The sequence below is a fragment of the Oncorhynchus mykiss genome, chromosome 4, assembly GCF_057628025.1.
Source record: "Oncorhynchus mykiss isolate SJ-2025 chromosome 4, ASM5762802v1, whole genome shotgun sequence".
NCBI lineage: Eukaryota > Metazoa > Chordata > Actinopteri > Salmoniformes > Salmonidae > Oncorhynchus > Oncorhynchus mykiss.
This window is the reverse complement of record NC_143025.1, coordinates 57,608,709-57,680,797: the sequence shown is the minus strand read 5'-3', so window position 1 is coordinate 57,680,797 and position 72,089 is coordinate 57,608,709. Positions and strand designations below refer to the sequence as shown.

Sequence of the window (72,089 nt, the reverse complement as noted above, 5' to 3'; positions counted from 1 at the left end):
TCTATACATTCTACTATACTATTCAGCTATGCAGTACAGCTATACAGTACATCTATACAGTCTACTATACAGTACATACAGTATACTATACAGTCTGCTATACAGTACAGCTATACAATACTACTATACAGTACATATATACAGTCTACTATACAGTACAGCTTTACAGTATACTATACAGTACATCTATACAGTCTGCTATACAGTACATCTATACAGTGCAAGCTATACAGTACAGCTATACGGTATACTATACAGTACAGCTATACAGTCTGCTATACAGTACATCATACATTATACTGTACAGTACATCTATACATTCTACTATACTATTCAGCCAAGCAGTATTGCTATACAGTACATCTATACAGTCTGCTATACAGTACAGCTATACAGTACATACAGTATACTATACCGTCTACTATACAATACAGCTATACAGTCTACTATACAGTCTGCTGTACAGTACATCTATACAGTACAGATATACAGTCTACTATACGGTCTACTATACAGTACAGCTGTACAGTACAGCTATACTGTCTACTATACAGTACATCATACAGTACATTTATACAGTACATCTATACAGTACATCTATACAGTCTACTGTACAGTACAGCTGTACAGTCTACTATACAGTACAGCGATACAGTACATCTTTACAGTATACTTTACAGTACAGCTATACAGTGTACTATACAAATGTGCAATAAATGAATGCTACTACTGTCTACATAAATTACACATGCAGCGTAACATAAATGATTGGGCTGGCAGGTGGCCTAGTGGTTAGAGCGTTGGACTAGTAACCGAAAGGTTGCATGATCGAATCCCCGAGCCGACAAGGTAAAAATCCGTCCAAGGCACATAACCCACTAGGCCGTCATTTGAAAATAGAATTTGTTCTTAACTGACTTGCGTAGTTATATTAAGGTAAAATAATAATAATTGACACTTTACTCAGACCTCACGCAGGCTTTCTGACAAATATAACATAATGAAGACATTAACGTTATTTGAATATGCCTGTGTTGGTCGCTGGGTGAGTGTGTGGCTAATGAACTTTTCAGGTAACTTAGCTACCTACCTAACATTCATATTACATTCTAGTTTTCCACTTTTTAATACATTTGAAAGTAATGAAATAGAGAGACAGTACAGTGTTTGACATTGATTGTACCTAACCACAGCAGTCGAGCAACTGCTTCTGCTGGGGTACGGCAACACCACTTGGAACAAACCACACGCAGAACTGCAGTACAGCGTAATACTAGAACCGGTAGTAATAATAATGGCAATTTGTTAAGTTTAGCTATGATTACATTTGCTAATGATTATTTCGTACGGCGGTGCCTGTCGTAGCATAGCACATTTTTGTTTTATTTATTTTTTATATCAATATATTGGGGGGGACATTTTGAGCATATTTGAATATTGGGGTGGATGTGTCCCCCTGGTGTGTGGACTTTACTGTATTTGTACTTGGGAAATCGCTCTTCAACAGGAAAAAGAGAGCGCTGAATGGGAGACTGTTGAGGCCGTTTGGTCTTAAGAAAAGACGCTAGGGCTGAAGGAGGATTTATCACCCAGGTAGGCTGAGGCCGAGGCTGGCACCGGCTGCTAAAAAAGCATTTTCTATTTGTGTCTGTTGCCCCTCTATACATCTCTTTAAGGAGATCATGCGCACACACTCTTGCTCTCTTTCACACACACCAAGCCAAGTTCAGTCCATTGCTCTGGCAGCGTTGATCCCCTCAGGTTCCCTTAGCTGCCCCTCCTTTGAGTCCAGTCAAAGGTGTGAGCATGTATGTATGAGTAAATACACACACGCACATTAATAAGGCAGGAGTGCACAATTGACATGTACTTCTCCTCAACTCTCTCATATCTAGGCTCGTCAAACGGCCACTCGTAAGGTGGCTCATCGTACATTGTTCTTATGACTTCCGCTTTGATTCATGTGCTTTTCCAATGGCATCACAGTGGTCTCTGTGATTTATATCAAGGGATTACTATATTTTTATTTGCCATGTCGTCATTCTAAAGGCTAGAGTCAGGTCTCGGACCGGATGCCCTCTCGCACAAGCGTGTTCTAACTCTCTTTGCCCTCTACCGTTCCAATGCCCACTGCGTCCAAGATTGTGTTCGTTCAAGCACACTGTAGCAAAGTGTTTCAAACCCTTTTCCAACAGATGGCAAAAATGTGCATTTCTCATTGGATATGTATCAGTCGGCCCTCCCTGTTTCAATCCATTTGGTGCCAAATAAACGTGACCCAGGGCTCCAGCCAGTCCAGACCTCCCTGGCCCTGGATGACTCTGGCTCTGCTGAATGGCCCTTCTCTCCACCCTCTGGTCTCTGGGGGCCGTAAGGCTGACGTCAGGGGGTGATCTGTGTGAGCCCTGGCGCCTCCAGCCCTCCAACAGCCCCCACTCTGTCCCCCAGGCCCCTCGCTCTGCTGCTGCTGGGCCAGGCTCAGATTAAGGCTAAAGACTCATTAGGCCCAGTAATGAGACAGGCGCTGCTCCCGCCTACCCCAGCTAGGGGACTCTCCACTGGGCCGTGACCACAATCAACCTCCCCTGCAGGGTCAGCGGCCCCGGAGGTCCTCACCGGGGACCCAGGTTGTTGTGAGGCTGAAAGACGTGCACACACATTGTCAGACACACACAAACACTCTGGCTGGGGATGTGGCTGAGCTAAGCACAGGGAGGTCCTGTAGTGCACCGGTGCAGGTGCCTAGTCAACAAGAGGATTAACCTGCAGATTAGGAGACTGAGGCTGCAGACATATCCGTGTGTGTGTGTGTGTCAGTCATTACTTTCACACTGAGTAATCTAGGATGTTGGAGTATCTTTAAATGTTTGTCACTGACTATTCGAAAAATACTTGTGTATTTTCTGACTGGCTTTGTTTGCGCAATAGGGAAGTTCCTCTGTATTAGTTGGAATTGTTCACACCTGTAGGCTGGTGGATTTACTTACTTACACACCCGATCAGGATACCTGCTGTATGTACACTACCGTTCAAAGTTCGGATCACTTAGAAATGTCCTTGTTTTTGAAAGGAAAGCACATTTTTTTTGTCCATTTAAAATAACATCAAATTGATCAGAAATAGAGTGTAGACATTGTTAATGTTGTAAATGACTATTGTATCTGGAAAAAGCTGATTTTTGATGGAATATCTACATAGGCGTACAGAGGCCCATAATCAGCAACCATCACTCCTGTGTTCCAATGGCACGTTGTGTTAGCTAATCACAGTTTATCATTTTAAAAGGCTAATTGATCATTTAGAAAACCTTTTTGGAATTATGTTAGCACAACTGAAAACTGTTGTTCTAATTAAAGAACCAATAAAACTATCCTCCTTTAGACTAGTTGAGTATCTGGAGCATCAGCATTTGTGGTTTCGATTACAGGCTCAAAATGGCCAGAAACAAAGCATTTTCTTCTGAAACTCGTCAGTATATTCTTGTTCTGAGAAATGAAGGCTATTCCATGCGAGAAATTACCAAGAAACTGAAGATCTCGTACAACGCTGTTTTTTTTTTTTTAAACCTTTATTTAACTAGGCAAGTCAGTTAAGAACAAATTCTTATTTTCAATGACGGCCTAGGAACAGTGGGTTAACTGCCTGTTCAGGGGCAGAACGACAGATTTGTACCTTGTCAGCTCGGGGGTTTGAACTTGCAACCTTCCAACGCTCTAACCACTAGGCTATCCTGCCGCCCCATGTACTAGTCCCTTCACAGAACAGAGGAAACTAGCTCTAACCAGAATAGAAGGAGTGGGAGGCCCCGGTGCACAACTGAGCAAGAGGTACATTAGTGTCTAGTTTGTGAAACAGATGCCTCAAGTCCTCAACTGACAGCTTCATTAAATAGTACCCACTAAACACCAGTCTCAACGTAAAAAGTGAAGATGCGACTCCGCGATGCTGGCCTTATAGGCAGAGTTGCAAAGAAAAAGACATATCAGACTAGCCAATAAAAAGAGAAGATTAAGATGGGAAAAAGAACAGGCGCTGGACAGTGGAACTCTGCCTAGAAGGCCAGCATCCCATTGAGCTGTTTGGGATGCTCTGGTTCGACGTGTACGACAGCTTGTTTCAGTTCCCGCCAATATCCAGCAACTTCGCACAGCCATTGAGGAGGAGTGGGTCAACATTCCACAGGCCACAATCAACAGTCTGATCAACTCTGTGTGGAGATGTCTCTCGCTGCATGAGGCAAATGGTGGTCACACCAGATACTGACTAGTTTTCGGGTTCACGCCCCTACCTTCTATGACCAGTTATGTAATTCCCAGTCATGTGAAATCCATAGATTATGGCCTAATGCATTTATTTCAGTTGATTTCCTTATATGAACTGTAACTCAGTAAAATCTTTGAAATTGTTGCATGTATGTTGCGTTTAGATTTTTGTTCAGTGTGTGTGTATATATAGCCTAGATTTATATATGCCTCTCTGATTATCCTGTAACTTCAAGGTCCCACCAGGTCTCACAGTCGCCATTTTGGATCTTATAAAGTGGCCACTCTTGGTTAGAACAGTTTCCTCCTCACAGGACCTGTGGCAGTAGATAGTGGATACATTCTCAAAACATTGTGTCATTGTCAAAACATTTGGCCACGACTGTAGGGGACTTGGAGGTCTCATTGTGGCTGCGTACAAATTACAGCCTATGAGGAGGTACTCTCTGAACTTGTCCATTCAAGAAACGCTTGTAAGTTTTATGTTGCAAAATGTATGGGTTTTCTCTTCTTCTTTTTTCCGTTGTTGTCATTTTAGCTGCTGTTCTTATCCAGAGCGACTTACAGTAGTGAGTTCATACATTTTTATACTTTTTCTTACTGGTCCCCGGTGGGAATCGAACCCAGAACTCTGGCGTTGCAAGCACCATGCTCTACCAACTGAGCAACAAAGGTTAATCTCGGCTCTGTCGTCCGTGCGCTAGTCGCAGGATGATGAGAAAGGCTGTTAGAGGTAATCAACAGGAGGAATCTGAGCCCTTCCCAGCTCTGTCTGCACGCACACACACACCCGCACATACAGTGCATTCGGAAAGTATTCTAACCCCTTGACTTTTTCCACATTTTGTTACATTGCAGCCTTATTCTAAAATGGATTAAATAAATAAAAAATACTCAGCAACCTACACACAATACTCCATAATGACAAAGGTTTTTAGAAATTTGTGCAAATGTATTTAAAATAAAAAACAGATACCTTATTTACATAAGTATTTAGATCTTTTGCTTTGAGACTCATAATTGAGCTCTGCTGCATCCTGTTTCCATTGATCATTCTTGAGATGTTTCTACAACTTTGTTGGAGTCCACCTGTGGTAAATTCAATTGATTGGACATGATTTGGAAAGGCGCACACCTGTCCCACAGTTGCCAGTGCATGTCACAGCAAAAACAAAGCCATGAGGTCAAAGGAATTGTCCGTAGAGCTCCAAGACAGGATTGTGTCGATGCACAGATCTGGGGAAGGGTACCAAAAAATGTCTGCAACATTGAAGGTCTCCAAGAACACTGTGGCCTTCATCATTCTTAAATGGAAGCCATTTGGAACCACCAAGACTCTTCGTAGAGCTGACAACCATCTCTGCAGCACACCACCAATCAGGCCTTTATGGTAGAGTGGCCAGACGGAAGCCTCTCCTCAGTAAAAGGAACATGCCCGCTTGGAGTTTGCCAAAAGGCACCTAAAGACCATGATGAAACCAAGAAGGATCCTTGATGGTAAACCTGCGCCGGAGCACTCAGGACCTCAGACTAGAACGAAGGTTCACCTTCCAACAGGACAACGACTCTAAGCACACAGCCAAGACAACACAGTAGTGGCTTCAGGACAAGTTTATAATTGTCCTTGAGTGGACGAGCCAGAGCCCGGAACAAATTCTTATTCACAATGACGGCCTACCCCGGCCAAACCCTCCCCTAACCCGGACGATGCTGAGCCAATTGTGCGCCGCCTTATGGGTCCTTGAGTGGCCCAGCCGGACTTGAGCCCGATCGAACATCTCTGGGGAGACCTGAAAATAGCTGACAGAGCTTGAGAGGATCTGCAGAGAAGAATGGGAATACAGGTGTGCCAAGCTTGTAGTGTCATACCCAAGATAACTCTGCTGTAATCGCTGCCAAAGGTGCTTCAACAAAGTACTGAGTAAAGGGTCTGAATAATAATGTAAATGTGATATTTCAGTTTTTTTTTGCTTCGTCATTATGTGGTATTGTCTAGATTGATAAGGGGAAAACCGATTTAATCCATTTTGGAATAAGGCTGTAACGTACAAAATGTGGAAAAAGTCAAAGGGTCTGAGTACTTTCCGAATGCACTGTAATCAGACGCATACTCAGATGCACGCCTACGGATACAAATTCCTACACAAACCCTCACACGCAAACTCGAAGATACACACACTCGCGTGTGCTCACACACGCGCCATGGCAGGATGTTTCTTTAACTCGTGGGCTGCTGCCAAGTGGGTTAGGGTGGAGAGAGGAGGGGCGCGCCACTGCCACCATGGCCCTACTCCAACACACTGCCTGCCTGTCAGTGGAGCGCCAACACATCCCTTCAGCACTGGAGTACACGCTGCGTTACACCCCGCTGCACAACAAACAGTGTTCGAGCACAGGAGAGGAGTTACATTTTGGGATTTCTTTCACAGGAAAATCTGCCCCAGCTAGCCCCCCTCTAAACAGCAGATAATACTCCACCCAGAGGCTCCACTTACTGCAGTCAAGTAGGGATCCACCACACCGCCAGAGAAGGATCACCCTACATGGTTATCGTTGCCAGAGGAAAGGGCAGGTTTGTAGCTCCGTTTACCGAGGCCTAAACGCCCATTCAGTGGCCAGAGCCAGCTAGCTTCTCTTTCCCCTCTCTAGGCTCTATGATTACTGGGCTATCGTCATACACCGGGACCGGAGAGGGCCTCAGTAATAGGTTACTTAGGCATGCTACACTGAAACAGGCGTGTGTGCGACCATGGCTGGCTCTCACGTAGCCTATGGTTGCATCCCAATTGGCCACCCTGTTCCCTATATCACTATATTCCACCCAAGTGGGTGCTGCCAAATGGTAGTGCTGGAGGAATAGCATGTTATGTACACTCACTTTGTTTTCTTGATGTCTACGCAATTCAGTTTTTAGGTGCCATGTATACCGAAATAAAACAACTCCTATAGTGCACTAGTTTTGACCAGCTCTTGGTGCCGTTTGGTCCTCACACTATAGTTGGGATTAGACAGCTTCTGTTTCGTGATCCACTTTTGACTAGCTGTAGATCAATTCAAAAGCAGAGGAAGTATTTGGAGAACCCCAGTTTCATTTTCAGTGTATGTTTTCTCGTCCACCCTTTAGTGTTCTGGAGCCGGGTTGTGTTCTGTAGGGCACGCTGTCTCAAAACGGCGCAATTACATGCCATGTTTCTGTCAGTACAGTGTGTGTACACACACACACACACACACACACACAGTCAAACACAACACACTGCTCAGCTCTGACAGATAATGGTATTGGCCGGTGGTATACACACATACGTCTGCGACTACTCAGACCCTCGTACTGTGGGAAGATGCTCTTGGTCTTAGGGTAGTTGCAATGACAGAACTTTGGTCCAGAATCTCTGTTGTAAACTTGTGAAATGTAGTTTTGTATGAGTGAAGAGGGGAAAGTGTACGCTTTTGGTTCCAGCCCCTGTGACCTAAGCATGTACAGGCCAAGTTACCCTCTTCCTGATTTGTTTATCAAGCTGAAGCGGTAGTGGTGGGTTACACTAGATATATGTTGTGATGTGTTATTGGGCTTTTTCCTCAGTCTGTTCACCTCGATTGGACTGGGAAGATCAGCCATGCACATTCCACATCCCCAAGTCACCGCACATACTATTTGTGTCTGAGACATGGCCCGAAAAACATACACGCACACACACGAGAGATCCTGAAAGAGTTGACGCTGTGTTTGTGTCTAGAACAGGCCCGAAAAACATACACGCACACACACCGAGAGATCCTGAAAGAGTTGACGCTGTGTTTGTGCCTAGAACAGGCCCGAAAAACATACACGCACACACACCGAGAGATCCTGAAAGAGTTGACGCTGTGTTTGTGTCTAGAACAGGCCCTGAAAATCACACACACACACACCGAGAGATCCTGACAGAGTTGACGCTGTGTTTGTGTCTAGAATAGGCCCTGAAAATCACACACACACACCGAGAGATCCTGAAAGAGTTGACGCTGTGTTTGTGTCTAGAACAGGCCCTGAACATCCCAAACACACACACACCGAGAGATCCTGAAAGAGTTGACGCTGTGTTTGTGTCTAGAACAGGCCCTGAAAATCACACACACACACACACCGAGAGATCCTGAAAGAGTTGACGCTGTGTTTGTGTCTAGAACAGGCCCTGAAAATCACAAACACACACACCGAGAGATCCTGAAAGAGTTACGCTGTGTTTGTCTAGAACAGGCCCTGAAAATCACACAAACACACCGAGAGATCCTGAAAGAGTTGACGCTGTTGTGTGTAACAGGCCCTGAAACACAACTCTAACATCAGGATTTCTAACCTGTAGAAATATGTGCCTCACTGCCTACACAATGTAGCATTTCCATAACTGCATCTTAATCAATCACCTCTCAATGTACTACACTCCACCCCTCCCATTGCTTTTCTCCAACATCATTTTCAGTAGATCAGTGTAGAAAAAATACAATCTGTATGGTTGTTATTGGACGAGTTCAGGCAGCATCTCCAACATCTCAAACATTTTCTCCCTACTGAACAATGCTCTGGTGTCCCACTCTCTCTGGCAGGGGTAGTGAGTGAATGAATGAGATTGCGTGGGAAATGATGAATCTCCCCCAGAGGAAACAAGGGTAACCTCTTTTCTGTCTGAAGGTGATTCTCAGTTGGATCTTTGTGTGTGTGTGTGTGTGTGTAGGTGTGTGGACACAGAGCAGCCCACTAGGGACACCTGCTGGCCAAAACAGGAACAGCACATAGTATCATTGACCCTAGCTCTGGTCCAGCGTGTTCGTGTGTGTTCCTCCACTATTGGAATTGTGGTGGAACGTGCACTATATGATCTGGACCAGAGCTATATCCTTGCTGATTCATTGTCATCCTGTCCAGTACTGTAGATGTTAGCATTGTAGTCAATGAGTTGTGTAGCTTTTCTATTCAAGGATTTTGTCATGGGAGATGAGTTGGAGTTTCTGTATTTTTCACAAAATGTGATGTATTTGGTTATAGTCTGTATGCTTGTTTGTTGACTTTCTGCGTTAGCCTTCTCTTGTTCAGCAGGACTGTAGCCTTGGCTCTGACAGGATTGGATTTGGTATAAGCAATATGGCTGAACCACAGCCTATCCGAGAGCAGGGTCAAGCTACTACCATATTGCTTCTACCTATCCAGTCCTCTCATATACACACTCGTGCCTTGGTGGTACAGGCAGTTTTCACACAGGGCCTGCGAAATTGGAACTGACTAATGCAACAATGGAACAGCACTCCCACCAGCAGGCAGCTGTTTTGGGGTTACTTATTATTACCTGGTCGCTGATCTGTTTGTGCTATGTTGCCAAGTTGTCAAGACCTCACAAACAAGATCTGGGACCGACCAGGATAGCTGAGGTAGCCTTAGCCTATATAGACCTGTTTTCCATTGCAGCATTCAACTCTCTACCAAGTTGGTAATACTGCACAAACAAGATCTGGGACCAGGCTAGGTGAGGTAGCTTATGGGCCTTTTTTTTCTTTTCGTTGCTGCATTGCTGTTTGCTGAGCCTGCTGTTTTTGTAGTTGGCAAGACCACACAAATAGATCTGGGACCAGGCTAGGTAAGGTAGCCTATATACTGTAGTGTTTCTCTGTTTGCTGGGCCTGCTGTTTCTGTGTCTGTAGTCCTGTGGAGTCAGGAGCAGGGCAGGGATGGATCCCGTCAGGCTGGCTTCCCTATCAGCACAACTGTCTCCCCTGTCACCATGACTGTCCTGCCTGCTAATGAAGTCTCCTGAAAGAGCTGAGGCTCGTGCTGCTCACACACACACACACAGAGATGGACATGCGCGCGCACCCACACACACACACACACACTGGCACACATACACAATACATCTCAATTGTCTCAAGGCTTAAAAATCCATCCCTTCATCTATAATGATTGAAGTGGATTTAACAAGTGACATCAGTAAGGGATCATAGCGTTCACCTGGTTCTATGTCATGGACAGAGTAGGTGTTCATGTTTTTTTTACACTGTGTGCATACACACAAAGAGAGACAGACCCACACACACTCTAACGCACACATGAATCAACTTGGATTGCAGTTCACACCTCACCACACACACACACACACTACATTGTGATATACTGCTCAGGGAGTGAGGAGGAGACACCCTCATTGTGGACAACTGCTTCAGATACCGCTCAATCCAGCCAGCCTTCACTGAGAAGAACTTCAATAATACTGATATCTCTTTTCTCTTTCCCTCTCTCTTTTTTTCTCTCTCCCTCTCTCTTTTTTCTCTCTCGCTCCTTCTCACTCTCCATCTCTCAAGTACTTAATGGACATGGAAAGTGTAACGGCATACATACAGGAACATATTAAATAAAATAAAACTCTCCTCCTCTCTCTTAGAGTGTACCCCATAAAGGAGGTTCCGGTGGAGACCAAACCCCTGACAGACTGGCTGTATCAGAGGTTTGTGGAAAAGGAGGATCTACTGGCCCATTTCTACGAAACAGGTCTGTGTTCACTGCACTGCTTCTTTCACTCACTCTCTCTGGCCTCTATTCAATTCAATTCGCTTTATGGGCATGACGTAACAATGTACATATTGCCAATTCTTATTGTGGATATTTGCAATATAATCTATCCCTCTCTCTCTGGCCTCTATCTATCACTCTCTCTCAGCTCTGTTTCTCTCTGGCCTTTATCACTCTGTCTGAATTATCTCTCTCTCTCTCAGCTCTGTTTCTCTCTGGCCTTTATCACTCTGTCTGAATTCTCTCTCTCTGGCCTCTATCTATCACTCTCTCTCTCAGCTCTGTTTCTCTCTCTCTGGCCTTTATCACTCTGGCCAAATTCTCTCTCTCTCTCTGGCCTCTATCTATCACTCTCTCTCGCAGCTCTGTTTCTCTCTGGCCTTTATCACTCTGTCTGAATTCTCTCTCTCTCTCTCTCTCCGACCTCTATCTATCACTCTCTCTCTGGCCTCTATCTATCACTCTCTCTCTCAATCCTCTGTCTATCACTCTCTCTCTCAGCTCTGTTTCTCTCTGGCCTTTTTCACTCTGAATTATCTCTCTCTGGCCACTATCACTCTCTCTCTTGCTCTCTGGCCTCTCTTTTAATTCTCTCTTTCTTACCTACCTATTTCTCTCTCTTTCTGCCCTCTCATTCTGCCTATCACTATTGTCTCTTCATAAAATCGTGATTGTCCACATTGAGGTGTGATCACAGTGAAGCTGACCATAGTGTTTCCTGTGCCCCCCATAACAGGAGCCTTCCCTCCGCCGAAAGGCCAGAAGGAGGCTGTCTCCCGGGCGATGACCCTCGACCCTGTGCAGCTCTGCTTCATCCAATTCCTGGCCTTCGCCTCGGGCTACCTGTGGTACAGCGTCCTGCAGTACTTCTACTGCCGTTTGTTCTGAGTGCACTGAGGAGGATGGCGGTTTTAAGGAGGTTCTTTAAAGTGAACCGGATCCTGTTGGCACTGTTCCTGGATCAGCCGATAGCGCACCCTCCCCAGTACCATCCTTCCTCCCTACGATGGATTGAATGTACATTTTGCAAAAAGCAGGAGGGACTGGAAACAAAAAAAGATTATGTTGGAGTCTTTTTTCCCCTCCTGGATACATGAATACCTACACACACGGACGGACGGACGGATGGACAAACACACACATGATTGACTGAAGCCCCTAATTTTGAACATGAATCGTGTTTACGCACTAACTTATTGGATACACACCTGCGCCAATCTAGGTGATGGTCTCTCATTTCTCTCACACACTTTTTCTGTTTACACACGTCCTCGTACACTTCAACTGAACTCACCCACACGCCCAGACCCACACGCCCAGTTTTACTCTCAGATCAAGAATGAGGCTCAGGACTACAACTGAAATTGTTCTCAAGTGGACTCTCTCCCTGGTCTTTAGGTGTAGTTTTACAGTGTGTGTTTGTGCATTGTCTGCCCTCATACCCCCCCCCCTCTTTTTGGACTTCTCTCCAGGACTGTTGATTAGATGGTTGGGCCCACATTACAGAGAGAGGGGGCTGTTGTATGTACCCGATCAGAGACTACCACTTCTGACCCCTCTCTTATGGCCTTCATTGCACTAAAAGGATCCATACTGCCCCCTACCCCACCACCCACTCCAGGAAATATTCCTGAACGGTAGCTGTTTGTTTTTTATTTAGTTGATTTTCATTTGCCCCGCCCTCTAACCACCCCCTCTCCCCCTAACAACGACCATTGCATTTGTTATCGTCGTTGGTGTTGTCGTAGACCACCTACCTTGTCGTCTTCGAGACTTTACTTTACTATGTGTCTGTCCAAGACTGTATTCTGAGCTGACTGACTGAAGGGGAATCTTCTTGTTTACACTGGCGGCCCCCTGTCTGGGCCTAAAGGGAAGCTGGCAACGATGTCAGGCTCTTGTTAAGACTGTTTCCACAACGTGGGGTGGTTCCGGAACCCGGTGGGGGGGGGGGGCAGTGCCCAAATGCTGATGACGAAACACTGATGGCACATTGGGACAGCACTCTGATCCGACCCCCCTTCCCTGAAAAATAACTCCCTTAACACCCGTGATGATGCAGATTCTCAACATCCCCTGCCCTCACTAGTACACACACACACACACACACAGATATGGTGCAGCTACACAGAGCAGAGTGGATCTCTGCCCATATAGGACTGTCTCAGTGAGCCAAACTGAAAAAGGCGGACAAAGCTGAATTTCTCCCCATTGGACTCCATAGTTTTACAAATATTTAAGCCATATGCTTAGTGTCATGGGGTGGGGAATGACATAAGAAAAATATACTTTTTATAGGCGGAGCTACCCTAATGCTCGGCATTCTAAAATTTAAATTTTGGCTTACAAACTCGTAGGTGTCATTACTGTAAATTTACAGCGTAACCTGCCTAAGTGAGTGTGTGTGGTTGACTTTTTCCTCCCCTCTTTTTAATATATATATATAATTATAATGATGTCGCACTGATCTGCGATATCCGAGTTGTGGCGGCAAATCACTCTTAGTGGTCAGTTATTATTTCATTTTTAAATTACTTGAACTTTTGTCCTTATGCCATGAGTATATTTAATCTTGTAAATAACGAAGCTGAGGAAGAAATTCATTGTTGTGAGTGACTGCAACCGATGTTATCTCTCTCTCTTGGTCCGACTATTTCTTATTTGTTTTTAGTTTTGAAATATCATGAATGTTTAAAAAACAACAAAAAAATGATAAAAATAGTTTCGACCTGTCACTTCTGTGTTACTTCCCTGTTCCTTGACCTTTGGTTTGACCTCTGACATGGATGTTATTTTATGTGTGCTTCATGAACCCGGAGAGCTCGGCCAGGCTCTCAGCTCCTGCACTGTCACAATGCTCAGTGATACACATATGGCCCTGTTGGGATACGTTAGCAATGCATCCTTTCCTTCCTACCTTGAAGAAATCGCAGATCTGAACTGGTTGGATTAGTGTAAGAAACAGGGTGGTTACCTCGTCTACACCTATCCAATCTCTTATCGAAATGTGCTTACCTCAGCAAAACAAGGAAGGAAGGATGCCTTTCTGAAGTATTAGAACAGGGACAGAGGCCCAGGTTTGAACCAAATCATAGCCCCTCCACCTAAAGACACTGATGGATTCCTAGGTCCAAAAAATATAGGTTAAGACAACATAATAATTCTACGCAGTGTTTGAAAATAAACAAATGAATTGGACCAGCCCCATTGTTAACTACTAGCACCGTTGCTAACTAGCAACGCTGGTCCCATTTTTGCAAAGAGTTATGGGATATTAGAATCCCGTTGTCTTAATCTTTTGTCATCTTCAACCTAGGCTGATTCCAACGTGTAGATCTTAAAGGGACTTGATTGGTGTATGCAGTATTGCAAATCTCCTATCTAGACTATTATTGGGCTTGGTGGAGATATTGCCATCTTACTGATCTCCATCGAGCCTTTGTAAATCTTATGGTGGTACCAAGATAGTGTCTAGTGGTAGGGCATCAAATGTTTTATTTGAAACATAAAAATAAAGAATTCCAAATCACTCTTCACGTTGTAGGGGAATTCAGTCACGGCCCAGCAATGATGCAGCAGTTCTGTCCCATAATTGTTATTATTACCATGGTTTTTAATGGAGCAAAAGCCACACAGAAGAATTTACAAATTGGTTGGAACAGCCAAAATCATGATGTTTAAGTAATTCAAACGGAATGGACTGTAGTCGTCACCTCCGAAAGCGTGGAAATACTGTACAGTAACAGAGGCTGTGTATGAAATGCAGAGGGCTGGCTGGTTCGGGAGAGAGTCCATTTGGAGATGGGCCTTCAATTTGTAGGTGTCATCTTCATGCCGGTCCCGTGAGATTGCCCTTCAATGTGAGAGAGTGACAGAAAAATGTAGTGTATCTCCAAAGAAAGGCAGGGGGAAATAAGATTATTTTCCTAGATATGGTTTTAGGAAGAAGAAAAAAATACTATGTTAGGAATTTTAACAAACAATACTAGAAACTGTCATTTTCCATTTTGTACTCCTCCCTTTCTTCCTAGCTACACAGCCATTTTACCACACAAAGAACTTGTGCTGGAATAAACTGATGGTCATGAAGATCCTGAAAGCTTGTCTGGTTTTTCCTCTGCCTCGTGTACTTAGTGTTTGATGTGCTACACAACTGTTGGTTATTGATGTGTGTGACACGCTTCAAAAGGTGTCTGTGCACTTCCCTTCACTTTTAAGATGACACACTTAAACTCCTAATTTGAGTTTATGTTCAAACGTCCATACATTTTAATTGGAGACATTCTCTCTCTGATATATTGGAAATGTAGACGGTGAATTAAAGTATGTCACTGTCATAGAATGTGTGATCTGAACTCATAGTACAGTACATAATGAAACATGAGAAATGTTTTCATGAAGGCCCACCCCCTAATTTGAAAATAAGGGAAAAAATCCTATTAATAGCGCAGCATTACAACATTTGTCAATCAAACACCATTCAAATCTTGTATTTTAAATGCATGGGTAAGCAAGCCCCTGTTTTCCACACCTAAAAACAGCACAATAAATAAGTATTGAATTGTGATTGATGGTGATGTGATTGCTTCTGCCAGGTTTGTTGTCATGCTAACTTCCTCATTCTCTATTGACTCGGGCACTGAATGTGACACCGCTGCAGAGCGGTCTCCAGGTACAGTAACTAAAGCCTGTGTTTGCTTTGGCCTGTGGCTGTTGTTTAACAGTGGCTTCTTTCATTTGGCCACCGAGAGCCAATGGTTTACATTACAGATTCTCTTTCAGCTGTGAAACGGAGGTCGTGTTCAGCAGGAAGAAGACGCTTCGAAGCGAGGTGGGAGGTACTACTTAAACTCATCCAATAAGATCATAGATGTTCCTTTTCTGTTCCAAAAATATTTTGCTACAGTGTGCCAGACTGAACACAGCACATGTTTGAGGAAGTTAATCAATGTCATCATGTTTCCTCCTGGGGTGTAACCAGTGAGGTGAAACGTTACAGGACATTGCAGATAAAATGTCATGAATAGAGCTGACACAATCTCCAATTCTGCAAGGCAGAATATCATACCTGTTCTACAAAATACATTTCTATCTGAACATTTTGTAACATTATACCCTTCTGAACAGACCCCTGCTCTTCAGGATAATACAGATAAAACAGTAGGCCTATAGAGCCCCACAGTGGAGGTGTAATAATACAGATAAAGCAGTAGGCCTATAGAGCCCCGCAGTAGAGGTGTAATAATACAGATAAAACAGTAGGCCCATAGAGCCCCACAGTGGAGGTGTAATAATACAGATAAAACAGTAGGCCCATAGAGCCCCACAGTAGAGGTGTAATAATACAGATAAAACAGTAGGCCCATAGAGCCCCACAGTGGAGGTGTAATAATACAGATAAAACAGTAGGCCCATAGAGCCCCACAGTGGAGGTGTAATAATACAGATAAAACAGTAGGCCCATAGAGCCCCACAGTGGAGGTGTAATAATACAGATAAAACAGTAGGCCCATAGAGCCCCACAGTGGAGGTGTAATAATACAGATAAAAGAGTAGGCCCATAGAGCCCCACAGTGGAGGTGTAATAATACAGATAAAACAGTAGACCTATAGAGCCCCACAGTGGAGGTGTAATAATACAGATAAAACAGTAGGCCCATAGAGCCCCACAGTAGAGGTGTAATAATACAGATAAAACAGTAGGCCCATAGAGCCCCACAGTAGAGGTGTAATAATACAGATAAAACAGTAGGCCCATAGAGCCCCACAGTAGAGGTGTAATAATACAGATAAAACAGTAGGCCTATAGAGCCCCACAGTAGAGGTGTAATAATACAGATAAAACAGTAGGCCTATAGAGCCCCACAGTAGAGGTGTAATAATACAGATAAAACAGTAGGCCCATAGAGCCCCACAGTAGAGGTGTAATAATACAGATAAAACAGTAGGCCCGCCCCAGCTGTTAAGGGTAGGTAACAACACATCCGCCACGCTGATCCTCAACACGGGGGCCCCTCAGGGGTGCGTGCTCAGTCTTCTCCTGTACTCCTTGTTCACTCATGACTGCACGGCCAGGCACAACTCCAACACCATCATTAAGTTTGCTGATGACACAACAGTGATCACCGACAACGATGAGACAACCTATTGGGTCAGAGACCTGACCGTATGGTGCAAGGACAACAACCTCTCCCTCAACGTCATCAAGACAAAGGAGATGGTTGTGGACTACACGAAAAGGAGGACAGGGCACGTCCCAATTCTCGTCGACGGGGCTGTAGTGGTGCAGGCTGAGAGCGTCAAGTTCCTTGGTGTCCACATCACCAACAAACTAACATGGTCTAAGCACACAAAGACAGTTGTGAAGAGGGCACGACGAAACCTATTCCCCCTCAGGAGACTGAAAAGATTAGGCATGGGTCCTCAGCTCCTCAAAAGGTTTTACAGCTGCACTATTGAGAGCATCCTGACGGGTTGCATCACTGCCTGGTATGGCAACTGCTCTGCCTCCAACTGCAAGGCACTACAGAGGGTAGTGTGTACGTCCCAGTACATCACCGGGCCAAACTTCCTGCCATCCAGGACCTCTATACCAGGCAGTGTCAGAGGAAGGACCAAAAAATGGCTACCCAGACTATTTGCCCCCCCCCCCCCCCCCCCCACCCCACCCCCACGCTGCTGGTACTCTCTGTTATCATCTATGCATGGCCATTTTAATAACCCGACCTGCATGTACATAATTACCTCGACACCATTGACTCTGAACCGGTACCCCTGTATATAGCACCACTATTGTTATTTACTGCTGCTCTTTAATTATTTGTTTTCTTCTCTTACTTTTTTTAATTGTTTTTTTTTGTTGTATTTTCTTAAAACTGTATTTTTGGTTTAGGGCTTGTACGTAATCATTTCACTGTAAGGTCTACACCTGTATTCGGCGCATTGACAAATTTGATTTGATTTGAAGCGGGGAACGAGAGAGTGGGCAGCCTGGCATGTCATCCAATAGCAGCTGGAGTGATGGTGGAAGGGAGGCGAGGAGATGATCTTGGGTCAGTTTTGCATTCCCCCCCACTAATGGTGAAGGTTAGATTTAGGGTAAGGAAATCCTAGATCTGTACCTATAGGGGAAACTTTACCCCGTACCTGATGTGAATAACATCTTCATGCTTGTGTGACACTTTTGAATGTGGGTCAAAAGGTAAATAAAGGCCACTGTCTTCCAGTCGTCTCTGCCTCCCACTAGCACAGCAGACGGGAGGATAGGGCGACACCGTGTTCTAGCTAGCTTGATAGTTCGCGACAGCATCTGCTAACTAGCTTACTAGTTAGCTAGCACACGGTGTCACCCCCACCTGCTGTGTACCGGAGTCCTCCTTAGGACTAGCTGGCTAAGCTAGTAAACAGTGTCCTTCGTTCCTGCCTGCCAAACACCAATCCTCACCGTCGTTAACAGAACTACAGGAAAGCAGTGCCCAACAGGTGGGGGCGAAGGACACCGTGTACCGGTATACGTTTAGCTAACTACCATTGTCGCCCCCGCTCCTTCTGTGGGGGTTATTGGTTCCTACATATGCAGGAATGCCCACATTCAGAAACGCCTTGAATTGGGGGCTGCAATTGCACCCTTATAGCTCCTCGGGGTTCCATTTCTCAGCTGCTCTGGTCTGGTTGATGAATGTTGTGGTTCGTGGCATCTCCCCTTGAGTCCGCAAACACTAAAACTGCTTCTGTGGCGGGGGAAGGCCAGGGTGACCTGCGAGGGGGACAGAAATAACCATGAGGGGAAGCAGGCATATGAATACTGTAGTCACCGGCTCCCCCAACCGTCGCTAATCTGCCATCCTCACTTAAATTACTCCTGTGTGTGACGCCCGCTGACACCAGAGAACCACCAACTCTTCCATGAGGCACGTGTGCTGTACACACACATACACAAGCAGATACACATACACATTTACACACATACAGTCACACACACGTGCAGATACACATTCAGACAGGCAGATACACACAAATTTACCCACACACAAGATGAACAAAAAAAGACTATAAAATAAATAAATAATTTACTGAGCTATATTGTATGCTAAAAAAAAAAAGGGAAATTATTTTATACTATTACAATTGCTCAGAGAGAGATTTTGTTTAACAAGTAAGATATTTTTTCTAAGAAATGTAGGGGTCAAAATGATTGACACTCCTGTTTTCAATACCTTACCGTGCCAAGATAACGGCACTGAGCCTTTTTCTAAAAGTTTTTATGATTTGGAGAACACATTGGGAGGGATCTTAAACCATTCCTCCATACAGAAGATTCCTTAAAGATCCTTGATATCCTTTGTCTGCGCTTATGGACTGCCCACTTCAATTCAAACCACAGGTTTTCAATGGGTTTTAGTCCGGAGACTGGGATGACCATTGCAAAATGGTTAATTGTGGCAAATTAACAATTTCTTTGTGGATTTTGATGTGCGCTTGGGGCTATTGTCTTGCTGGAAGATCCGCTTGCAGCCAAGGTTTCAGAGGCAGAGGCAACCAGGTTTTGGGCTAAAATGTCCTGGTACTGGGTAAGGGCCCCAGAACCAGGGGAAGCAAAATAGCCCCAAAACATCAAAGATCCCCACCATGTTTTACAGTACATTTCAATGCCAAACCCACCACAGATGTGTGTGGCTCAAGAGCTCTATTTTCATGTCATCCAACAAATGTTAACGCCAGGAGTTTGCTAAACAGCATTGTCACTTGGATTGGAGCCGGTGCTTTGGTCAGATAAAAAAAAAAAAATAGAGCTCTTTGACCACACACACCAGTGGTGGGTTTGACGTCTAAATGAGAATGCAATCATTTCCGACCCCACTGTACACACACAAGACCTAGAGACCCGTCTCGAGTCTCAGGGGAACTGCAAGGTGGCATCCCCTGTGTCTCTCCCTCCCAGCTGCTGGTCCTCAGAAGGATGGGTGACACCTAGTGTGGCCTCCCAAGGGCCCCTAGCGCCCTCCAATGGTCTCTGTTGTTTTGGTTGTCAACTTCACACTCAGCACCCCACCACTCCTGGCTGGCTTACAGACAGAGGGAAACTGGTTCCACAATAGCTGTTCTGTAGGAAATTACCTTTGTGGTGACAGACTGACTGTTTCTCACCACACCCCGAGCCCTGCCGTGTCCTCCTGACGTGCATGGGTCAGCAACTTGTGACAAGAGAGGCGAGTGACACAGGGGTAATTCGAACACGCCTGTCACCGCAATAACCCCTAGCGGGACTCTGCAGAGGTTTTTTTTGATCACATGACTCCGCTGAGGATGGATACCGTGTTTGCTGGAACTCAATTCCTGTTAGCCTCCCCTGTGTGCATGACAGGGCGCCATGGAAACAGCCCTAGTGTCAGTGACCTTTTTGGGACTAGTACATGCACAAACATAATTGGAATTAGAAATTGTTGCTGCAAACTAGCCTCTCTATGTGGACCCCTGTTGTTCACAGAGAGCATCACAACAGGCAAGATGCTTGGTGATATGATGGCAATGATGAGATCATGAACACTGACAAGTTCAGGGCCATGTTCATTAGGCACCAAACAGAAAAAAATGATCTGAAACAGGGAATGAATACCTGAACTTGTAAAATAAGAAACGTTTGTTTTTGTTCTTTATTGAAAAGCATTTTGCCACAGTGTGCAGTAATGAATACGACCCAGGTAAAAGGCTATTGATATCCACGGGTGAAGTGTGATGTCTCTGTATCGAGTTTCAACCACACAGTAATTAAAACGCTCTGCAGATTTCATGGCTGCCTTTCATCTAGCCTTGCTGGCCCACCTAACCTTACACCCAGTCCATTGAATGGGAAGGATAATTTTATAGTACAAACTACAAACAACCTCCCTGACAATGCAGGCAGTAAATCAATGAGTTGTTCTGTTGTGGGGTATCATCACGTTCTAATGTAGCCTTTGCTATGTGAGGTCAACTGCTAACAATTTCTATCACACTGCTCTCCTAACATTGATTTATAGTGCAGAGTGATATTCATATTCAGCATTGCTCTGGGACCGTGTACAGACAGAGAACTCGGTCTGGCTGCCCAATGTTGTTTCACAACGACAAGCTAAGCAGCAGAAAATTATTCAAGCCAATTAGCCATATGTAAAAACATCCAAGAGGGCTGTCTGTCTCTTGATGTCCACTAGACTGACAGAAGACGTTTGTTGTTACAATCTTAAAGATGAAAATACTATACAAATATAGTTCACAAAAGTCATGATATTTTTGATTGACACTGGAAAATATAGACCTAGTCAATATATTATTAGATTTGTGGCACCAGGCATTATTCTATTCTGTTCAAATCAAATTGTATTGGTCACATACACGTGATTAGCAGATGTTATTGGGGGTGTAGCAAAATGCTTGTGCTTCTAGCTCTGACAGTGCATCTAACAAGTAATATCTAACAAATTACACAACATATACCCAATACACACAAATCTAAGTAGGAATGAATGAAGACTATATACATATGGACAAGCGATGTCAGAGCGGAACAGACTAAGATACAGTAGAATAGTATAGAATACAGTATATACATATGAGATGAGTAATGCAAGATATGTAAACATTATTAAGTGAGTGAGATACCATAGAATAGTATAGAAAATAGTATATACATATGAGATGAGTAATGCCAGATATGTAAACATTATCAAAGTGGATAGTGTTCCATTCCTTAAAGTGGCCAATGAGTTATAGTCTATGCCTATAGGCAGCAGACTCTAATGTGCTAGTGATGGCTGTTTAACAGTCTGATGACCTTGAGATAGAAGCTGTTTTTCAGTCTCTCGGTCCCAGCTTTGATACACCTGTACTGACCTCGCCTTCTGGATGATAGCGGGGTGAACAGGTAGTGGCTCGGGTGGTTGATGTCCTTGATGATCTTTTTGGCCTTCCTCGGACATCGGGTGCTGTAGGTGTCCTGGAGGGCGGGTAGTTTGCCCCCGGTGATGCGTTGGGCAGACCGCACCACCCTCTGGAGAGCCTTGCGGTTGCGGGCGGTGCAGTTGCCATACCAGGTGGTGATACAGCCCGGCAGGATGCTTTCAATTGTGCATCTGTAAAAGTTTGGGAGGGTTTTAGGTGACAAGCCAAATTTCTTTAGCCTCCTGGGGTTGAAGAGGCTCTGTTGCGCCTTCTTCACCACACTGTCTGTGTGAGTGGTCCATTTCAGTTTGTCAGTGATGTGTATGCCAAGGAACTTGAAGCTTTCCACCTTCTCCACTGTGGTCCAGTCAATGTAGATAGGGGGTGCACCCTCTGCTGTTTCCTGAAGTCCACGATCATCTCCTTTGTCTTGTTGACGTTGAGTGAGAGGTTGTTTTCCAGGCACCACACTCCCAGAGCCCTCACCTCCATGTTGGCTGTCTCATCATCGTTGGTAATGTTCTATTCGGTTCTGTTATACTCTATTATGTTCTGTTTTGTTCTATTCTAACTTGCATAGATGGACAAGGTGTACTTTGATATAATAGTTATCAATGTGTGGCACCACTCGGGCAATTACTTGTTGTTATTTGCATGGAGGTGGTCACCTTGGGGGAGAATAAAAGTACAGTTTGCTTTTACTGCCACCTTGTGGTGAGATTATATCACACAGAGTAGCGTAATCAGTAAGGAAGATTTTAGATTTATACATTGGGTTCTGTGATCTTTTTAAAAAAATTACATGAGTACATTTTAATTTTGACATGCATATCAATTTAAAAGATTCCTCCTCTTTAAAACACCCGCGCCAGATCTTGTGGGTGTCAGATGCTTAGCAACCTGCAGGCTGTATCTTAATTCCAGCCAATCAGAATATTCTGAATGCGGACCAACCACATTGAATAATTCAGGCACCAATTTTAAACCGTCATTTACACAAATCACTGTAATTTATAAATAAGTGATCGAAGATATATTGCCAGCAATTACATTTGCTAACATTATTTAAGGAAAGAAAACGTACAAAATATTTCCATTGCCAGAGTAAAGTTGTTGCTCTCCTTCGCTGAACACCTGCAACTAGCTACGTGAGCTAAGTACAGTACAGTAACGTTACAGTAAGCTACAGTAGCTACCTTGGATGCAAACTTTGCATTTAGCTAGCTAGCTTCGCCAAAATGCCATCTCGTGTTGACGATTATAAGGTGTTGTATACCATAGGATCGGGGTCTTATGGCAAATGTCAGAAAATACGGAGGAAATCTGATGGGAAGGTAAGTGTTTTGCTTTTTACAGCGTGCACTGTACTGTACCTAGCTCGCTAACGTTAGACGCTAGCAAATGTAACGTAGCTACAGTAACGTTAGTGAATTTATTATATAAATGTATATTTTTTGTTTATTTTTATTTTTCGATATGTATACTTTGACAATGTAAGTAATAATGAAATTGTCATGTCAATTTAATTTAATTTAATATATTGTTCGACTTTGTGTAGCTAACGTTATGCTTACTAGCTAACTTTAGCTAGCTAGTTAACGTTAAGTTAACTAGCGTAATAAACTCAACTCCATTGAGTTCACCAAGTAAGCCACCAGGCCAGGTACGTTAGCTTCTGGGCTCTTGAGCCAAAAAGGGGTTCCAAAAATGACCTCAATAAACAGAAAGGGGCACACCAGACCTCCCGATATCTATGAACAAAACTAAATCATAAGCTATGTTGTTTACCTACAACTGTGGATTTGGTGTCATATAGCTAACGTTATGTATGTGAACCATACAGCATTTGAAGTAAAACAAGTAGCTGGTTAGTACCTAGCCTTTAATGTATATGTTTATTTGCCATCTTTAAAGTATGTTCCCAACATCAAGCATTTTATTCCATGCATTTCCTGTGAAACCTTAGAAATTAAATAACATTTGGCCAATCAATAAATGCTTAGTTTTGTGGTGTTTGGGTTTCATCATAGATTCTAGTTTGGAAGGCGCTGGACTACGGCACAATGGCTGAGAACGAGAAGCAAATGCTGGTGTCCGAGGTCAACCTCCTCCGTGAACTGACGCATCCAAACATTGTGAGATATTATGACCGCATCATAGATCGGACCAACACTACACTGTACATCGTTATGGAGCACTGCAAAGGCGGCGACCTCTCCAGCCTCATCACCAGATGCATCAAAGAAAGGTGTGTGTGTGTTTGTGCTGTCGTGTTTACCTTGATTTCCTTGTCCATCCATGTATACAGTGCATTCCTAAATTATTCAGACCCCTTCCCCTTTTCCACATTTTGTTATGTTACAGCCTTCTTCTAAAATGTATTAAATTAATTTTTTTACTCATCAATCTACACAGAATAACCCATAATGACAAATCGAAAACAGGTTTTTAGAATTTTTGTAGTAAAATGCAAATGTAGTAAAAATAAATAAATGCCTTATTTGCATAAGTATTCAGACCCTTTGCTATGAGACTTGAAATTGAGCTCAGGTGCATCCTGTTTCCATTGATCATCCTTGAGATGTTTCCACAGCTTGATTAGTGTCCACCTGTTGTAAATTCAATTGATTGGACATGATTTGGAAAGGCACACACCTGTCTATATAAGGTCCCACCTTTGACAATGTATGTCAGAGCAAAAACCAAGCCTTGAGGTCAAAGGAATTGTCGGTAGAGCTCCGAGACAGGATTGTGTCGAGGGACAGATCTGCAGCATTGAAGGTCCCCAAGAGCACAGTAGCCTCCATCATTCTTAAATGACTTCCTAGAGCTGGCCACCAGGCTAAACTGAGCAATCGGGGGAGAAGGTCAGGGAGGTGACCAAGAACCCGATGGTCACTCTGACAGAGCTCCAGAGTTCCTCTGTGGAGATAGGAGAACCTTCCAGAAGGACAACCATCTCTGCAGCATTCCACCAATCAGGCCTTTATGATAGTGGCCAGACGAGAGCCACTCCTCAGTAAAAGGCACATGACAGCACTCTTGGAGTTTGCCAAAAGGAATCAAAAGAACTCTCAGATCATGAGAAACAAGATTTTCCGGTCTGATGAAACCAAGATTGAACTCTTTGGCCTGAATGTTAAGCGTCACGTCTGGAGGAAACCTGGCACCATCCCTATGGTGAAGCATGGTGGTAGCAGCATCGTGCTGTGGGGATGTATTTCAGGGACTGGGAGACTTGTCAGGATCAAGGGAAAGATAAACGATGCAAAGTACAGAGAGCTTCTTGATGAAAACCTGCTCCAGAACGCTCAGGACCTCAGACTGGGGCGAAGGTTCACCTTCCAATAGGACAACAACCCTTAGCACACAGCAAGACAACGCAGGAGAGTCTCTGAATGTCCTTGAGTGAACCAGCCAGAGCCTGGACTTGAACCAGATCAAACATCTCAGGAGAGACCTGAAAATAGCTATGCAGCGACGCTCCCCATCCAACCTGACAGAACTTGAGAGGATCTGCAGAGAAGAATGGGAGAAACTCCCCTAATACAGGTGTGCCAAGCTTGTAGCGTCATACCAACTAATACTCTAGGCTGTAATCGCTGCCAAAGGTGCTTCAACAAAGTACTGAGTAAAGGGTCTAAATACTTATATAAATGTGATATTTCCGATTTTTATACATTTGCAAACATTTTTTACATTTATTTTTTACTGTTTTTTTGCTTTGGCATTGTGTGTAGATTGATGAGGGGGGAAAACGACGTAATCCATTTTAGAATACGGCTGTAATGTAACAAAATGTGGAAACGGTCAAGGGGTCTGAATACTTTCCGAATGCACTGTACATACAGTGGGGCAAAAAAGTATTTAGTCAGCCACCAATTGTGCAAGTTCTCCCACTTAAAAAGATGAGAGAGGCCTGTAATTTTCATCATAGGTACACTTCAACTATGACAGATAAAATGAGAAAACAAATCCCGAAAATCACATTGTAGGATTTTTAATGAATTTATTTGCAAATTATGGTGGAAAATAAGTATTTGGTCACCTACAAACAAGCAAGATTTCTGGCTCTCACAGACCTGTAACTTCTTCTTTAAGAGGCTCCTCTGTCCTCCACTCGTTACCTGTATTAATGGCACCTGTTTTAACTTGTTATCAGTATAAAAGACACCAGTCCACAACCTCAAACGTCACACTCCAAACTCCACTATGGCCAAGACCAAAGAGCTGTCAAAGTACACCAGAAACAAGATTGTAGACCTGCACCAGGCTGGGAAGACTGAATCTGCAATAGGTAAGCAGCTTGGTTTGAAGAAATCAACTGTGGGAGCAATTATTAGGAAATGGAAGACATACAAGACCACTGATAATCGCCCTCGATCTGGGTCTCCACGCAAGATCTCACTCCGTGGGGTCAAAATGATCACAAGAACGGTGAGCAAAAATCCCAGAACCACACGGGGGGACCTAGTGAATGACCTGCAGAGAGCTGGGACCAAAGTAACAAAGCCTACCATCAGTAACACACTACGCCGCCAGGGACTCAAATCATGCAGTGCCAGATGTGTCCCCCTGCTTAAGCCAGTACATGTCCGGGCCCGTCTGAAGTTTGCTAGAGAGCATTTGGATGATCCAAAAGAAGATTGGGAGAATGTCATATGGTCAGATGAACTCAAAATATAACTTTTTGGTAAAAACTCAACTCGTCGTGTTTGGAGGACAAAGAATGCTGAGTTGCATCCAAAGAACACCATACCTATTGTGAAGCATGGGGGTGGAAACATCATGATTTGGGGCTGTTTTTCTGCAAAGGGACCAGGATGACTGATCCGTGTAAAGGAAAGAATGAATGGGGCCATGTATCGTGAGATTTTGAGTGAAAACCTCCTTCCATCAGCAAGGGCATTGAATATGAAACGTGGCTGGGTCTTTCAGCATGACAATGATCCCAAACACACCGCCCGGGCAACGAAGGAGTGGCTTCGTAAGAAGCATTTCAAGGTCCTGGAGTGGCCTAGCCAGTCTCCAGATCTCAACCCCATAGAAAATCTTTGGAGGGAGTTAAAAGTCCGTGTTGCCCAGCAACAGCCCCAAAACATCACTGCTCTAGAGGTGATCTGCATGGAGGAATGGGCCATAATTCCAGCAACAGTGTGTGAAAACCTTGTGAAGACTTACAGAAAACGTTTGACCTCTGTCATTGCCAACAAAGGGTATATAACAAAGTATTGAGATAAACTTTTGTTATTGACCAAATACTTATTTTCCACCATAATTTGCAAATAAATTCATGAAAAATCCTACAATGTGATTTTCAGGATTTTTTTTCTTTCTCATTTTGTCTGTCATAGTTGAAGTGGGAGAACTTGCACAATTTGTGGCTGACTAAATACTTTTTTGCCCCACTGTATATCCAATGGCCATCCCTCTCTGACACCTAGGTAGCGAACTGTGGATACCCACCCTTTGTGGGTGTTGAACACTGGCCTCCCAGCCTGTAGGCAAACTCTGAGGGTTGTCATGACTAAAAGGAATAATACAAATTGCGTTTGGCATGTTCAAGGTAAGCGTGTTGTTTGGCAACTCTGTGCATGTTGTGTTCCTGCTGGCCAGGCGTTACTTGGAGGAGGAATTCATCATGCGAGTCATGGCACAGCTCACTCTTGCACTGAAGGAGTGCCATCGCCGGAGCGATGGTGGGGCCACAGTGCTGCACAGAGATCTCAAGCCCGCCAATATCTTCCTGGATGTCAAGCAAAATGTCAAGCTCGGTGACTTTGGTCTCGCAAGAATCCTGAACCATGACACCAGTTTCGCTAAGACTTTCGTCGGAACCCCTTACTACATGTCGCCTGTGAGTCAATAGCAAAAGCAAAGGCTTTGGGAATTGGGAATCCTATGATTCCAGATACTCTGGTTTTCTTTCTTTTTTAAACACATTTATTGGATTTGGGTAAATTATAAAGTAGTTTGACAACTATTTGAAAGCATTTAAATTATATCAAACTCAATCGTTTATCTTTTCCATTGATGAAGACATGGTGTCTCATGGTTTGGTGGAGAATGCAAAATGGGTCAACTTTGAGCACCTATTTCCTGAATGTTTTGACATTCCGGTCCAAAATGTCATTTTCTGACCACTTCTTCCATGGACAAACATGTATGGAAATGTATATTTAAATCAAAAGGGAGGCTGTCAAAAATTCATATGGATTTGCCCATTTTCAAACAGGACAATCAACATAATTGGTACAGAAAAATACAACACCCCCTCCCTCCCACCCCATACTCAAGTGTTCTAATCAATCTGTCCATGTGTGGACAATTCCATATTTTACAGGAACAAATTAATTGCATGTCCTACAACGAGAAATCGGATATCTGGTCCCTGGGATGCTTGTTGTATGAACTCTGTGCCTTATCGTAAGTTACCTTACCGGTCATCTATATTCTTACTAAATATCCCTCAGTCAATGCCTTCGACTACAGTCTGACGCATGTTTCTTCCATCAAGTCCTCCTTTCACAGCTTATAACCAAAAAGAGCTGGCAGAGAAGATCCGAGAGGGGAAGTTCAGGAGGATCCCCTACCGGTACTCAGAGGAGCTGAACACACTCCTGTCCAGAATGCTCCATTTAAAGGTTTGGAATATGTTTCACGGCACAGAAAATCTCCATCTAAAGTTCAAGTCATCTTGTGAGCAACTCCTCACTGCAGCATACCTGTTGAGGAGATTATTATTTGTCTCCATCGCCAAGCACATTATTATGCTCAAAATACAATTTCAATGTCAAGAGATTTTAATCCTTCCTGCCCACCATTCTACTCTTTGTTGATTTGGCTGTTGTTGTGCCTCGTTGCCAGGACTACCTGAGGCCCTCGGTGGAGTCCATTCTCCAGAGCAGCCTGTTGGTGGACGTGGTCGCCGATGAGCAGAGGAGGATGCAGGCGCGCAACTGGAGGAGTTCGGCTAATCCAGAGAACCCAAAGCCAGCCGGGTCTTCAACCTCCCCGACCGCTGCGGCGCTGAAGCTCAAGGAGCAATTGCTGCGGGAGAGGGAGAAGGCCCTAAAGGAGTGCGAGGAGAGGCTGGAGCGTGAGTGTTTACCCTTATCACGATTAAGCTTAATTTTGTTCTTAATTGAAATTTCAATTCACTTAAGTTGACTGAATTGAAAACTGATTCAACCCCAACCCTGGTCCCTATAATGTCAGAGTCACAGATGAGACCCCTCTGGTTTTGGAACACGGATGTTCTTTTAATCAGTGTTGCTTGGTGTGGACTGCTGAAACATCTATAATGATTGTTGTTTGTATTCAATGTGTCACTGGCTATGCTACTGAGTGTATACAGTATAGACTGAATTGTTTGTAATCTGTGGAATTGTTATGCTGTAACTCTGTTGAATTAGGTTTTCATTGTAAATAAGAATTTGTTCTTAACTGACTTGCCTAGTTAAATAAACATATATATATATTCCTCCTACAGAGCGGGAGCAGGAGCTTTGTGTTCACGAGAGACTATCGAATGAGAAACTTGCCAGGTAAAACAAAGCTCCCTTGGATCACTTCACTTGAAATGCAGAAAACTGCTGTTTTAATGTCACATTAGACTAAATGCTAAGGCTTTAGTCCTCCAATATGTGTTAATGCTACTTTCCTTCACGCTTTGCTGTCATAATCGCATTCCTTGCTATAAAACTGCAAGAGGGTTGGCTATACTCTATTTTGACTCCCAACAATTTATTTTCATTTCAGAGCGGAAAGTTTGTTGAAGAGCTGCAACCTGGTAAAACAGCAGAAGACCCTGCCACCACTCTATTCCAATGACATGGGTATGGGTGTCAAGCGAAAAACCAGGAAAAGGGAGGATATGTGATTTTGCTTCTTTATTGAAGTTGAACAATATGATATAGGGTAGCCATGTTTTCAGATCAAATAAAGGGGAGGGAATACATTTAGGTCACTTTAAGACACCTGTGTTTTTCTCTGGGCAAATTACGAACTTGAGAATTGTTTTGGTAACATATTATGGGAGGGTATTTTATCTGCACATAATGTAGCGCTCAATAAAACCTTTTCAACATGTGTAACTTTTTGCCATCTTGGCCCCCTTAGATGTGGGAGAGGAGAATGTCCCCCCTGAAAAGAAGATCAGTTTTGCCAGAGACAGCAAAGAGAACCAGAGGCCTGATCAGAAGCAGAGTGAGAAGAGCCAGGAGCTGGGGCTGAAGAGGAGGCTGCAGGCAGCCAACCTGCGGACCCAGGCCCTGGAGGAGGTGGAGAGGAACTACCAGCTCAAGAGCAGGCAGATCCTAGGCATCCGCTAGCACCAGGAGAGCCTGCTGTTTAGGGCCTGATTATCAGTGTCATGTGAATGGATGTCTGAGCTACGTCCCAGAAGCTACTGGTCTCTGCTCAGTCTTTCTGACTAATAGAGAGTTTTAGAGCTACTGAAAGCTAGTGGTCACACCCTTTAGGGAAAATGTGTAGCTTTAATTTATTTGTATCATAGTGTGAGTGATAGTACTGTGATGAAATGGCTAAATATTGGACACCAAATATATGTTTTTTAGTGGTGTGTTTGTTTTTTCCACCTCAACATTTCAAATGTGTCGATGTTAGACTGAATTGCACTGAAGTTATGATGCTTTGTACATACTGTGGCATTAAACATATATTTCAAGGGCTGTGTTGGTACAGTATCTAGAGATGTATAAATGGGTGTCCACTCCCACATACACTGCTGGAAATATGTAAATGTTTTGCAAATATGAGTTTAGGAATTGGGAAGGGTTGGCAAATGTCGAGGCCATTGTTTTCTGTTAAAAATAGACACTGGTGACCCAACAAATGTCTGTTTCAGTGGAATTGTTATCTGATTGACATTTGTCTTTTATTGTTCCTTTGCCCTTGGCTTGTCTCCTATTCATCTCAAATGGGCATTTTGATTAGGGCTACATGATGGTCAGCTCTTGCTACCCTTTCTAAATGTTTCATTTTATGTTCTCAGCAGTTTGCAAAGAAATGTGACCATGTAAATGATTTGGGAATATAACATGTAAGGGTGAGTGCCCTCTTGTAGAGGAAGCTATGTAATCAGAGATTGATTATTGTTGAAGAATGTACATTCTCTTTATTTCTAAATGAAAGATTTACGTTACATGCAAGTGATCTCATTCTCACCTTGTAAGGTTTATCTGTTGATTGAGTACGGTTACATGCACACAATAATGCAATTTTTGTGGATAGTCAAATTAATATAATAGTTTGATTAAAACGTTTACATGGTTTGCAAGAATAACGATTTCCCTAATAATCCTGTTTACATGGACACATCTGAAATCAGGATACCAGATGGCACTCTGACAAATGCAGAATGTCGATCAAAATAAACGTTCTAACACAGCGATCATGTTATTTTTGGAAGAATATATGATTCTGATTTCGAACATATAAAATGTGTATGTGAAAATGACTTAGACGCATACATTCAGTTCGGAACTAATTTCACTCGCACTAAAGTGATAGGCTCGCTCGGCTGTCGTTAGCATTTACGGAGATCAAAAGCACAGCTGGAACGCCGATTAAAGGTGTTTACTTGTCCTAATAATTTCCTCTAGCTATCAACTAGTAGATACAGTGCGGGTAGGCTACCTACATCAGGAGATTAATATGGATGAGAGCGATATTATTTGGATTTGTTCAACTGCAGCCAAGCATCGATCTTCATTTCACCAGAAAAAGACAAGTCGATATTTATTGGAAAGGATCATCAAACTCATTACTTTGCACATTCATCACCCTGTGAAGTTCATAATTTATTTCCTCGAGCCAAATACAGGGTTTCCAAAGCTCGGTCATGGATGCACATTTTGTTTTTCGCTACACAGGTGATTCAAATAAAGCTTTGATTGTTTTATTCCACTGTGAAGTGCAACATATTGTCGACATTTATAAAATTGTACCAGCGTTTCATGTTTCCATCAGCCCGGTCGTGACTTTTTCATGAATCAGGTGGCGCAGCAAAGCACTGTATCTCAGTGCTAGAGTCGTCACCACAGACCCAGGTTCGATCCCGGCCTGTATCACAACCGGACGTGATCGGGAGTAGCATAGGGCCGCTCACAATTGGCACAGCGTCGTCTGGGAAACGGGAGGATTTGGCCGGGGTAGGCCATCATATTTTTATTTTTTTATTTATTTCACCTTTATTGAAACAGTTAGGCTAGTTGATCTCATTTACAACTGGGACCTGGCCAAGGTAAAGCATAGCAGTGTGAACAGACAACAACACAGAGTTACACGTGGAGTAAACAATAAACAAGTCAATAACACAGTAGAAAAAAAGAGTCTAAATACATTGTGTGCAAAATGCATGAGGAGGTTGGCGAATAATTACAATTTAGCAGATTAACACTGGAGTGATAAATGATCAGATGGTCATGTACAGGTAGAGATACTGGTGTGCAAAAGAGCAGAAAAGTAAATAAATAAAAACAGTATGGGATGAGGTAGGTAAATTGGGTGGGCTATTTACCAATGGACTATATGTACAGCTGCAGCGATCAGTTAGCTGCTCAGATAGCAGATGTTTAAAGTTGGTGAGGGAGATAAAAGGCTCCAACTTCAGCGATTTTTGCAATTCGTTCCAGTCACAGGCAGCAGAAAACTGGAAGGAAAGACGGCCAAATGAGGTGTTGGCTTTAGGGATGATCAGTGAGATACACCTGCTGGAGCGCGTGCTACGGCGGAGCTTTACCTAGCATGGACTTGATGACCTGGAGCCAGTGGGTCTGGCGACGAATATGTAGCGGGGGCCAGCCGACTAGAGCATACAGGTCGCAGTGGTGGGTGGTATAAGGTGCTTTAATAACAAAATGGATGGCACTGTGATAAACTGCATCCAGTTTGCTGAGTAGAGTATTGGAAGCTATTTTGTAGATGACATCGCCGAAGTCGAGGTTCGGTAAGATAGGCAGTTTTACTAGGGTACATTTGGCGGCGTGAGTGAAGGAGGCTTTGTTGCGGAATAGAAAGCCGACTCTAGATTTGATTTTAGATTGGAGATGTTTGATATGAGTCTGGAAGGAGAGTTTACAGTCTAGCCAGACACCTACAGTGCCTTGCGAAAGTATTCGGCCCCCTTGAACTTTGTGACATTTTTTTATGAAGAATCAACAACAAGTGGGACACAATCATGAAGTGGAACGACATTTATTGGATATTTCAAACTTTTTTAACTTTTAAAATTGGGGGTGCAAAATTATTCAGCCCCCTTAAGTTAATACTTTGTAGCGCCACCTTTTGCTGCGATTACAGCTGTAAGTCGCTTGGGGTATGTCTCTATCAGTTTTGCACATCGAGAGACTGAATTTTTTTCCCATTCCTCCTTGCAAAACAGCTCGAGCTCAGTGAGGTTGGATGGAGAGCATTTGTGAACAGCAGTTTTCAGTTCTTTCCACAGATTCTCGATTGGATACAGGTCTGGACTTTGACTTGGCCATTCTAACACCTGGATATGTTTATTTTTGAACCATTCCATTGTAGATTTTGCTTTATGTTTTGGATCATTGTCTTGTTGGAAGACAAATCTCCGTCCCAGTCTCAGGTCTTTTGCAGACTCCATCAGGTTTTCTTCCAGAATGGTCCTGTATTTGGCTCCAACCATCTTCCCATCAATTTTAACCATCTTCCCTGTCCCTGCTGAAGAAAAGCAGGCCCAAACCATGATGCTACCACCACCATGTTTGACAGTGGGGATGGTGTGTTCAGGGTGATGAGCTGTGTTGCTTTTACGCCAAACATAACGTTTTGCATTGTTGCCAAAAAGTTAAATTTTGGTTTCATCTGACCAGAGCACCTTCTTCCACATGTTTGGTGTGTCTCCCAGGTGGCTTGTGGCAAACTTTAAACAACACTTTTTATGGATATCTTTAAGAAATGGCTTTCTTCTTGCCACTCTTCCATAAAGGACAGATTTGTGCAATATACGACTGATTGTTGTCCTATGGACAGAGTCTCCCACCTCAGCTGTAGATCTCTGCAGTTCATCCAGAGTGATCATGGGCCTCTTGGCTGCATCTCTGATAAGTCTTCTCCTTGTATGAGCTGAAAGTTTAGAGGGACGGCCAGGTCTTGGTAGATTTGCAGTGGTCTGATACTCCTTCCATTTCAATATTATCGCTTGCACAGTGCTCCTTGGGATGTTTAAAGCTTGGGAAATCTTTTTGTATCCAAATCCTGCTTTAAACTTCTTCACAACAGTATCTCGGACCTGCCTGGTGTGTTCCTTGTTCTTCATGATGCTCTCTGCGCTTTTGACGGACCTCTGAGACTATCACAGTGCAGGTGCATTTATACGGAGACTTGATTACACACAGGTGGATTGTATTCATCATCATTAGTCATTTAGGCCAACATTGGATCATTCAGAGATCCTCACTGAACTTCTGGAGAGAGTTTGCTGCACTGAAAGTAAAGGGGCTGAATAATTTTGCACGCCCAATTTTTCAGTTTTTGATTTGTTAAAAAAGTTTGAAATATCCAATAAATGTCGTTCCACTTCATGATTGTGTCCCACTTGTTGTTGATTCTTCACAAAATATACAGTTTTATATCTTTATGTTTGAAGCCTGAAATGTGGCAAAAGGTCGCAAAGTTCAAGGGGGCCGAATACTTTCGCAAGGCACTGTAGGTACTTATAGATGTCCACATATTCTAGGTCGGAACCATCCAGGGTGGTGATGTTAGTCGGGCGTGCGGGTGCAGGCAGCGAACGGTTGAAAAGCATGCATTTGGTTTTACTAGCGTTTAAGAGAAGTTGGAGGCCACGGAAGGAGTGTTGTATGGCATTGAAGCTCGTTTGGAGGTTAGATAGCACAGTGTCCAAGGAAGGGCCAGAAGTATACAGAATGGTGTCGTCTGTGTAGAGGTGGATCAGGGAATCGCCCGCAGCAAGAGCAACATCATTGATTTATACAGAGAAAAGAGTCGGCCCGAGAATTGAACCCTGTGGCACCCCCATAGAGACTGCCAGAGGACCGGACAACATGCCCTCCGATTTGACACACTGAACTCTGTCTGCAAAGTAGTTGGTGAACCAGGCAAGGCAGTCATTAGAAAAACCGAGGCTACTGAGTCTGCCGATAGGAATATGGTGATTGACAGAGTCGAAAGCCTTGGCCAGGTCGATGAAGACAGCTGCGCAGTACTGTCTTTTATCGATGGCGGTTATGATATAGTTTAGTACCTTGAGCGTGGCTGAGGTGCACCCGTGACCGGCTCGGAAACCAGATGAGATGATGATGATTCGAGATGGTCAGTGATCTGTTTGTTGACTTGGCTTTCAAAGACCTTAGATAGGCAGGGCAGGATGGATATAGGTCTGTAACAGTTTGGGTCCAGGGTGTCTCCCCCTTTGAAGAGGGGGATGACTGCGGCAGCTTTCCAATCCTTGGGGATCTCAGACGATATGAAAGAGAGGTTGAACAGGCTGGTAATAGGGGTTGCGACAATGGCGGCGGATAGTTTCAGAAATAGAGGGTCCAGATTGTCAAGCCCAGCTGATTTGTATGGGTCCAGGTTTTGCAGCTCTTTCAGAACATCTGCTATCTGGATTTGGGTAAAGGAGAAGCTGGGGAGGCTTGGGCGAGTAGCTGCGGGGGGGGCGGAGCTGTTGGCCGTGGTTGGAGTAGCCAGGAGGAAGGCATGGCCAGCCGTTGAGAAATGCTTGTTGAAGTTTTCGATTATTATGGATTTATCGGTGGTGACCGTGTTACATAGCCTCAGTGCAGTGGGCAGCTGGGAGGAGGTGCTCTTGTTCTCCATGGACTTTAGTGTCCCAGAACTTTTAGAGTTAGAGCTATAGGATGCAAATTTCTGCTTGAAAAAGCTGGCCTTCGCCTTCCTGACTGACTGCGTGTATTGGTTCCTGACTTCCCTGAACAGTTGCATATCGCGGGGACTATTCGATGCTATTGCAGTCCGCCACAGGATGTTTTTGTGCTGGTCAAGGGCAGTCAGGTCTGGAGTGAACCAAGGGCTATATCTGTTCTTAGTTCTGCATTTTTTGAACGGAGCATGCTTATCTAAGTTGGTGAGGAAGTTACTTTTAAAGAATGACCAGGCATTCTCAACTGACGGGATGAGGTCAATATCCTTCCAGGATACCCGGGCCAGGTCGATTAGAAAGGCCTGCTCGCAGAAGTGTTTTAGGGAGCGTTTGACAGTGATGAGGGGTGGTCGTTTGACTGCGGACCCGTAGCGGATACAGGCAATGAGGCAGTGATTGCTGAGATCCTGGTTGAAGACAGCGGAGGTGTATTTGGAGGGCCAGTTGGTCAGGATAACGTCTATGAGGGTGCCCTTGTTTACAGATTTAGGGTTGTACCTGGTGGGTTCCTTGATGATATTGTGTGAGATTGAGGGCATCTAGCTTAGATTGTAGGACTGCCGGGGTGTTAAGCATATCCCAGTTTAGGTCACCTAACAGAACAAACTCTGAAGCTAGATGGGGGGCGATCAATTCACAAATGGTGTCCAGGGCACAGCTGGGAGCTGAGGGGGGTCGGTAGCAGGTGGCAACAGTGAGAGACTTATTTCTGGAGAGAGTAATTTTTTTAATTAGTAGTTCGAACTGTTTGGGTATGGACCTGGAAAGTATGACATTACTTTGCAGGCTATCTCTGCAGTAGACTGCAACTCCTCCCCCTTTGGCAGTTCTATCTTGACGGAAAATGTTATAGTTGGGTATGGAAATCTCCGAATTTTTGGTGGCCTTCCTAAGCCAGGATTCAGACACGGCAAGGACATCAGGGTTGGCAGAGTATGCTAAAGCAGTGAGTAAAACAAACTTAGGGAGGAGGCTTCTGATGTTGACATGCATGAAACCAAGGTTTTTTCGATCACAGAAGTCAACAAATGAGGGTGCCTGGGGACATGCAGGGCCTGGGTTTACCTCCACATCACCCGCGGAACAGAGGAGGAGTAGTATGAGGGTGCGGCTAAAGGCTATCAAAACTGGTCGCCTAGAGCGTTGGGGACAAAGAATAAAAGGAGCAGATTTCTGGGCATGGTAGAATATATTCAGAGCATAATGCGCAGACAGAGGTATGGTGGGGTGCTGGTACAGCGGAGGTAAGCCCAGGCACTGGGTGATAATAAGAGAGGTTGTATCTCTGGACATGCTGGTTGTAATGGGTGAGGTCACCGCATGTGTGGGAGATGGGACAAAGGAGGTATCAGAGGTATGAAGAGTGGAACTAGGGGCTCCATTGTAAACTAAAACAATGATAACTAATCTGAACAACAGTATACAAGGCATATTGACATTTGAGAGAGACATACAGCGAGGCATAAAGTAATTGCAGGTGTTGATTGGGAGAGCTAGCTAAAACAACAGGTGAGACAACAACAGCTAATCAGCTAACACAACAACAGCAGGTAAAATGGCGATGACTAGGCAGGGAGGGTCGGATTAACTACACACAGAGCCTGAGTTCGCGGCTTTGGCCGACAGATAAAAAAATAAATAAACAGAATGGAGTACCGTGATTAATGGACAGTCCAGCAGGCATCAGCTATGTAGCCGAGTGATTATAGTGTCCAGGGCGCAGTAGATGGAACAAGGAACCCGCCACTACGTTAGCAGGTGACAAGGCGTTTAAAGTTAGTAGCCCTCCGACGAAGGCCGGTTGAAGGCACAGCGGATGGAGTATTCATCGGCAGACCAGTCGTGGTGGTGCGGCGGGCGCCGTGTCGACAGAGAATCCAAGCCAGATGGCGAAAGTGGTATTGTAGAATTTAGTTTGCTGGCCGGGAGATGTGCCTGGCTCACGGCTAACTGGTGCTAGCTTCGTGGCAGTGGCGTTAGCCACTATAGCCAATCGGTAGCAGCACTGATCCGGTGCCAAGGTCCAGAGTTTACAGCAAGGATCCGGTGGAGTATCGGGCTCTAGCCGTGTATGAGTGGGGTTCGGGTGAACAGCTGAGTAGGCCGGGAAGTGGGCCTCAGGGATAGTTTTGGTACAGGGTGCCACGGTGAGCTAGCTAGCTGCAAGCTGTGAGCTAGCTAGCTGCAAGCTAGCTGTGAAGATCAGAAGTAGTGTTCCAGGGATTACTGCAGGAATCCGGCATTGTTGTGGAGAGACAGTCCGATACTAGTGGACTGGCGAGTATTATCCAGGCTAAGAACAGGGCTGGTATCTGTGCAGAAGGTGAAAGCCGCTAGCAGTGGCTAACAATGACTGAATAGCTAATTAGCTGGTTAGCTTCTGGAGGTTCTTGAAAGTGTTCTAAAAATAATAGCGATACCCGTATCACATTGGGTGAGGCAGGTTACCGGAAGGTATAATCGAATTAAAAATCGAAAAGAGATTGAAAATAAAATGTAAATATATACGAAAAATACAAAAGTACACGAGACACGAACAAAACACGTCTTCACTACTACGCCATCTTGGACCTAAAATAAGAATGTGTTTTTAATTGTCTTTCATAGTTAAATAATGGTTAAATAAAAATGAATCAGCATGAAACGGTTGGATGAAAATGTGCATATTTTCTTTATAGGGATTTTAGAATATTTGCATATATTTGAAAATATGTTGCCAATTGGATGGAAACCTAGCTATACACTCTATACACTCTATATACAAAAGTATGTGGGCACCCCTTCAAATAAGTGGATTCGGCTATTTCAGGCACACCTGGAGTGACAGGTGTATAAAATCGAGCACACTGCCATGCAATCTCCATAGACAAACACTGACAGTAGAATGGCATTTCTGAAGAGCTCAGTGACTTTCAACGTGGTGCTGTCATAGGATGCCATCTTTCCAACAAGTCAGTTTGTAAAATGTCCTGCCCTACTAGAGCTTCCCCGGTCAACTGTAAGTGCTGTTATTGTAAAGTGGAAACGTCTAGGGGCAACAATCGCTCAGCCGCGAAGTGGTAGGCCACACAAGCTCACAGAACGGGACCACTGAGTGCTATAGCACATAAAAACTGTATTTCCTTGGTTGCAACACTCACTACCAGTGGTGGGCCATCAGGGCCAGCAAGGCCTTCTCTGCTGGCCTAAACATCATCAGGATATATTTTTTTTTCAAATATATTTTTCCACAAATATGTATTAAATTATTCCCCAGGGTAAGAGTTATACTCTTCATTTCATAGCTTTCCTCTTGGTTGCACTACTTCCAGCCCCAGGTTGAGATTTGGAGGGCTGGTCTTTATGTTAGATATTTTATCCAATCATATTCAGCCATCATGTGTTGCCAGGGGTCTAAAATCTGCCCTCAGGCCTTCAGAATCAACAGTGCGGGCGCTTGTAGCTTAAAGTGAATGGAAATGAAAATTTAGTGTCAACCAATCAGCTTTAGAGTTGGCTATTGTACGCCTGCTGGCTGGCTCCAGTGTTACACAGGAGCCAGCTAGCAGGCGTAGTGCGTGCACGTCTTTTGATTGGATTACCAATATTGAGGGGCAGGTCTATGCAGAATCTCAGAACTAGGAAACTGAATTTGAAAAACGAATTAATTTGCGTACTACTAAGCTGTTTTTTCAACCCACAATGGCGGAAGGAGGAGAAGATATCGATTTGGTCGAGGATATAATTATAACCCCATTCTCAAGACAAACTTTTCAAGAAAGTTAGACATTGTCAGGAGAGGTCGCCCGACGCCGATGCTACAAAGCCTGAAAGGGGTTCGTTCACCACTTTCAAAGTTCCAACTACGAGCGCTATCAATGGCTCACAGGCTCCGAGAAGCACTGCAAACTATATTGCTGGGAATGCCTATTATTTGCAAGTGATCGATTTGGTGTTTGGAGCCACACTGGCTTTGCAAACTTGAGTTGTCTAACCAAGGCAGCAACGAGACACCAAAGTACGGCTAGGCACTTACAAGCAATGGTGCTTTTGAAAACTTTTGGGGACACCCAAGTGGATCTACAGCTCAACGAACAAGCGTGCAGGGCAATGGAGCTGCACAATGAAAAGGTATTGTACTCTTCCCCTGCAATTCTCTGAATAAAAATGTCAATTTCAAGGTGACGCAACGCCTGGTTATACTGCGTTTCTGTCTAAATGTATAGTGTCTAGAGCCATGGCATCATTATGATGGTAATAAGAGGTGGATTAATTTGGGTGGGATTGTGTAGGACCTCACTGAAGGCCCAGGCCCCAGGCCCACGGCACACCACTGCTCACTACTGATTTCCAAACTGCCTCTGGAAGCAACGTCAGCACAAGAACTGTTCGTCGGGAGCTTCATGAAATGGGTTTCCATGGCCAAGCAGCCGCACACTAGTCTAAGATCACCATGCACAATGCAATGCGTCGGCTGGAGTGGTGTAAAGCTTTCCGCCATTGGACTCTGGAGCAGTGGAAACGCGTTCTCTGGAGTGATGAATCATGCTTCACCATCTGGCAATCCAAAGGACGAATCTGGGTTGGCGGATGCTAGGAGATCACTACCTGCCAAATGTAAAGTTTGGTAGAGGAAGAATAATGGTCTTGGGCAGTTTTTCATGGTTCGGGCTAGGCCCCTTAGTTCCAGTGAAGGGAAATCTTAATGCTATAGCATAAAATTACATTCAAGAAGATTCTGTGCATCCAACTTTGTGGCAACACTTTACTGTTTCAGCATGACAATGCTCTGTGCACAAAGCGGAAATGGTACAGAAATGGTTTGTCGAAGTCAGTGTGGAAGAACTTGACGGGCCTGCACAGAGCCCTGACCTCAACCCCATCGGACACCTTTGGGATTAATTGGAACGCCAACTGCGAGCCAGGCCTTATCGCTTTAAGCAAGTCCCCTCAGCAATGTTCCATTTAGTGGATAGCTTTCCCAGAAGAGTGGAGGCTGTTATAGCAGCAAAGGGGGGACCAATTCCATATTAATGCCCATGATTTTGGAATGAGATGTTCAACGAGCAGGTATCCACATACTTTTGGTAATCTAGTGTACTCGAGATGTAAAGGCTTGTAGTAGTCAGCGTCTCCCACAAGAGGTAATCATTTCTCCTCTTCCTTTCATGTTGGAATGGTTGAAGTGTCGTTCGAAAGTGGCTGGAGAAATCTGCAGGTGAAGACGTTCTTCCAAAATGAATCCTGTATGGACCGCCGTTTGGGTCTTTGCTTGACAAAAAAGATACACGTCAAATAACAAAATTATATCATAGAATGTTGTGTGTGCTGAATTTGCACGTTGTGTTTACAATACCACGTTGATAATAAGGCTTTATTTGTTCGACCGAATGGGAAAACAATCATTGATCATTTGAAATAAGAGCAGGATCAAAAATGTTTGCAAATATCTTTGATACAGATGTTATTAGAAACGCTAGCTAGGTACCCTCATAGCTGGCACCAATGCAACCAGCCTGAAAACAATGAGCAGTAGAAACTGCAGTCATTTTCAATATTCTTAGTATTGATTTAGGAATCCTTGTGAGTAAGTATTAGCTAGGTAGCCACTTGTCCTCCTATTGAAATTGAACTTCAGTTTATGAAAATAACTAGCACGCCAGCTACTTAACCCTGTTGCCCAAAGCTGACGTTACAAGCAGCCAGCTAGCTTCATCTGGCTAGTGACGCTTGACTGGACCGTGTTATGAAGCTAGCCACAATAACGATTAGCCACAATAGTGGAATTTTGGTTCGACTTCAAAATAAAACTCCCTCTTTGAAAGTGACGCAAATGGTTACAATTGGTGGAATCATGCCACATTTAGACTAGATCAAGTTAAACAAGGTTGGCGTGTTGGAATGTGGAGAAATGACATGGGGTATAAGTCTACTTACTTTGTTAGACCCACAGAACACAACTGTGAAGAGTTTACGCAAATATTAGCATCATAACTCTTATTGCAGGACTTTGGCTGTGGGAAATCACCTCCCCAGTCAGCCTTTTGTGCGTATTGACATTCATATTGCACTGTACAGCCTTACCTACAGATTTGGGATCAATTAAAGGGGTTATCAGTCTGCTTAATACCCAAGTGCTTTTTTCCAAAGTCCTCCTCAGAGTTATCAGACTCTAAAACATCCACTTTGTATTCTTTCTCCTCTGGAAGTGTTCAATACACATAGTGGTTGACTGATACAATAAATGTGGCTAATTTCACAGTGGTTTCATATTCTGTGGGTGTCACTGATACCCAATGTCATTGATCCACAATTTTTCAACAGATTTTTCTCAATGTAACAAATGGTCTTTTGTTGAATTTATATGACACAGTCCAACCTTGTTTAGCATGATCTATTTTATTATGGCACTATTTGCATCAAATTTACTGAGGCTTTTATTTTGAAGGCGAACTATTGTGGCTAATCCTTATTATGGCTAGCTTCACATAGGTGGGTCCGACCATCATTAATCAGTCCGAGAGCTTGGGGGAGTCTGTCTGTGTTGAAGTGCAGCAGCAGCAGCATCATAGCATACGTTTGGTGAATCGCTGTGACATGAAATACGAGTGATGGTGTAATAAATACGTAAAACAATATTTACGTGTTAAATTATTATGTGACGTCTAGTCATATATATAGGTCCTGATTGGTCAACAAGCTAATTTGGTACGTCAAATAGCGTTATTTGATGTATATATATTTTTTGACACGCAATGACCCAAATTGCGGTCCACAATCATGTAACTGTGTGATGGCCAGGATGCGTTCTAAATTGTTCAATCTACTTAAGTATTGCTAGGACATTTTTCCTTGCAAATATATTTTTTAAACAGATTGAGAAATAACATGTCGATTTTCATTTAGATATTTTCAGAGTAGGTGTAGGCTTCTTTTCGGTTTGTAATCGTGCTTAACCAGTAGTCTAGGTAACCTAATGTCTATTGGGTGGATACCATTTTGTTAGGGAACAAAAATAAGACAACGGGCATTGTGGAGATGCTATACACCATCCTAAAAAACAAGAAGTCACAAAATGTTAGACGATTGATTCCAAACGACGACCTCGAAATGTTTGCTTTACGCAACGTGCCTACATAGCAACGCTCGGCTCCGCCTATGTGAAATGGTTGGGAAAATGGACCAACCAAATTCTACTTTATCCATAATGACCAATAGCAAAATACCAGGGCGTGCCTCATTCGTTGTGGAAACTTTACCGGCTCGGGTGCAAAGTTTCAGCCGTCTGCAAATCAAAGTCTACCCTAACGTTTCTGAAATATACCCCAGTCTTTTAATTTTCCCAGTTAGCCGCTTTTGAGGAACCAACATCGTTTTTTGCTGTATCTGGAATTGGATTTGGTTGTAAATCGTACGATAATTACGAATTTTTAACGAGCATATACATATTTACAATACATGATGGAATCCCATCTCGATTGGCACGCTACAGATGGCTACCAGCATATTGTAAGCTAACTAGCTAACTCAGTTATCTAGCTAAACGAGTGACCAGCGGAGAAAAATGGCTTGTGAGCCTAATCGTGTGCGGCTACTATGCATGCTTTCATTGACATTTGGTTTTTTTATTGTGGAGGTAGTCGTCAGTCGGATCACGGCATCTTTGGCAATGCTGTCGGACTCCTTTCATATGCTATCGGATGTCATAGCGCTGGTTGTGGCTTTGGTGGCGGTGCGCTTCGCTGAGAAGACGCAATCGACAAATAAAAACACGTTCGGATGGATCCGGGCGGAGGTGATGGGGGCTCTCGTAAACGCAGTGTTCCTCACAGCTCTCTGTTTCACCATTATCTTGGAGGCCGTCGAGCGATTCACCAACCCACATGAAATCGAGAAACCCCATGTAGTAATCGGTGTGGGGGCCGCCGGGCTCCTGGTCAACCTCCTCGGGCTGTGCTTGTTCCACGGACACGCAGGTGGTGGACACGGGCACTCTCACGGAGGAGGCCATTCTCATGGAAATAAGAAAAACAAGAGGGGTAAAATATGCAAGTCAGAAAGACCGAATGGATCATCAGGAGAGGAGTCCAACAACCTGGTGGGAAGCCACAACAGCCCCCCTAATGGCGTGGACAGTGAGAGACGTAGACATGGTAAGTTATGTAATTAATTATTCGTATTTTACAGTAAGCAGCTATATTGTCAACATACTGTGTTGATGTAGCTACTGTACTTGTCTAGGTACAATCTTTTCACTCAGAATTTGACCCTTTGGCACCCAGTGATACTGATATTTCTTCCACCTCGGGTTCATTGTTCTACTATGAATCATATCTAGACAGCTCTTCGTTATGATATCAGATATGAAACAACCATACTAGCCTGTCTCAGGTTTTATGTTGTTTCATCGATTGAAATAAGATGTTATATAATTGGGGAGTTGGAGCAAACATACCACACACTAGCATAATCTCACACTGACAGGGATTTTATTCAAAGAACTGAAATGTGAAGGCCTACTCAATATGGAGTGGTCTTTAATCCAAAGCCATCTCTGTGGTGTTCTCGTTAACCCTTTAATATCTTTGCCTTTGAGGAGAGACATTCAACACAGCCAGTCTCACATGGTCTTGGCTGGGTTTCTTCTGTATTGTAGCTGGATCAATATCCACTACCATCTCAAAGGTGTAACTGGGCTAATGTGGGTCTCCTGACTTGGGCATTATCAGTATATCTATCATATGTTGCCAAATGGCTATAGCTTAGGCTATAGGAGCCATTTACCAGACAGACCAGTGGCTCACAAAGTGTAATGGTTGGGCAGAGGCACAATGACATCTGTAGTTTTTAACAGAAACAGTGATAAGGCTAAATTCATTGTAATATTGGTAGGCGTCAGTGACTGGTATCAGCAGTGATTTGATACAGAACAATGCGTCCCATGACTATGCCTATTCTCCACACACCATTTTGAAATTCCTTTTGCAGAGGCCATGAGAGTGCACAACAGACCCTTTTAATTGAATCTCTTATCTCAAGGAACTGCCACTGTTCTTTTTGCCACTTCAGGAAGACAGTTATTCCTATTCCCAGGTTATGCCTCTTTGCTTGTCTGTAAAATACACAATGCTTCATAAAACTGTGCCCCCTTTGTATGCTCACTGTAATATTACAAAGAATTTGAATCAAACTAATCTGAAAAAATTCTGGGGCGGCAGGGTAGCCTAGTGGTTAGAGCGTTGGACTAGCAACCGGAAGGTTGCAAGTTCAAATCCCCGAGCTGACAAGGTACAAATCTGTCGTTCTGCCCCTGGACAGGCAGTTAACCCACTGTTCCTAGGCTGTCATTTAAAATAAGATGTTTTTCTTAACTAGTTAAATAAAGGTTAAAAAATAATAATAATCTGACCTAGGGTCAGCCTGCAGATGTTTTACATGGTGGCAGACATGTCATGATTTGTTACAAAACCACAATTGTGAAAGTCCCAGCCATCCAGATTTTATCCCTCAAATTACATTGAGCATTTGAAGTCCAGGCTTTCAAATCGTGACCTTATTAGAAGACATTTAATCCGTATTGTCACTACTCGTGCTTCTACAACCATAACAGGAAGTTGTCTTCCTTCACAAAACCCACATATTATAAGTGGTTTATATACTACAAAAAAAATGGTTAATATAAATCCCAGTCAGAGGCCTTCAGTGATTCTTGTCACCATTGTTTTATCATATTAACAGGATATCATGGTGTAAACATGGCAATCCACCAAATTCAGATAATGACCATGATCTCCTTGCTGATATTAGGGTCTGTGAGCTGAGAGCTGCCCTCTGCCTCCTTTTGGGACAGAAAATAGTTAAACCAGGAAACTAAGTTTCCCCTCTACAGTGGGCCTGTCAGGCTCTGCCAGTTTCAGTAAATGGATCCCATTTCTCCCTCCTCCATATGCACTGATCGCTGCAACCTGGCTATACATCATCTCAAGCAGTGACACGACCGAAATCCCCTGATTCAGCCACACCATTAGGCCCTGATGAATTACCCCTACGCCACTGAGTGCCGGGACAGAGGCTATTAGCCTAGCGCTGGCTCTGGTGCCATTGGCCATTATGTAGCCGTATGAGTCGTAGCATAGTGCTAGGCAATCAAGCTGTCTGCAGACATGAATTGAATTCCCTCAAGGTGTTAAGCAGGGGAGTCTGTTGTGGTCGGTTAATTTACTGGCTTCCACCACCACGCCGGTTGGAGTTCATTTCCAGATTGGGAACTGGGAAGGTGATGTACTACGGCCTACATTATTTTCTACGTTGAAGTAAATGGTTTTAATTCAAGTCTTAGCTTCTTATCAAGGTGTTTATCATCTCGGGCAGCCGTACATGGCACATCAACCATGTCCTCCAAAACCTCTGATGATGTCATCAATCATTATGGTTTGATATGGTGGTCAGTAGTTGGATGAGGCAGCTAATAAACCACAGCTGGATGTGAGTCATTCAAAATTAAGATTTCCAGTCATTCCTCGTCTTTGTAATTATCAGCGTTTTCTTTTCTCCATCCCATTGATGCAGGAGTCTCTGCCATTCTTCCTATCAACCTCTCAAATATGTTGTCTCTATTCAAATACTAGAAATGCATCCTTTGTACCTTCCTTGAAGTAATCTCGGCTCTGAATTGGTCATCATTGGGGATGGTGCTCACCTTGCTTTCACCTATCCAATCACTTCTAGATCAATGCTGGTATACTAGTGGTTAGAGCGTTGGGCCAGTAACTGAAAGGTTGCTAAATAAAATCTCCGAAACTGACAAGGTAAAAATCTGTCATTCTGCCTCTGAACAAGGCAGTTGTTCCCCAGTAGGCCGTCATTGTAAATAAGAATTTGTTCTTAACTGACTTTCCTAGTTAAATGAAAAAAATGATCTCAAAGAAACTAGGAAGCATGCATTTCTAACAGGGCTGTGCTTTTGCACCCCCCCTTGACCTCTTTAACCCCTTGTCCCCGTCTTCTTCCTTCAGAGATTGTTCGCAACGACGGCGAGGTGCATATGAACGGCAGCGCCGCCTACGAGGACATGGACCACAGCCACGACGAGGGTTCACTCAACATGCGCGGCGTCTTCCTGCACGTGCTGGGCGACGCCCTGGGCTCGGTCATCGTGGTGGTCAACGCCCTTATCTTCACCTTTGTGTGGCGGCCGTGCCCGCCTGGCGAGAGCTGCTTCAACCCATGCCACTCGACAGATCACCCGCACGTTAACCACACCCTGGTGGACCTGTCCATGGACGGCAACGGTTCTAGCTTTCAGCGGACCATGGTGGGGCCATGCTGGGTGCTCTACCTTGACCCCACGCTGTGCATCATCATGGTGGGTATCCTGCTCTACACCACCTACCCACTGCTCAAGGAGTCTGCGCTGATCCTCCTGCAGACGGTGCCCAAACAGATCGACATGCACCGCCTCAACGAGCGGCTGCTCTCGCTGGACGGTGTGCTGGCCATTCATGAGCTGCACATCTGGCAGCTGGCGGGCTCGCGCATCATTGCCACGGCGCACATCAAGTGCCACGACCCCACATCCTACATGGACGTGGCCAAGCGCATCAAGGACTTCTTCCACGACGAGGGCATCCACGCCACCACCATCCAGCCCGAGTTTGTCACGGTCAATTCCGAGTCAAGTGCCTCTCTCTGCGAGCTCTCCTGCCGAACTCAGTGTGCGCCCAAGTTGTGCTGTGGCGCTGCAGACAAGCAGGGTGTTGCTGGCACTGGTCCGGCAGGCGAGGGGAAGGTCCTGGCGGCCTCTGCAATGGAGGTGATCAGCGAGACCCCAGAGGGAGCAGCCGGAGCTTCAGTTCTGGAGCAGGCGGCTGCTGCAGTCGTCCAGGTGGTCCCCCGGACCCCGGAGCCCGAGGTCATCATCACCCGAGAGGTGGAATCTTCTCTGTGAGACAGACCGGACACAGTTGGAGGAAGGATAGAATCACTACTAAAGTGGATGGAAGTTTTTAAAAAGTGCCAGCCAAAGTTGACAGTGGGTTGTCGTGTGTACAGCGCGCTCTGATTCTGGAAATACTGGTAGGAAAATGGCTCCACTACCGCAGACTTGTTCGAAGACACCCTTTGTCCCAGCCCTCCCACTGCCTACCCCTCGCCACCTCCTCACCTCTGACCTCCGCAACCGCCATGGCCACGGCCTGGTCTGGCCTGCTGCATGTGTATCCTTCCCCACATTAGCGCCGGGTTGTGATGTGTCACCGTCGTCCCATCCCTCCACGGTGTCTCTGTGCCAAAGCGTCTCAATAAAGGACAGAATGGAGACTCCCCTCCAGCAAGTACCATGAGCCAACACGACACCTGCAAGGCCAAGCACACCTGTCTACTCCGCAGGTCTTTTTTGTTGATCTTATGGACCTTTTCATTTATGCATTATTTTTTTATTTTTTGGGGATAGGCTTTGAACATCAATTTTCTTAGCCTTGGCCCCACAATAGAAAATTGTTATTACAATTTAATTTTATTTAAGTTATTAGTAATGATCTATAATTTTCTCTGTAGATGCATTTATAATATTTAGTTTGGATGGTAGATTTAATTTGTGAAATTTTTCTGAATATTTGACGAACCATCTATGCTGTAGACTTGTTTTTGAAAATATGTTTTTTTTAAATGAATTTTTCTCAGACTTTTATTCTGGCCTTGACTCTGTTTTAATGGCAGTTGTTAGTTGAAGGCAGACGCTGTGTAAAAACCTCACCACGCCTATAATTCAAATTGCTTTGAAATAGCACTGAGTACTGTTCGCGTAAGTACTGTAGGCTATCTTGTATCAGCAAACTTCAGCAACTGTTTTATTCAACAACAACAAAATCGGATGCCTTGCAAACCTGAGGGTCTATCACTGAAGAAAATGTGCACTACAAAATGCCAAACAATATTCTGTTTTAAATCTCTGCTGGAGAGCCATCGGATGGGTTGTTGAAATTCATACTAATATTCCTCATGAATGTGTTGGGGAAGGGACCTAGTCAAAATCCATCCTGAATGTTTTTACAGTGTCCAGAGTGCTTCTGCTGCAACTTTGCATGACCAAACTGAAGTGTGTTATTTCAGCCACAGAGCTTCAGAACGAGCTAACACTGCTACAAAACAGTAGCCCACTTCCTTGTTTTCTCAGATAGCGAGAATAACTTTATAGATTAAATGAAATGTCACTGAATCTTTTCCCTTCTTTCTGGTGACTGGATTTGTGAGGCTTTATGTGCCGATGTAGAGTCATCTTAGTGGCCTTTTTAAATGGGAAATCTGATGGAAGGAAATTCCCTCATTCATTATTATTATTATTATTATCAACACAAAGATATCATTTATATGTTGATTCAAGGATGCATTTCAGATTTCCACTCAAAGTAAATGTGTATGCAATATAGAATAATTGTATTGGGAAATGTATTTTGACACGTTCCTTTGTTTTTGAGACTCAAGCCCTCTGTGCAAATTGAGGTATGTGTCATTCGTTTTTTCGGATTTTAAATATGACATGTCTGCCAATGTGTTTTTGATATATTACAGTACCCGTCAATGTGTCATTGTGAACATTTTAAAATGGCTGTTTGGTACAGATGTCAAACTGTTGTTTTGTGTAATTTAAAAAAAATGTGTTTTTAGATGTGGTTTCTTTGGACATTAGGTCTTACCCTTGATCTCGCTCCCAGAAACTTCCGCCCAAATGTGTGTCAAACTTGGCATTCGTTAGCCAATACAGAAATATCGGGAGAAACTCCCGGTGCATAGGCATGGCTTAATCCACCAACCAATCATCTCCCACAACACCTTCCCCGTATGCTAGCACGCCACAATCTTCTGAGTCGCTAAAATAAAATGATGACAAGTAAGGTCCCTCCCATAGAATTCTATGGTCGATCCCACTAAGGCCGACTTTGAATTGTTTATGGAAGGGGATGCATTCATCTGAAATGGGTCTTCTGCATTTAACCCAGCCCTTCTGAATCATAAAGGTGTGGAGGGCTGCCTTAATCGACATCCACTTCATCGGTGCCAGCCTTACTGTTTATGTATCAGACGTGCACAATAGCCTGGGGAAGAGGTTAGTTCTACCCTTAAAGAGCGACTCCCCCTAAAAAGCAACTTCTCCTTTTGAAAACGGCCTATGTGGCATTGTTGATTCGGAAACATTTATTGTAGTGTCAATTTGGTTTGACGTTCAATATCCCCATGGGGCTAGTTAGCGACAATCGGTCAATGACACAATGTACACGGGCTATCCAATGTCAAACCAACTTTGCCATGGTCGCACTCTAGCCGGCTGAAGCTAATTGGCAAGTTTGTCTAGCTCTAGCCTAGGCGATGTCAAGACACAAGACCTGGTTAGACTTTAAAGTTATCTGGAAGTGTGAGTGACTGTAACTGTGTACTGTTTTGTCACAGTGAATATAGAAATGCTTGCCACGTGCACACACACACACAAGACGCCCACATTAACCCCTCCCCCCAATACAACTCTCGTTTGGCTTTATTCATGGCCGCTACATTTCTTGATGACCAAGGTGAAAAAACTAGGCTAAATCAGGAAGTTGAGCCCCCATTTAGTACATTCAAACTCATTGAACATCTGCGTTGATAATAATCCATCAGACTTGTCTAGAAGGTAATGTCAACAGGAGATATTTCACAATGAATGGTTAAATAGCACCACTGGATCGCCATAATGCTTGAAATGCCATCTACGTTCATAGTGACTCTACAGTACATTTGAAAAGGAACCTACTTTTGAAAGTGAATCTACAGTGGGAACAAACGTCATTGGTTCAGAGTTGACCGAGCGGTAGTTCGCTGCCAGACAGGGCAGTAAGCCATTAGCCCTTGGCCTAGCTCTGTAACCCAGTGAAAAGCCCTCAGCCAGAGGGCCTTACGCACAGTAGTAGGCCCCTTGGGGAGCATTCCCCACAGCCACACTGCTCTAGTCATTTACACGGCATTCCAGCATCTTGCCCCGCTCTCCTCTCTATTTCTTCCCTCGTTACCTAGCCTGTTTAAACGAGACTGAATGCTGCCCTCACCATTGTTTGACTTCACTTACGTTTGGGTGCCAGGCGACAGCCCATAGTTGTAAAGAAAATCATAGTGCTTTTCTAAGGGTGCAGAGAGGTGGGGGGTTGGCATGTGGTAGGTCCCCATTGTCTGTGTTCATGAAAAGTTTTTTTGTTTGTTGCACCTTTACAATGGGGTATTGTGTGCATTGAAATAGAATCTCTAGAAAGACTGTAATTTGACAGAACCCTTTGTCGGAACATTGACTTGAATGGGGATACCGGTTCTATAGATTCTCTTTCTATGATTGTATGTTAACTTTGGCCATCGGTATAGGTGAAAGCTTACTTAGCATTAATGCTGCTGACTTTCTGGTTTAAACTGTTCAGACATCTTTTGGAGGATGGTTCCCTGATCTCCTTTTGAATACCTATAGTTAGCTATTGACTAGGGTACCTATTCGTTTAGCTTTTGTTGCATATATTGACGATGTAGCCTGTGCTGGCAAGGATGAATCCTTTTAGCTTCAGCTTGACCGTTTCTAACCCCTGTGAACTTCGGTCCACTTTCTCTAGCCTTTTTTAGAGTATTCAATTCAGCCCTGGATGACGCCTCCTGTGTTCCCCCCCTCACCCCTCCCCAAACCCCTTTTTCCACCAATCCTCACCACACCCACCCCTCACCCAACCTAGCTGTAATCCAGTGAACAAAGCCAGTGAGACAGATGGTGTACTCTGGTCATCCACTGACACAATGACCAGTCCTCCCATCCTCTCCTCATAGACCGCTGGGTGGAGCGACCCAGTGCTGCAGTGCCCAGTGGTCATCAGTGCAGCGGACAGTGGTGGAAAAAGTACAAAGTTGCCATACTTGAGTAAGAGTAAAGATACCTAATAGAAGATGACTCAAGTAAAAGTGAAAGTATTTTGTTTTAAATATACACAAGTATCAAAAGTAAATGTAATTGCTAAAATACACAAGTATCAAAATTAAAAGTATAAATCATTTAAAATTCTGTACATTAAGCAAATCAGACTCCCAGATTTTCATGTTCTTTTAATTTGCACATAGCCAGTGGCACGCTCCAACACTTAGACATACTTTACAGATGACAGTAGGGGAGACAGTACTATCAGAGACAGTAGGGGTGACCAAGGATGTTCTCTTGATAAGTGTGTGAATTGGAACATTTTCCTGTCAAAATGTAACGAGTACTTTTGGGTGTCAAAAGTACATTTCTTTTCTTTAGGAATCTAGTTCTTTTCTTTAGGAAGTAAAAGTTCTCAAATAATGATAAAGTACAGATACCCCCAAAAACTACTTAAGTAGTACTTTTAAAGGTTTTTTTTATTTTTTTAGTCAAAACAATTTGAATGGTCTGCTGGCATCCAGTGGCTACATTTTTTTATTGGCTGTTACATTTCAAGAACCCTCCCCACATCCAGCCAAGACAAATGTGGGAAGCATCGGAGTCCACATGGACCAACATTCCTGTAGAACACTTTCGACACCTTGTAGAGTCCATGCCCCAATGAATTGAGGTTGTTCCTATAAATAGATTTAATCTAACTATTATTTAATGACTTCCTGTATTTGTAATAATAATGTCCACAGTGTGAACCCTTGGTGCATGACACTGTGTCTGGGTGAGGGATCGGGTGAGATTGTCTGCAGCAAGTTGGAGTGATGATTGTCAGTTTGAATGTGGGATGCTTGGGAATGAGGATGTACCATTGAATGTCCTAGAATGTCAGTGATATTGTCTAGCTAGTAAGAATAGTCTGTGTTGGGAATGATCTTGGCTGGGAGGATATAGAGTGAAAGATGGGTAGAGATAAAAGCCTAGTGGGAAACTCTATTTCATTTAGGCAGGTCAACACCAAAGGATTATAAAGAAAAAATAACTGCCCCATTAAATTGGATTATATCACAATGCAACCTGGTCTCAGAGCATTTCGTATTATTCTATATTTAAATCTGAGACACTCCATTTAGTATGATCTGTTATGTTTCGTATGGTATGTATTAATTTGTGGATGTCCATCACCATTTGCGTATGATATGTTATGATTTAAAATTCGTATTATGTTACGAATTTGAAAAACATATATGTTACACATTTTTGATAGGTGGCTAACATTGGCTAGCTGGCTAGGTTAGGGTTAAGTTTAGGAGTTAGGTTATGATACCATATCAAACATAACATAACTCAGCTTTACATTTACTATTTTACGTCTAGTCTGAGACCAGGCTGCAGAATGCCCCACACATTTCCCACAGCCCCTTCCTCAAAGTCCGATCACATGACAACAGTGTAGGCTGCATACTTGTACTGAGAAAAGAGCTGTCCCATCCATGGGAGATTAGGGAATGTTGCATGTCTGATGACGCTGCTCACCTTGGAAGGCTCACATGGTGGCCAACTGTGACACAACACAGAAATACACTCTTAGCTCAAATCTTTGTCACATGTTTGATGTTTTGTCTCACTTTATGAGATAAATGGTTGGGTAGTATATGGGCATTTCCATCTAAAAGGACCCATGAGCACAAGTGAAGTTCATAGAAGCATGTCAAATTGGGTGTCAAAAGAAAGCTAAGAGTATATATTTTTTAAAATTAAGGCATATTGCTTATTCCAAATATTAAGAATGGAAAATAGTTAAAGGTTTTGATTTCTGGTCAAACAGATGGAAAAGGGGTCATAGACAACATCTACCAGAAAAGGTGTTGAAAGGTTTTAGAGATGCATCACAACACAATGTTGAAGTAAAGACCTCTGCCAAATATTAACAGTCAACACTTAGTGCATTCGGAAAGGATTCTGACCCCTTCACTTAATCCACATTTTGCTATGTTACAGCCTTATTCTAAAATTGATTACATTTTTTTCCCTCATCAATCTACCCACAATGCCTCATAATGACAAAGTAAAAACCGGTTTTTACATATTTTTGCAAATGTATAAAAAAACAAACGGATACCTTATTTACATAAGTATTCAGACCTTTGCTATGACACTCAAAATTGAGCTCCGGTGCATCCTGTTTCCATTGATCATCCTTGAGATATTTCTACAACGTGATTGGATTCCACCTGTTTTGAATACAATTGATTGGACATGATTTGGAAAGACGCACACCTGTCTATATAAGGTTCCACAGTTGACGGTGCATGTCAGAGCAAAAAACCAAGCCATGAGGTCGAAGGAATTGTACCCAAAAAATCTGCAGCATTGAAGGTCCCCAAGAACTCTGGCCTCCATCAATCTTAAATGGAAGAAGTTTGGAACCCTCAAGACTTCCTAGAGCTGGCCGGACAGCCAAACTGAGCAATCTGGGGAGAAGGGCCTTGGTTATGGAGGTGACCAAGAACCCAATGTTCTCTCTGAAAGCTCCAGATGTCCTCTGAGGAGATGTGAGAACCTTCCAGAACGACAACCATCTCTGCGGCACGCCACCAATCAGACCTTTATGGTAGAGTGGCTAGATGGAAGCCACTCCTCAGTAAAAGGCACATGGCAGCCCGCTAAAGGACTCTCAGACCAAGAGAAACAAGAATCTCTGGTCTGATGAAACCAAGATTGAGTGCTTTGGCCTGAATGCCAAGCGTCACATCTGCAGGAAACCAGGCGCCGCTCATTACCTGGCCAATACCATCCATACGGTAAAGAAAGGTGGTAGCATCATGCTGTGGGAATGTTTTTCATGGGCAGGGACTGGGAGACTAGTCAGGATCAAGGGAAAGATGAACGGAGCAAAGTACAGAGAGATCCTTGATGAAAACCTGCTCCAAAAACGCTTAGGACCTTAGACTGGGACAAAGGTTAATCTTTCAACAGGACAGCAACTCTAAACACACAGCCAAGACAACGCATGAATGGCTTCAGGACAAGTCTCTGAATGTCCTTGAATGCCCCAGCTAGAACCTGTTTGAACATCTCTGGAGAGATCTGAAAATAGCTGTGCAGCGACGCTCCCCATCCAACCTGACAGCGCTTGAGATGATCTGCAAAGGAGAATGGGAGAAACTCCACAAATACAGGTGTGCCAAGCTTGTGGTGTCATACCCAAGAATACTCTATGCTGTAATTGTTGCATCATGTCAGGTAGTCCTGAGGCATGGTCCTAGGGCTCAGGTCCTCCGAGAGAAAGAAAGAGAGAATTAGAGAGAGCACACTTAAATTCACACAGGACACCGAATAGGACAGGAGAAGTACTCCAGATATAACAAACTGACCCTAGCCCCCCGACACATAAACTACTGCAGCATAAATACTGGAGGCTGAGACAGGAGGGGTCAGGAGACACTGTGGCCCCATCCGAGGACACCCCCGGACAGGGCCAAACAGGAAGGATATAACCCCACCCACTTTGCCAAAGCACAGCCCCCACACCACTATAGGGATATCTTCAACCACCAATTTACCATCCTGAGACAAGGCCGAGTATAGCCCACAAAGATCTCCGCCACGGCACAACCACAGTTGAGTCACCTGCTACTGTCCTCCTTTCCAGGCACACTCTTCTGTTTAGCTCATAACTGTTTGTTTTTTTGCTGTTTGTTGTCTGGTGGTCAAAGCAAGACTGTCTGTCTGCCATGGCCGGACAAAATCTAAACCAATCACAGACGTCTGTTTCACAAGTTTGGACAGTACAGTAGAGCTCAGAGAACAGCACAGTAAAGTAGTGTACAGTACAGTAGAGCACACGAGATCAGAGTACAATGTAATGCACTGTATTGTGCTACGCTGTGCTGTACCCTACTGTGTTTTACTGTGCTGTGCTGTGATATCCGAACTAGTTCAACAGAACTTGATTTGGTCTCGTCTGTATCAACAAATGTGGTCTTGTTTGGGGGTGGAGCTCATTACAATAATAATATACAAATATGCAAAAGAAGGATATTACATATTTCTACCTTTTTGTGTACCTATTCAGGATACATCACCATGATTATAATGATATTCATATCCATAATGATGTATTTCTGTATAGTACAGACCAGGGACCCATTATGTAATTCTAATTCGGAGCAGATGTTGTTTTTGGAAAACATGTTCACATAAAAAAAGAGATTTTATCATTCTGTTTGGCATACATTTTAACGTGAGAAATCTGAGTCAAAGTGTAATTCCTTTATCATGGAATTGCCCATATAAAAAGGAAGAAACTCCAACACACTGGTGAACTCCACAAAATATTTAATACACCTGGAAATATGAAAGGTGCGCAAACTATACTTTATTTAATTGGTTACATGTAACAGACCCATACAGTTGATTCAATGCAAATCATTTTCTTTTACTCTAGATGGGTCTCATCTACTGCTTCAAAGAAAGGACACCATTTTGAAGGGGGGGGGGGGGGATGAAGAGAACAAACAGGGAAGGAATGGGTTAATGTCCCCTCCCCGGGCTAAGTATACTGTATGCCTCATGCCTCACTCACCAATCTCTCAGACTTTGATCACAGTTGAGTTGAGTGGGGTCAACCTGCAATAATGAATGCCTCACTGATAAACCAACTGCCAACTAGACTGAAAGAGAAAAGGAGAAAGATCAGCATGACACAGGCGTGATACTCTCCCTCTATTGTGTAATGAATAGATAAAGCTATAGTGAAGGCAAAACATCTTAAAATAACATCTTATGGCTTATGATCAATTGGCCCATGTGAAAGACATGCAACTTTATCAACTACTTAATGTAATGACAACAACATTTGTACAGTACCAGTCAAGTTTGGACATGCCTACTCATTCAAGGGTTTTTCTTTATTTTTACTATTTTCTACATTGTAGAATAATTGTGAAGACATCAACACTATGAAATAACACATATGGAATCATGTAGTTACCAAAAAAGTAAAAAAAGTAAAATAAAAAAATATTTTATATTTGAGATTCTTCAAAGTAGCCACCCTTTGCCTTGATGACAGCTTTGCACACGCTTGGCATTCTCTCAACCAGCTTCATGAGGTAGTCACCTGAAATGCATTTCAATTTACAGGTGTGCCTTGTTAAAAGTTAATTTGTGGAATTTCTTTCCTTCTTAATGTGTTTGAGTCAATTAGTTGTGTTGTGACAAGGTATGGGTGGTATACAGAAGATTGCCCTATTTGGTAAAAGACCAAGTCCATATTATGGCAAGAACAGCTCAAATAAGCAAAGAGAAACAGCAGTCCATCATTACTTTAAGACCGGGCACCCCAACCCTTTTTGGGAGATCTACCATGCTGTGGGTTTTCAGTCCAACCCTAATTTAACACACCCGATTCTACTAATTAGCTGCTCAACTAGACCTTATCTAGTTGAATCAGATATGCTAAATTAGTGTTGGACTGAAAACCTACAGGACAGTAGATCTCCAGGAAGAGGGTTGGACTGAAAACCTACAGGACAGTAGATCTCCAGGAAGAGGGTTGGACTGAAAACCTACAGGACAATAGATCTCCAGGAAGAGGGTTGGGCAGCCCTGATTTAAGACATAGTCAGTCAGTCATTCTGGAACATGTCAATCATTTTGAAAGTAATTTTGACTGGTACTGTATATAGTGAAGTTTCTATTTCACTCAACATTCCATGACATGCACTAAGGCATCGTTGGCAGAAGAGATGGATGCAGTTCAATGCATGATTAGTATAATTCACCAATACATTTCTTGGTAGTCCAAAACATATTGCTATCGGGTTTTAAATCACAGCTGGCCTGGTACATTGTTTGCTGCCTCCATTCAGGATGCACCGTTTTAGTTTCAATATTTTGGACAGAAACGGACAAATGTAACTAAGGCTGGGAATGTCAATACAATGAAGGGCAATGATCACAATTCAATCATAACGTGGCTAATAGGCTAGCGTATCTATTTATGTAGGAAGCCAACATTAGCTAGATGCTAGGGGAATGTCATGTCATTGGAGGAGTGACTATGCGCTGCTAGAGATGCAGGTGTCATTTGGTTAGCTAGCACCCAGATAGACCAGTCGTGTGAGAAACCCCTCATCATGCAAGCGGTCAGACAAGTGAAAATGATGGTCAGTAAAGAAAACTTGAAGCTTGTCTCTCAATTAAAAAAAATTGAAAAAACGTGTCAATACTTTGCCCCTTGATAACCAGTGCACTTCTGTATGTAAAAGTGTTACATGGTCGCTGCCCATATCATTGCATAATGCAGAAAATATAGTTCAAGGAGCCTTGTGTAACAGTGTAACATTAGACCGTCCCCATACCCGGGCGCGAACCAGGGACCCTCTGCACACATCAACAACAGTCACCCACGAAGCATCGTTACCCATCGCTCCACAAAAGCCGCGGCCCTTGCAGAGCAAGGGGAACCACTACTTCAAGGTCTCAGAGCAAGTGACGTCACCGATTGAAACGCTATTTAGCGCGCACTGCTAACTAAGCTAGCCGTTTCACATCCGTTACACTTGCTTTAACAACGTTAACCATTTTCACTCTAGTGTCCAAAACGTCTTTCAAGCTGTCAGGCATTCCCTTGGCAGCAAGAGCCTCTCTGTGGATGCTGCAGTGTACCCAAGTGGCGTCGGGAGCAACTGCTTGCACGCGCGTTACCACTCCACTATGTCTTCCTGTCATGGCACCATCAGTACAGATACCAACACATCTTGACCACCAAAGTCCATTTCATGTCACAAAGCTGTCCAGTACTTTAAAAATATTGTCTCATGTTATGCTGGTTTCCAGTGGTTTTCAGAAAAGGATGTCTTCTTTAATTGACGTAACGTAACGAACATATACCAGGAGCTGTGCAAGGCCCGCCATGTCTGTTGACTCATCCAACTGTAACGCATAGAATTCACTGGCTTGTATGCGACGCAGTAATTGTTTCAAAACATCTCCTGCCATGTCACTGATGTGTCGTGAAACAGTGTTTGATGAAGACATTGTCTGTGTAGTTATTTTGGCCTTTTCCCTCCAGTATTGTCCCAGCTATACAGATAGTATGGGGTTTGCCTGTCCTAGCCACTCGGTAGCTCACCATATAAGATGCTTCTAGGCCCTTATTAATGGTATCTGTTGCTTTTATACATACTATTCAAAAGTAGTCTTTATTCTCGTTTTAAAAAAATATATTTTTCAAATATTGGTTCCCCAGTTTGGGAATACCTGCTCTAGATAACATGTAAACAGCCTAACCAGCTCTGCTAGGGCGACTAAAATGGTCAGTGAGTTGTTCTCTCATTTGTGTCTAGAAGTAGCTAGCTAACCAACTTTAGCCAGATAGCTTGGGTGCTTGGTTGGGACAAGCATGCATCATTGGCAGGCAAGCTGCAAAAGGAATAGTAGGCTACAATTCCCCAACGTTTATCAGTGCAATTTTGTCGGCCAACTAGCTGAAACAGTTTGAGAGGGTTTATCTAATGGTCCTTCATTACATTTTAGTTCATCTTGCTCTGGCTAGCATTAGTTGTTGATCTTGTTGATGTTTATAACTGAGAGGGAGAGAGAGCCTACCTTTTTTATTTGATAAATAGGACTGTAAAGTTCCCAAATGTAAGAGGACTCCTGTGGTATTGACATATTTGCAGAAATCCATTCAGGTCTATTTTGTGGCTTTTGGCAAATGAGTTCTAATGATTTAAGGTCGTGCTGTTGTAACTTTCCTTTTTGGTTATTTATTTAACAAGGCAAGTAAGTTAAGAACAAATTATTATTTATTATGACAGCCTATCCCGGCCAAAACTTCCTCTAACATGGAAGAACAATTGTGCCCCACCCTGTGGGACTCCCGATCTTGGCCGGTTGTGATACAGCCCAGGATCGAACCAGGGTCTGTAGTGACGCCTCTAGCACTGCAATGCAGTGCCTTAGACCGCTGCGCCACTCGGGAGCCCAGTTCAAAGTGAATGATGGTAGGCCTGTGTGGCAAATGGCTTGTTTGCATAAAGGCCTACTGTAGCTCTGATTGGCTATGGCACACCGGTCGGCAAAGACTCCGGTCCTGGAAGAGATGGATGTTTTTGAGGTTTTGTCCAGCAAGTAAGAATAATCTGTGTTGGGAATTATCTAGGCTGGGAGGATAAATAGTGTAAATTGGGTGGAGATAATGGCCTAGTGGAATACTCACTTTCATGTAGGCAGGTCAACACCAAAGGATTAGAAATAAAAAAAATAACTGCCCCATTAAACTGGATTATACCACAACGTAACCTGGTCTCAGAGCATTTCGTATGATTCTGTATGTAAATCCGAGACACTCAGCTTTACATTTACTATTTTACGTCTAGTCTGAGACCAGGCTGCAGAATGCCCCACACATTTCCCACAGCCCCTTCCTCAAAGTCCGATCACATGACAACTGTGTAGGCTGCATACTTGTACTGAGAAAAGAGCTGTCCCATCCATGGGAGATTAGGGAATGTTGCATGTCTAATGACGCTGCTCACCTTGGAAGGCTCACATGGTGGCCAACTGTGACACAACACAGAAATACACTCTTAGCTCAAATCTTTGTCACATGTTTGATGTTTTGTCTCACTTTATGAGATAAATGGTTGGGTAGTATATGGGCATTTCCATCTAAAAGGACCCATGAGCACAAGTGAAGTTCATAGAAGCATGTCAAATTGGGTGTTTCGTACGGTATGTATTAATTTGTGGATATCCATCAACCATTTCGTATGATATGTTATGAATATCCAAAATGTACAATATGTTACGAATTCACAAAACATACTACATGTTGTGAATTTGCTAAATGTATGATATTTTATGAATTCTGGCTAGATGGCTAATGTTATCTAACTGGCTAACGTTACCTAGGTTAGGGTTACGTTAGGAGTTAGGTTAATGGATTAAGGTAGGTTAGGGGAAGGGTTATCTAAAAGAATTAAGGTTAGGGGAAGGTTTAGCTAACGTGCTAAGTAGTTGCAAAGTAGCAAAAAAGTTGTAAACCATTGAAAAGTTTCTAAAATGCTCAAGTTGTCCGTGATGAGATTCGAATTCGCAACCTTTGGGATGCTAGACATTTGCGTTATACGCCTACCCATCCACCCCGACCAACCACCCTACTTTAGTTTTTGCCATAACTTCTTGCATCGAGCAAACCCGTATCCGGGAGCGTAATCATAGCCTCAAGCTCATTACCATAACGCAACGTTAACTATTCATGAAAATCGCAAATGAAATGAAAGAAATATATTTACTCACAAGCTTAGCCTTTTGTTAACAACACTGTCATCTCATATTTTCAAAATATGCTTTTCAACCATAGCTACACAAGCATTTGTGTAAGAGTATTGATAGCTAGCATAGCATTAAGCCTAGCATTCAGCAGGCAACATTTTCACAAAAACAAGAAAAGCATTCAAATAAAATAATTTACCTTTGAAGAACTTCGGATGTTTTCAATGAGGAGACTCTCAGTTAGATAGCAAATTTAAATTTTTTCCAAAAATATTATTTGTGTAGGAGAAATCGCTCCGTTTTGTTCATCACGTTTGGCTTAGAAAAAAACCCGAAAATTCAGTCATTACAACGCTGAACTTTTTTTCCAAATTAACTCCATAATATCGACAGAAACATGGCAAACGTTGTTTAGAATCAATCCTCAAGGTGTTTTCACATATCTATTCGATGATAAATCATTTGTGGCAGTTGGGTTTCTCCTCGGAAGCAAACAGAAAAATACACGCAGCTGGAGATTACGCAATAATTGCGACGGAGGACACCAAGCGACCACCTGGTTGGTATATGTAGTGTAAAATGGTCAATCTTCCAATGATATACCTACAAATACATCACAATGCTGTCGACACTATGGGGAAACGACAGAAAGTCTAAGCTCATTCGTGACCCGTTCACAGCCATATAAGGACTCATTGAAACATAGCGCCTTCAAAATCTGGGGCACTTCCTGTTTGAAATTTCCTGTAGCATCAGTTCTGTGGCACTCACAGACAATATCTTTGCAGATTTGGAAACGTCAGTGTTTTCTTTCCAAAGCTGTCAATTATATGCATAGTCGAGCATCTTTTCGTGACAAAATATCTTGTTTAAAACAGGAAAGTTTTTTTATCCAAAAATTAAAAGATATCCAAGAAGTTAAGTAACCATCTATCTTATGTAACCATACCAACATAACATATCACACTAATCTGAGTGTCCCAGATTTACATTTACTATGTTACGTCTAGTCTGAGACCAGGCTGTACTGCCACATGCCCATAAACTTGACACCTGTAACAACATAATGGATTTGGCACAACAGCTCATACGGGATAACGGATATAGCCTAACATTAATTTGTCGGGCAAAGAACTAACTTTGAAACTCAAAAGAACAGACAATGACTCTTCTGTTTCACCAATCACGCCACACTGTATGTTTTGCACCAAACGACCATCACCAGAAACAATGGGAATCTTCCCCTTCAGTTAGTCCACTTTCACATTTACCGCTACCCCAGTAATCACTCCTTTCAATGTCACCATTTTCTTGAGAGTAAAACAAGTCACAGCAGGGGTCCACTTTCTCCAAAAATGTCACTCCTTCCGTCACAGACTCATCTTTATCTGACCATGAATTAATTGCTATGTTGTAATTACTTCGCCACCATGGCCTATTTATTGCGTTAACATTTTTTTTTTATGCACGCATGACTGTGAGTTGCTTTGGATAATAGTGTCTGCAAAATGGCATTTATTACTATATTATACCACTCCGATATATTTTTGAGGCTTAATGATTCTTCTGCATCACATTCCAGATTTTCCTGGATACGTTAGACGGATTTCCCGGGTAGTATTGGTCCAAAACCCTCACTCTGACTAAACAGCTCTAGGGGTTTCCTTGTTTCCACCACAACTGTACTTATCTTGTTTCCCTTCTTTCTCACCACTGTCACTCGTACAGTCTTCTAATCGTCTCCAAATACCCCAGGCCATGCCCCTTTCCTCCACACCAAAATCACCTCTCCTATGCCTTTTACAACCCTTTCAGTTCCCTATTTAAGCAGCGTGCTCCTTCCTACACACTAGAATAGTTTGCTTGGTGATGCCACGTGGTGGCCCTATCCTTCCTCCCATTGTGCGTGATATGATTTAACCACCACATCAATCCAATCTCCAAGGCCTTACAAGCCACATCCTAATATCCATTCATCATTCAAACTGCAATAATAAAACTGCACCAGCCCATTCAACTGCAATCCTCCTCTCTGTTTTAATGGACACACCACCACGATAGCCCCAACTCAACCCAGCAACAGTTACATCAAGATATAGTCCTTTTACCACCACAACTCTGATTAGTGTTTACATGCAGTAATCATTATACATTGTAATGTATTACAGGTTATGGACAGATGCAGTGAAGTGGATGGATGGGTGGAGTGCATTACACTATTCTAGATATGTCTAGTTTGCCTCAACTCAGCTAGTCATTTGGCATATGGCAGATGTGAGATGCAGGAGGTTTGTACTCTTCTCATACCACTCTGTAGACTACTAAAGTGTCACGACTTCCGCCGAGGTCGGTCCCTCTTCTTGTTTGGGTGGCGGTCGGCATCACCGGTCATCTACCAGTGTGTGTTTAGTTTTCTTAGTACCGTGTTTTGTTTGCCTCAATAAAGTGCTCAGTTTGCTACCCATTTCTGCTCTCCTGCGCCTGACTTCCCTGCAGCCATTTACTCACTCCTTTTACATAAAGAGTGCAATTGCTGAACTTATGTAGATATTCTAAACAACGTGTTTTGATAACTTTAAAATGTAACAGTTACATGTAGAATAAACTATCCTTCACATCATATACGGTGCATTCGGAAAGTATTCAGATTCCTTGACTTTTTCCACAATTGGTTACGTTACAGCCTTATTCTAAAAAATTATTCCATGTTTTTTTTCCTCACCAATATACACACACAATACCCCATAATGACAAAGCAAAACAGGTTTACAGAAATGTTCGATTTGTAAAAAAAATAAAAATGAAATTCCACATTTCATAAGTAAGTCAATACATGATTAAGACTGAATCCTACTAAACCGTCTCTGACGCTTGTCGGATGTGGCAGGGCTTGAAAACTATTATGGACTACAAAGGGAAACCCAGACGCGAGCTGCCCAGTGATGTGAGCCTACCAGATGAGCTAAAGTCCTTTTATGCTCGCTTCGAGGCAAGCAACCCTGAAGCATGCACGAGAGCACCAGCTCTCTAACGCTCTCGGTAGCTGATGTGAACAAAACCTTTAAACAGGTCAACATTCACAAAGCCGCTGGGCCAAACGGATTACCAGGAAGTGTCTTCACTGACATTTTCAACCTCTCCCAGATCGAGTCTGTAATACCTACATGTTTCAAGCAGACCACCATAGTCCCTGTGCCCAAGGAAGCGAAGGTAACCAGCCTAAGTGCTTTGAAAGGCTGGACATGGCTCACATCAACAGCATCCTCCCGGACACCCTAGACCCACTCCAATTCGCATACCGCCCCAACAGATTCACAGATGACGTAATCTAAATCGCACTCCACACTGCCCTTTCTCACCTGGACAAAAGGAACACCTATGTGAGAGTGCTGTTCATTGACTACAGCTCAGTGTTCAACACCATAGTGCCCACGAAGCTCATCACTAAGCTAAGGAGTCTGGGACTAAACACCTCCTTCTGCAACTGGATCCTGGACTTCCTGACGGGCCAGGTGGTAAGAGTAGGCAACAACAGTTCTGCCACACTGATCCTTAACACTGGGTGTATTCCCTGTTCACCCACGACTGCAACACCATCATTAAGTTTGCTGACGACACAACATTGGTAGGCCGGATTACCAACAACGCTGAGACAGCCTATGGGGAGAGTCAGAGAACTGGCAGTATGGTGCCAGGACAACAACCTCTCCCTCAATGTGAGCAAGACAAAGGAGCTGATCGTGGACTACAGGAAAAGGCTGTCCAAACCAAGTTACTTGGTGTCCACATCACCAACAAACTATCATGGTCCAAACATACCAAGACAGTTGTGAAGAGGGCACGACAAAACCTTTTCCCCCTCAGGAGACTGAAAAGATTTGGCATGGGTCCCCAGATCCTTAAAAGGTTCTACAGCTGCACCATCGAGAGCATCCTGACCGGTTGCATCACCGCCTGGTATAGCACCTGCTCGGCATCTGACTGTAAGGCACTACGGAGGGTAGTTCACTGGGGCCAAGCTTCCTGCCATCCAGGACCTAAATAATAGGTGGTGTCAGAGGAAAGCCCATAAAATAGTCAGACTCCAGTCACAAAATAGACTGTTTCTCTGCTACTGCACAGCAAGCGGTACTGGAACGCTAAGTCTAGGATCAAAAGGCTACTCAACAGCTTCTACCCCCAAGACATAAGACTGCTGAACAATTAATCAAATCGCCACAAGACAATTTACATTGACCCCCGTCCCCTCCCTGTCACGACCGTCTGAAGAAGAAGTGGACCAAAGCGCAGCGTTGTGAGCATACATTAATTTATTTCTATCAATTACACCAACAAAACAAAGAAACACAAAAACGACCGTGAAGCTTACAAGGGCTAGAGTGCCACTAACAAAGATAACTTCCCACAATAACAAAAGGGAAAAAGGCTGCCTAAGTATGATTCCCAATCAGAGAACCATACCCGGCAAAACAATAGAAACACAAAACATAGAAATCAGAACATAGAATGCCCACCCAAATCACACCCTGACCAAACCAAAATAGAGACATAAAAAGGCTCTCTAGGGTCAGGGCGTGACCCTCCCCCCTTTCCCTTTGTACACTGCTGCTACAAGATGTTTATTATCTATGCATAGTCACTTCACTTTAGTCTACTTGGTAAATATTTTCTTAACTCTTTTTGAACTGCACTGTTGGTTAAGGACTTGTAAGTAAGCATTTCACAGTAAAGTCTACACTTGTATCCGGCACGTGTCAAAGTTTGATTTGTAATCAGACCCTTCACTCAGTACTTTGTTGAAGCACCTTTGGCAGCGATTACAGCCTCGTGTCATTTTGGGTATGACGCTACAAGCTTGGCACACCTGTATTTGGGGAGTTTCTCCCATTCTTCTCTGCAGATCCTCTCAAACTCTGTCGGTTTGGACGGGGAGCGTCGCTGCACAGCTTTTTTCAGGTCTATCCAGAGATGTTCGATCAGGTTAATTCTGGGCTCTGGCTGGACCACTCAAGGATGTTCAGAGACTTGTCCCGAAGCCACTCCTGTGTTATCTTGGCTGTTTTCGAAGGTGAACCTTCGCCCCCCCAGTGTGAGGTCCTGAGCACCCTGGAGCAGGATTTCATCAAGGATCTCTCTGTACTTTTCTCCGTTCATCTTTCCCTCGGTCATAACCCATCTCACAGTCCTTGCCTCTCAAAAACATCCCCACAGCATGACGCTGCCACCACCATGCTTCACCATAGGGATGGTGGCAGGTTTCCTCCAGACGTGATGCTTGGCATTCAGACCAAAGAGTTCAATCTTGGTTTCATCAGACCAGAGAATCTTGTTTGTCATGGTCAGACTCCTTCCAAGCAGGCTGTCATGTGCGTTTTTGTGAAGAGGTGCTTTCGTCTGGCCACTCTACCATAAAGGCCTGATTGGTGGAGTGCTGTGGAGATGGTTGTCCTTCTGGAAGGTTCTCCCATCTCCACAGAGGAACTCTAGATCTCTGTCAGAGTGACCATCAGGTTCGGTGTCACCTCCCTGACCAAGGCCCTTCTCCCCTGATTGCTCAGTTTGGCTGGGCAGCCAGCTCTAGGAAGAGTCTTGGTGGTTCCACATGTCTTCCATTTAAGAATGATGGAGGCCACTGTGTTCTTGGAGACCTTCAATGCTGCAGATATTTTTTGGTACCCTTCCCCAGATTTGTGCCTCGACACAATCCTGTCTCGGAGCTCTACGGGCAATTCCTTCGACCTCATGACTTGGTTTTTGCTCTGACATGCACTATCAACTGTGGGACCTTTATATAGACAGCTGTGTGCCTTTCCAAATCATGTCCAATCAATGTAATTTTCCACAGGTGGACTCCAATCAAGTTGTAGAAACATCTCAAGGATGATCAATGGAAACAGGATGCACCTGTTTTTTGCTCAAATTTCTGAAAAATCTGTTTTCGCTTTGTCATTATGGGGTATTTTTGTAGATTGATGATTAACACATTGCATTTAATACATTTTAGAATAAGGCTTGTAACGCAACAAAATGTGGAAAAAGTCAAAGGGTCTGAATACTTTCCGAATGCACCGAATGCCGTTTTCAATCAGAGAAATTGTTTGTTGCCTACAGTTGCTCTTTAAACCTTGAATACACTACAAGTTTTCTTACACAACAGGGTGACCAAATTAAGATCCTACACTTGTATGTCGCCATACTCCACAGCTGCCGTGTGGTATATTCTGCTTGGATGGAAGACTGCTTGGCTGGCGTATTATGGACCACATTCCATACCCCTCAACCCCCCATGACCTCACTGGATTTTCGGATAGACCCGTTAAGCCCTAGCTGAATAGAGCTGGCAGCAGGCTGGCTGGAGGGAACAGGCAGACTATGGGTGCCATGCCACATTCTCTACCTCATTGCTTCCATTTGAGAGGCAGCTTGGATACAGGACAATAGGATAAACAAAGGATGTAAGAAACCAAGGAAGCTAAACTTGAACTGACTGATTATCTTCTGACTGACTTGTGTAAATATCTGTGTGAAATTTGCACCACTTTTCCAAAGGTCTACAAAAAGACAGGTTTTTTACCTTGTTTTTTAAATGTTTTATTTTATGGTGAAAAGGTTAAGTTAGTGCATCAGGCCCAACAACTGATAACCTTTGGAGTGCTGAGATGAGACAAGCATCTTGCCTTATACAATCATATTACTACAGCAAATACACTATAATGTACAGTTGATAAATGAGTTATCGTTTCAATTATGTGTCTTGGAAATTCTTACACAGGGACACTCAAAGTCAATCTTATATGAATCGTTGTTTATTGTCAGCACACTGGAGAGGTTCCAACAAACAATGCACCATAGTGAACATCTGTCAGAAGCTCTGCTGGGGCAGTCCCAGCAGTTGTCTTATATTTTTTATTTTATTTTATTTAACCAGGTAGGCCAGTTGAGAACAAGTTCTCATTTACAACTGCGACCTGGCCAAGATAAAGCAAAGCTGTGCGACACAAACAACACAGAGTTACACATGGAATAAACAAACATATAGTCAATAACCCCAATAGAAAAAATCTGTATACAGTGAGTTCAAATGAGGTAAGATTAGGGAGGTAAGGCAATAAATAGGCCGTAGTGGCAAGGAATTGGCTTTGGGGGTGACCAGTGAAATATACCTGCTGGAGCGTGTGCTACGGGTGGTTGCTGCAATGGTGACCAGTGAGCTGATATAAGACGGGGCATTACCTAGCAAAGACTTATAGATGACCTGGAGCCAGTGGGTTTGGCAACGAATACGAAGCGAGGGCCAGCCAATGAGGGCATACAGGCCGCAGTGGTGGGTAGTATATGGGGCTTTGGTGACAAAATGGATGAAAACGGTGATAGACTGCATCCAATTTGCTGAGTAGAGCATTGGAGGCTATTTTGTAAATGACATCGCCGATGTCAAGGATCGGTAGGATAGTCAATTTTATGAGGGTATGTTTGGCAGCATAAGTGAAGGATGCTTTGTTGCAAAATAGGAAGCTGATTCTAGATTTAATTTTGGATTGGAGATGCTTAATGTGAGTCTGGAAGGAGAGTTTACAATCTAACCAGACACCTAGGTATGTATAGTTGTCCACATATTCTAAGTCAGAACCTTCCAGAGAAGTGATGCTGGACGGACGGGCAGGTGCGGGCAGCGATCGGTTGAAGAGCATGCATTTAGTTTTACTTGCATTTAAGAGCAGTTGGAGGCCACGGAAGGAGAGTTGTATGGCATTGAAGCTCGTCTGGAGGTTTGTTAACACAGTGTCCAAAGAAAGGCCAGAGGTATACAGAATGGTGTCGCCTGCGTAGAGGTGGATCAGAGAATCACCGGCAGAAAGAGCGACATCATTGATATGTACAGAGAAAAGAGTCGACCCGAGAATTTAACCCTGTGGCACCCCCATAGAGACGGCCAGAGGTCCGGACAAAGGCCCTCTGATTTGACACACTGAACTCTGTCTGAGAAGTAGTTGGTGAACCAGGCGAGGCAGTCATTTGAGAAACCAAGGCTGTTGAATCTGCCGATAAGATTGTGGTGATTGACAGAGTCGAAAACCTTGGCCAGGTTCATGAATACGGCTGCACAGTATTGCCTTTTATCGATGGCGGTTATGATATAGTTTAGGACCTTGAGCGTGGCTGAGGTGCACCCATTACCAGCTCGGAAACCAGATTGTATAGTGGAGAAGGTACGGTGGGATTCGAAATGGTCGGTGATCTGTTTGTTACCTTGGCTTTCGAAGACCTTAGAAAGACAGGGTAGGATAGATATAGGTCTGTAACAGTTTGGGTCTAGAGTGTCTCCCCCCTTTTGAAGAGGGGGATGACCGCATCAGCTTTCCAATCTTTGGGGATCTCAGACGATATGAAAGAGAGGTTGAACAGGCTAGTAATTGTCACGTTCTGACCTTTATTTCCTTGTTTTTGTCTTTATTTAGTATGGTCAGGGAGTGAGTTGGGGTGGGCAGTCTATGTTTGTGTTTCTTTGTTTTTTCTATTTCTGTGTTTGGCCTGATATGGTTCTCAATCAGAGGCAGCTGTTTATCGTTGTCCCTGATTGAGAACCATATTTAGGTAGCCTGGGTTTTACTGTTGGTTTGTGGGTGTTTGTTTCCTGTGTCAGTGTTTGTGCCACACGGGACCGTTTCGTTTATATTCACTTTGTTATTTTGTATTCTGTCGTGTTCAGTTTATACTGTTAAAACATGGACACTTACCACACTGCATCTTGGTCCGATCCTTACTCCTCTTCAGAGGAAATCTGTCGTTACAGTAATAGGGGTTGCAACAATTGCAGCGGATTATTTTACAAGAGAGGGTCCAGGTTGTCTAGCCCGGCTGATTTGTAGGGATCCAGAATTTGCAACTCTTTCTGAACATCAGCTATTTGGATTTGGGTGAAGGAGAAATGGGGGAGGTTTGGGCAAGTTGCTGTGGTGGGTGCAGGGCTGTTGAACGGGGTAGGGGTAGCCAGGTGGAATGCATGGCCAGCCATAGACAAATGCTTATTGAAATTCTCAATTATCATGGATTTACCGTGGTGACAGTGTTTCCTAGCCTCAGTGCAGTGGCAGCTGGGAGGAGGTGCTCTTATTCTCCATGGACTTTACAGTGTCCCAAAACTTTTTTGAGTTTGTGCTACAGGATGCACAGTTCTGTTTGAAAAAGCTAGCCTTAGCTTTCCTAACTGCCTGTGTATATTGGTTCCTAACTTCCCTGAAAGGTTTCATATCGCGGAGGCTATTCGATGCTAATGCAGTACGCCACAGGATGTTTTTTTTGCTGGTCAAGGGCAGTCAGGTCTGGAGTGAACCAAGGGATATATCTGTTCCCGGTTCTAAATTGTTTGAATGGGGCATGCTTATTTAAGATGGTGAGGAAAGCACTTTTTAAATAATAACCAGGCATCCTCTACTGACGGAATGAGTTCAATATCCTTCCAGGATACCCAGACCAGGTCGATTAGAAAGGCCTGTACGCTGAATTGTTTTAGGGAGCGTTTGACAGTGATGAGGGGTGGTCGTTTGACCGCAGACCCATTACGGACGCAGGCAATGAGGCAGTGATCGCTGAGATCCTGGTATTTAGAGGGCAGGTTGGTCAGGATGATATCTATGAGGGTGCCCGTGTTTACAGATTTGGGGTTGTACCTGGTAGGTTCATTGATAATTTGTGTGAGATTGAGGGCATCAATCTTAGATTGTAGGACAGCCGGGGTGTTAAGCATGTCACCTAACAGTACGAGCTCTGAAGATAGATGGTGGAAAATCAATTCACAAATGGTGTCCAGGGCACCGCTGGGGGCTGAAGGTGGTCTATAACAAGCGGCAACTGTGAGAGACTTGTTTCTGGAGAGGTGGATTTTTAGAGGTAGAAGCTCGAATTGTTTGGACACAGACCTGGATAGTGTAGTATCTGGGATCTACATCTGTTTATATTAGTTACTATGCTGTTACTAAGCAGTAATGTATTACGGCAGTGTTACGTTACTACACCTAATAGGAAATGCACATGCGCACTAGGGTGCCGGGAACTGTAGAGCACGAGGGGTTTTGACTAAACGAAAACTAACTACTCCCGTCTCCTGCCTGGTCATTTCTACACAACACAAATATTACTGTGGCGACGAGGTGATTAATCTACATAAACGGACATTGCTTGAAGGGAAGAATGTTGCGTGAGTAATGAAACTCAAAATAATTATGTAATTCGTCAGTTATTTTTCTATTTTCTTTGGCCAGTGGAGAAGGCTAAGCACTTGCTCGTAGGTACAGTATTCAGGAGCTGCCAAGTAGCAAGACTATTGGAGTCCAGAATAGCGACACTGCCCTCTGGTGGTTAAATACATTTTTTTGTCATTGAACCCATTGAAATTAGGCGATCTCAGTGTAGAAATATTGTCAAGAAAAAAAAAAGGAAGAAGGAACGTAACACGGTGTGTACATTATTACAAATGAGTGCAGTGAAGGAAGTAATTGCAGAAACTTCTGAAGTGAAGAATTAGATAAAAATTCAGAAAATTAAGGAATACAAGGAATAAGGAAACTGAACAATTAACTGTGAAAATGGCAACCATTGGTCGAGTACCAGAGTTTGAGACTACAAACGATGATTTTGATTCCTATTTGGAGTGTTTTGAGCATTGGCTGGCTGCAAATGAAATCAAAGATGAAAAGAAAGCAGACGTATTTCTCAGTGTTTTGGGTCCAACTGAGGATGGATTGCTGAAAGGTCTCATTGAACCAATAAAAGCAGTGGAGTTGAACTATGCAGAACTGACCGAAACTCTTTCAAGGTATTTCAAGCCTAAGCCAATTCTCATTGCAGAACGTTTCAGATTTTACCAACGTCACCAGAGTTAAGGGGAAACCGTGGCTGACTACATCCTTTCTTTGAAAAGGCTCGCAAGTACATGTGAGTTTGCACAATTTCTTGATGAAGCTCTCCGAGACAAGTTTGTATTTGGTCTCACAGGTGAAGCATATCACAGAAGGCTTCTGTCAGAGAAGGAGCTGACCTTTAAGAAAGCCTGTGATATAGCACTTGGACTCGAGCTTGCCCACGGGGATACTATTGAGCTGTCGGGACATGCAGAACATCAGAAAGGTGTTCACAAGGTCAGTGATGCACGTGGTGAAAAAGGCTCACAAAAGTCACACTTTCCTCAGTCCCGTCCTCAAGGTTACACAAGAACAAAGCAGCCCACATCTCAAAGGTCTAAGCCAAGTTGCTACAGATGTGGGGGAGATAATCATCAGCACAGTGAATGTTGAT

General features: G+C 43.6%; 3 protein-coding genes across 5 annotated transcripts in view; all 3 read left to right on the top strand.

Moving 5' to 3' along the window:
* Positions 1 to 14,899, top strand: part of LOC110522024 (acyl-CoA:lysophosphatidylglycerol acyltransferase 1) — an 85,531-nt gene extending 70,632 nt beyond the window's left edge. For both annotated transcript variants that reach the window (XM_036975552.2, XM_090232369.1), the window contains exons 7-8: positions 10,673 to 10,779; positions 11,537 to 14,899. In XM_036975552.2, coding sequence (XP_036831447.1) covers positions 10,673 to 10,779; positions 11,537 to 11,688 — 259 coding nt within the window. In that variant the 3' untranslated portion in view covers positions 11,689 to 14,899. The remainder of the gene's footprint in view (positions 1 to 10,672; positions 10,780 to 11,536) is intronic.
* A 7,698-nt stretch (positions 14,900 to 22,597) lies between these two features.
* On the top strand, positions 22,598 to 31,024 carry LOC110522023 (serine/threonine-protein kinase Nek2). 2 transcript variants are annotated; one of them, XM_036975551.2, is made up of 9 exons: positions 22,598 to 23,054; positions 23,751 to 23,968; positions 27,337 to 27,577; positions 28,064 to 28,146; positions 28,238 to 28,364; positions 28,588 to 28,819; positions 29,213 to 29,267; positions 29,482 to 29,512; positions 29,842 to 31,024. In XM_036975551.2, the coding sequence occupies exons 1-9, from the start codon at positions 22,959 to 22,961 to the stop codon at positions 29,953 to 29,955; spliced, it is 1,197 nt and encodes a 398-aa protein (XP_036831446.1). In that variant the 5' UTR covers positions 22,598 to 22,958; the 3' UTR covers positions 29,956 to 31,024. The 2 variants fall into 2 exon arrangements, with proteins under 2 accessions (XP_036831446.1, XP_036831445.1); XM_036975550.2 differs by having other exon boundaries at positions 29,482 to 29,558.
* Positions 31,025 to 42,110: 11,086 nt separating this feature from the next.
* On the top strand, positions 42,111 to 49,260 carry LOC110522022 (proton-coupled zinc antiporter SLC30A1). Its single transcript, XM_021600083.3, has 2 exons — positions 42,111 to 43,749; positions 46,612 to 49,260. The coding sequence occupies exons 1-2, from the start codon at positions 43,161 to 43,163 to the stop codon at positions 47,541 to 47,543; spliced, it is 1,521 nt and encodes a 506-aa protein (XP_021455758.1). The 5' UTR covers positions 42,111 to 43,160; the 3' UTR covers positions 47,544 to 49,260.
* The last annotated feature ends 22,829 nt before the right edge of the window (positions 49,261 to 72,089 follow it).

Coding starts and splice junctions, on each gene's coding strand:
- LOC110522022 (XM_021600083.3), top strand. CDS start 43,161: ATGGCTTGTGAGCCTAATCGTGTGCGGCTACTATGCATGCTTTCATTG. Junction 43,750..46,611: donor CAGTGAGAGACGTAGACATG/GTAAGTTATGTA, acceptor TTCTTCCTTCAG/AGATTGTTCGCAACGACGGC.
- LOC110522023 (XM_036975550.2), top strand. CDS start 22,959: ATGCCATCTCGTGTTGACGATTATAAGGTGTTGTATACCATAGGATCG. Junction 23,055..23,750: donor GGAGGAAATCTGATGGGAAG/GTAAGTGTTTTG, acceptor GTTTCATCATAG/ATTCTAGTTTGGAAGGCGCT. Junction 28,365..28,587: donor CCAGAATGCTCCATTTAAAG/GTTTGGAATATG, acceptor CCTCGTTGCCAG/GACTACCTGAGGCCCTCGGT.